General features: G+C 53.4%; 3 protein-coding genes across 3 annotated transcripts in view; all 3 read left to right on the forward strand.

The window, feature by feature from the left end:
* The first annotated feature begins 17,135 nt into the window (after window positions 1–17,135).
* Window positions 17,136–46,001, forward strand: LOC136110137 (F-box/WD repeat-containing protein 10-like). The gene is made up of 9 exons (XM_071817145.1): window positions 17,136–17,271; window positions 38,198–38,325; window positions 39,941–40,068; window positions 40,973–41,173; window positions 42,124–42,245; window positions 42,592–42,740; window positions 43,669–43,811; window positions 44,508–44,666; window positions 45,649–46,001. The coding sequence occupies exons 1-9, from the start codon at window positions 17,136–17,138 to the stop codon at window positions 45,887–45,889; spliced, it is 1,407 nt and encodes a 468-aa protein (XP_071673246.1). The 3' UTR covers window positions 45,890–46,001.
* A 979-nt stretch (window positions 46,002–46,980) lies between these two features.
* LOC139825435 (F-box/WD repeat-containing protein 10-like) lies at window positions 46,981–47,981 on the forward strand. The gene has a single exon (XM_071817002.1). The coding sequence runs from the start codon at window positions 46,998–47,000 to the stop codon at window positions 47,907–47,909; it is 912 nt and encodes a 303-aa protein (XP_071673103.1). The 5' UTR covers window positions 46,981–46,997; the 3' UTR covers window positions 47,910–47,981.
* Window positions 47,982–68,915: 20,934 nt separating this feature from the next.
* LOC136110131 (F-box/WD repeat-containing protein 10-like) overlaps window positions 68,916–69,025 on the forward strand; it is an 11,578-nt gene continuing 11,468 nt past the window's right edge. Inside the window, exon 1 of the mRNA XM_065853327.2 lies at window positions 68,916–69,025. This exon is cut by the window's right edge and continues 94 nt beyond it. Within this exon, the coding sequence (XP_065709399.1) occupies window positions 68,975–69,025 (51 nt within the window). The 5' untranslated portion in view covers window positions 68,916–68,974.

Genomic DNA, 69,025 nt, shown 5'->3' on the forward strand with positions numbered 1-69,025 from the left:
CCGCGGAAGATTAGCCTGGGGGCAGGAGAAAGTGTTCAAGAATCTCCATTGCAGTGGCCCTCAGCAAAACTCAGAGTCTATAGTGGCAAATACTTTGAAAATATTCCTAAAGAAACTTAACCCAGCCTTGCACGAGCTCCCGTAAATCGGCCGCCGCAGAAATCAGCTTCCAAGAGCATCCAGTCCCGCAGACTCTCCGCACCCCACACGTCAAAGCTCCTCCCGTTGACATCAGCTCTCCCTGCTTCGATTCTACACAATTCACACCGCGTTAATGGCACAAAGGCAAAGGTCGTGTCAGGAGCACAAACCAGAGCTCTGTTTAATCGTCACGGAGCGGGCAGAGCAAACGGCGACCACAGCAAGGGAGCACCCTTCCCGCAGCATCCCAGCAGCTGCCAGCCGTGGTGGGGGATGTAAATCAACAGGCCTATCAGCAGTGAGACTCGGGCCCGTGGACAGCTCGTGAACACGGACAACATCCAATCGGCCCGTGCACGCCTGGAGCGTGGACGCGTGATCAGGAAATAACTGCGTATATAAAGAGGCTTGTTTCTCTAATAAATGGCTTCGCTTGAATCCATATTGAATTGTGTGGAGTCCATGAGTTTTCGCCCCCGCAAGTGGTGACCCCGACGTGACCCATAAGGAGAATTTACGGCAGGGGGACGATCGCTGCGGGGAGCGAGCCCCAGCTGGAACGGCTCGGCTGGACCGTGACCGGGACGCGGTCTGCGGGCTGCGTGACTCCTGATTGATCGCTACAGAAGCGACAGAGGAGGGATAAAGGATCCGATATCGTTGCAACGGACACCCAAAGAGGTGGGCAGCTGGGGGCGGGAGGAGACGGGGCAGAATATTTTTAAAGAAGAAGAAATACTGCGGCTCCTCTCGCATATTCTCTCTAAGAGAGGGGTGAAGCATGAGGAGAGTAACCTCAAAAGACTATTAATTTGGTGCAGAGGCAATGGGTTTCCTGCTGATCTCTTAGGAGCTTTTCAAAGAGAGACTTGAGAAAAAGTGGGAACGGTGTTGTGGAAGGCAATTAGTCGCAGTGAAAAACATATTCTCGGCCTTGTAACCGCCTGGAAACTGATAATTACTACAGCGAAGCAATTAAAACCTGAAAAGACTGTTATGAGCATTAGTGACTCGAACTTGAACTTTGGGACGACACAGGGCAGAAATTATGCGATAAAGTCAGCAATGGAGGTAAAGAAGCTAAATCATTAGCAACCACGTGGAAGCTTATAATTAGCACCTTAAAAGATCTTAAGGCTGAACGGTCTGCTGCTGCCGGAATTTTTGCAGCGTTGCAGCCTGATAAGTATCCTGAAAGTCGCTGTGAAGTTCACCCGGTTCGTGTCTTTGATTCCCTCCCTACTCCATCCCCTGCTGCGCTTTCGGCACCCCCGATAGCTCAGCAGTCCGGGGCGGGGGGAGGAAAAATGCCGAGCGGGTGGGTTCCTGTACCATTGCCCAACCCTGGTGAGAACAGCAAGTCCAGAGGAATGGAGCCGGACAACTTGCCCAAAGAACCTGAGAAAGCTGAGAATGCTAAAGTCGCAAACAATTTTGCCAATTTGTATCTTTTTTTTATCGCCTTTTAACCCTCCAACTTCCACGAGAGAGCAGAAGGAGTCGCTGGAATCCAGCAGTCGGCAATGCGGTCACGCTGATCGTGACGGGAAAGGGGGTGCGCCTGGGGACTCAGGTTATACGAATAGCTATGATGCTAGAAAGTATTGGCGAGAACGTGCACTGTTCCGAACCCCCATGTTCCTAACGATTCTGCAGCACCGCCCGAGTCCGCGTTATCTGATGACTCGGATGAGGACGGGGGTTTGCAGCATTTTCTTCAAAAGTTAACAGGAAAAAGAGTTCGTGTGTGTGTTGCCTCGAGATCAGATAAAAACCATGAAAGACTCAAGCAAAATTAGACCTATGCAGTGTAACAGCTGTGGATCATTTAGGACGGAACGATGGGGACTCGTTGAAAGGAGTGGGTATCCCCCAACTCCTGGGACAGACACTAATTGGCACACCACAATTACAGGAGCGATTAGTTCTGAAATCCTGAGACAGTCAACGGACTTTGCATATCAAGCTATAGTAGAGGTGTCTGAAACCAACAAAGCAGCCAAATCGTTTATAACTATTATCAGGGTCCCAATGAGGATTACATGCAATTTATCGACCATCTTCAAGAGGCCATCAATAAGTAGGTTGAAAACTTAGAAGTTAAGGAAGCGCTGGTGTTGAAATTAGCAGCAGAGAATGCTAATGTTTGCTATCGACGTGTTATCTGCGGGTTTTACAGTACGTATTGCATGCTTCTGTGCATTGCCTCGCTGAAAATCAAGCAGCTTGTCAGGAACGCGAGTTCATTGTTTTACTGGTTGTTGTCAGAATTGTTTCTTTGTGCTATAAGTGCACCGTAAGACTTTCTCCCCACTTTTCCCACTCGCGCTGCCAGCAGCCCTGTGCTTCCCCCCTCCCTCTTCTCATGGTCTTTACTTACGAGATGGGGTCGGGAACGACTGTTTTCATTCGTGTTCCTAAGAAATCGGTATTGGGAGGTGTTTTAAAACATAGGAAAGCACTTGGAAATATGAGGAAGGAAGATCTTGTGAAATATTATAATTAATGGTGGCTCCTGTATAAGTCAAATGATTGGGAAAAGTGGCCGAAGAATAGAATCTTGAAGTATAACACTTTGTTACAATTAATGTTGCTTTTAAGGCGAGAGGAACAGGACAAAAGAAATCTCTACAAGAGATCATTAAATCATTTCGGACAGTTTTACAGGCGGAACGGTTTGAACTTCAACAAGCTGAGAGAGTTAACTGATAACACACAGGTCACAGTAAACTTGCTGAACTCTGCAAGATGCTTTCCTTATTAACCTGTTTCCTTTGTAGGTATCTGTTTAAGCATATTACCGTTTAATAGGTCTTTGTCTGTTCTATGGTACAGTAAGTTCACAGACTGTTAAATCATGAGAATCCGTTGACTCAAAATGTGCGTTTTGTGATAATACAGAAGATGGTGAGTAAGATCACGGAGCGGGCAGAGCAAACGGCGACCACAGCAAGGGACCACCCTTCCCGCAGACCCCAGCAGCTGCCAGCCATGGTGGGGGGTGCTGGAGGGGTGTCAGAGGTTCCCTCCCCAACCCACAGCACTCGCGGATCCCAATTTGCTTGGGATGCTCAACCCCACTATGGTTTGCAAGGGGGCTGGGGGGTGCGAGCCCCCGCCACGCTCCCTGCTCTGCTCCCCTCCAGCTGCGGCAGATGCAGGAGATGCTGCAGAAGATCCAGAAGCAGATGAAGGACTGGCACTAGCCCCCTCCTCCTCCTCCTTCTCCTCCTTGCCACCCCCCAGATCAGAAATGTTTACATCGCGCTCCATCCTGCCCCGGTACCAACGCCGCACCCGCCACCCTACGCTGCTGCGGTATCGCCTTCGCCAAGCGGCCAGCGCCCAGCCCGCGGGGACAGCGAGGGGACAGGCCACCCAGGGGGACAGGCCCCTTGTCTCGGCCAGATGCTGCCCCAGCCACCCCCTGGCGGGCTGGGGACAGCTCTGATCCCCAAGCTTTGGCTTTCTCTGTGCCCCTTGCCGCTCGGGGCAGGGCCACTGGCCAATCTGCTCGCCAATCGTGTCCCTTGTCCCCGTGTCACCTCGAGCTGCCTGCTTTCCACTGTTACGCTCAGCTTGGCCCTGGCTTAAGTGGGGGAGCGATCCCAGCCCCTCCATCTGCCCTGCTGCTGGGGACACAGTTTTGTGTCCCTGTGTCCCCCCAGGATGTCCCCATCCGTGTTGCTGCCCTGCAGAACACTGTGCCGTGTCCCCCGCAGGGGTGTCCCTGGCTATGGGGAGAGATGATGGGACAGCAAAGCTGCAGGGTGGAGGCAGAACTGGGAGCAATGGGATCACTGGGAGCTCCCTAGCGCGGGGACGTGTCCCCTCCCTATCAGAGCCACCTGAGCCGTGGTCCCCGGGGGGGTCACCCCTGAGCGAAGGGGTTTGCACACCAAGGGCTCTGCTGACGGGGGCTGTACTGGGGGTGGGTGCTGCAGGGTGCTGGAGCAGCGTCCGCGTGCGTCACCCATGTCCCCGTGCCAGCCAGAGGGTCCCTTGGCCCCCGCGGGCAGGGACCCCCCTGACACGGCAGGGCCCTGCAGGGTGTATTAGCGCTTTCCTTTTTTTAACGTTGCTATTTTCTTACAGAAGTACCTCCCTTTGCATGAGGGTCAGAGAGGCATTTATTCAGGGAGAAGCAGAGTATAGGTTTATACATTCTTACAGAGCTAGTGGAAATGTTTTTAATCCCTCCACAACCATTCTCAATAAACACGGCTGACCCGGCTTGACTGCAACCCCGAGTGGCTTCCGTGCGGGCAGGGGCTGACAGTGACCGCTCAGCGGCTTCTGGCTCTTATTTCCTGGAAAAAGGCTTAAAATGGATGTTGGGGGGGGTTCTGCTGCACCCACAGGGGCACCCAGCTTGGAGGGGGCTGGGAGAGCCCTGTGGGACCCCACCTGGGGGCTGAGGCAGCAGCCAAGGGTGAGGGTCCCCCCATGCACTGCCCTGGGGTCCCGCTGGTGTGAGGACCGTGATGGGACCTGGGGGAGCAGAGCAGGGATCCTGGGCTGGGGATGCGATTGCTCTTCATGAGTTGCCCCCCAACATCCTTGTGCCCCCCCCATGATGTGGTGAGCCCTGCTGGGATACACCGTGGGCGCTCGCTATGGTTGGTCCCCCACCATGAGCACCAATGCCCAGTTACCGCAGGTTGGCTTCACCAGGAGCTGGTGGGGTGGGCTGGGATCCATGGACTGTGTTTCTACCTGCCCTCCAGTGGGCGTCATCCATCTGCACCCTGCTATTTCTCCCTGCACCCCACTATCCTGTCCTGTACCCCACTATCCTGCCCCTTCACCCTGCAAGCCCTCTCCCAGCCCACCTGCACCCCAATGTCCTCCACATGGTGCTGGTGAATGGATCCAGCTCAGCACGGGTTGGGTGCCTGACTACTCTTCCAGGTCCCCCCCAAATCCTGCTGTGAACCAGCAGGTCCCAGTACAGCCCAGCACCGCTGTGCCTGCCCAGGGGTGGCAGCCAGTGGGGGGGGTGCCCAGGAGTGGGTGCTGGCAGTTTGGGGGAGCACCCACCTGGGCCCAGCCCAGGGCAGCGTGTTGGGGCGATCCTGGGTCTCCACACCGTGACACCCAGCAGCAGCCACTACGTGTGTGTCACAGGGCTGTGCTTGTCCCCCTGTCCCCTGCACGGCTGGGGACACACACACATCCCCAGGCACCTCAGAGCCCCCAACACCCCCTCCCACGGGCATCCCCACCCTGATGCCTTCATTACCCTGAACATCCTCACCTGCACCCCTCTGCTCCTGGACACCAATTTAATCCCAGCAGCCCCAGTACTGGGATGTGTCCTGTTCAGCCCTGTTCTCTGTGCCCACTGTGGGGGTTTCTTGTTTTACCTGCCCCCACTCAGGTGTTTTCTTTCCCCCTGATGGGTACTGGATGTGTTGTGGGATCTGCTGCTGCCATGGTTCCCCCTTTGCTGCCTGGGGTGGGGGTGCTGGGGCCACCCGCAGCCCCAGCTTGTTTGCTGTGCTGAGCACCCCACAGGTAGGAAGTCATGTGCAGCTAGGAAGGTAACTCTGGGTTTTCTGAATAGAGCTGGCAGGGTGGGATGTGCTCCTGGTCCCCCTGGCAGGGCTCAGGTTTGGTGTGGAGAGTGACATCTCAGCGCTGGGGCTGGGGGTCTCTGTGAAAGCCAGGAGGCCATGGGCGGTTGTATGAGGGTCTCAGTGCTGGTTTTAGTAGGAGCTGCCCTATCAGGGTGCTTGCACCTTCTTGTGAACATGGAGAAGGGGACAGAATGCAATCTGGCCCAGGGAGAGGTGGCTGCTCCCTCCAGAGCCCTCCTGGAGGTCTGGGGTCTGAGAGCTTCTCTCACCTGGGACAGCAGTGTCTCGGTGCTGGGTGCTGTAATCCCAAATGGACTGTTTTGCTAGAAAATATTATTTATGAGATACCATTAGATATGCAGGAAGGTAGGTAAGAGAAGCATTTTTGTGCGTAGGGAGTAAAACGCATTTCTGGAGGGGTTTGTGATCTGGGCAGAGCTCCAAACTTTGATCTAGTTGAGCAAGCACCCAGAGAGACCCCGTAGCAGTGCTTGGTACTGGTGAAAAGGGGTGGATTTGTTCTAAGTAGCTCTTTGGGGCAGGAAAACAACCCAGCGCTGGAGAAATAGCTGAGGCTGGAGCATTGCATTTCTCTGCTTGCTCAGCCCGAGGGCTGTGTTAAAATCCTGCACGGCGAATGTGACCATGGGGATGTGCATGGGATGGTGCCTCGAGTGCTTTGCACAGCGCTGAGATCTCCGCAGGGCAGAGACTGTTGTGCTCCCATCCAGCACCATCGTTTCCAGTCCTGCCTAACAGGCACAGCGATAACTCCGAACTTGCTGTGAACAGAGCATGACCCAGGTACGTGCCACTGCTGTCCTGATGCATCTGGGCCTGTCCCTGCAAGGCTGAGGGGAGTCCCTGGGGAGGTACGAGTTCATCCTGGCCTTTGCAGGCTGTTCTGCAGAACTTGATCTTCTTTTCAAAAGGTTTTTTCTAATAATCTAATTAATCCCCCTACCTTCTTCCAAATGATAGATGAACAGGTCTTTAATCTTAATCTACATGCATTTTTGAATCATTAGATGGCTAAGGAAGTGTGGTTTGCTGGTTGTTGTTTTGGAGTGTGTGTGGTGTTTGGCTGTTTTACCCCTCTCTTGTCTCCCACTTCCCTGAGGTCTTTTTACAGCCCCTCTGCTTCACTTTCCAGCTGCCTTGTGCTCCGGGGGCTCTGTGCCCCCTGCCCCGCCGCGGGTTCCCGTGCTCGGCACGGAACGCCGGGCGCTGGCGGGCGGGCGCGGCTGTCGGCAGAACACGGGCGGCGCTCGGAGGTTTCCGTTAAGCGGTTGCCTCCTGGCAACGGGACGCGGCGGGGGCATCGGGGCGGGTGAGCGGGCCCGGGGCCGGTGGGCGCGGGTGGAGCCGGGGACAAAGGGGTTTGTCTGAACCTGGGCCTGGGGGCACCGCTTGATGCTTCATGTGCTGCTTGGAGGGGACCGAAACCTCGCACCGAGGGCAACCAGGCCGGCGCGGTTCGGTGTTCTGGGTGCAGATGCCGTGCTGGTTTTCCCTGTAGTGTTTTTGAGGGTTAAGGGTGTAGGAAAAGCAAATGCTGCTTTGCTGGGGCTTGTGCTGGATTCCCCTGAGCTGCGAAAATCCTCTTGATTTCTCCCAGCTGAGACTTAAAATGGCTGAATTTAACACAAACTGCAAGCAACTGTGCCCAGGCAGGAAGATGTCGCCTGTCAGCAGCCTGGGTGGCTGTCAGCAGAGCCCCTCCCTGCAGGGCCGGCGGTGGGGAGGAGCAGCACACAGCCCTCCCTCCTCTGGGGAGGGAGCTTTTGTTTGCAGACTAGAACTGGGATTCCGGGCTGTTCGGGAGCCCCTGCCTGCTCCTCGGGACAAAGGGGAGTGGGAAGAGTTGTCATCCCACACACCTCTGCCCCCCAGCCTTGCTGGGTTGAATTGTCCTGCAAGACACTGAGTGTCCAGTGTTTTCCTTTCAACAGTACAATAGTGAAGGGTTTAAGGAAAAACAACCAGCTCTTGTGGTGCACTGCTAACAGCAGCATCATTAATAGCCACTGAAGCTCAAGTGCTTACAAAACTGTCAATTCCTCTGTTTCCTAGGTGGTCACCCACCAGCAGTGAGCTGCTGGCCCCACGGCATCAAGTGCCTACCCCGGGAGGGTCCTGATGCAGAGGAGAACTCGCCTGCTGTGCCCCTTAACTGGTCGAGATGAGGCTGTGGGTCCTGCCGCCCACCGGTCACCCTCTAATGTCTTTGGGTGCAAGAACTTAATTAGCTGCCTGCCATCTCACCTGTCCCTGTACATCTTTGGTAAAGCTGCCCTCGTTTTTCCAAGGGTGGTTTCCCCCGAGGGCCATGGATGGCCTGTAGTGTGGATCTTGGTTGACCATTCTGTCCTTTTAATTCCTCAGGACTTTTGGATGAGAAATCCCTCGAAGCATGTGCGTCTGTGAATAGATTCTGGGCTCATCTGGTTGAAGAAGTCAATAAGGAACGTGAATGTCAAAAAACAATCCAGGAGAGTATCCTATATTTGCAGGTATGATGTCTGGGCTTCTGCCATGATGATGTGCTTTAAAAAGAGGGTTTTTCTGCTACTGCCCAAACCCTTAGATGGAAATGCTTTTACTAGAGGCCGCCTCCCACCTTTGTCCTGTTCTTCCATCTGCAGAGTTAAGCCAGGTTAGATGTTCATACTATCACCAGTAAGCACAACGTAAGAGCCTTTACTGACCTTCAGGGAGCCTGCGACTCTAAAAATGGATCAAAACACTCTTGTAACAAAGAAAACAGGGTTTGGTCAGGAATGCAAATCCTGTATGTCCAGGAGCTGGTGACAATTTGGCAGACCTGCAACAGCTCCCTGAGCTTTATTTGCTCCACCAAGGAAGATGGAAAGATGAGATGACTTTGTGAGAAGTCACAGCTGGCGGTTGGGACACAGTAAAGCAGAACTGCTAGGAAATGCCTGTCCTGCTTAGGACAGACTTGCCATAGAGCAAGCTAAGTGTAAAGGTAAATCCCCAAAGAGAGAAAGTAGGAGATCTTTGTGTGCTTTGATTTGTGAAGAGAGCATTGAAATCTCAGCTCTGGGCCAGCATTTAAAGGCTGTTTCATGTCAGGCTTTGCGCATTACATATGAAACTTAGATATTGCTGAAGGTGTTTTGAGAGCCTCTCATCTCAGTGGGTTTGGATTCTGAACCAAGTGAGCGCTCACCAGAGATGAGATGCACTTTCAAACTTTTTTCTGTTGAAATGGAAAAGTTTTGGAGGCTCTTAGAAGCTCAAGACTGGATTTTGGAGGAAAAAAAGAAAGGGCAATGATTTTTCACAACAAGTCAAGTCATATAGCAACGAGGTGGTAAATGCAAGTCAGGTCTCTTAAGGAACAGTAAACCAGTGTGTGCAGTTCAGATTTGCGTGTGGCTTCAGCGTCCCATGGAGATGCTGGAGCACCACCCGTGAGCAGCGTCCTCTGTGTGCTCGGGCTCTGCGGTGACTGTGGTGCCTCTGCCGGTTCATTCCAGGGGTTGTGCCCCAGAAGAGCAGTTCCAACCTATGCCAAAAGAGTCGATGTGACAGTTCCAGTGTTAAACGAAGAGGGGGATGTCATTGAAGGCCATGACTGCGAAAGTAAACCGCAGGTATGTTGAAAGGTGTTTGCCTTCCATGGATCCTGCATTTCAGCATTTGAGGAAGAAGGAGGACACATCTTGGAAGATGTGACAGTGAATTTGGAGTTGCTTTGCTCTTCTGGTTTGTACCGTCGTGAGCAACTCCTAAGGACCAGAGCTTGCTCAGCACCTTCTGTCACGAGCAGGAGCCTGCATCCCTAAATCCTGCCTTGTCCTACTGCATCTCGCAGGCGTAGCCTTGGGGCCAGGGCTGCGAGCAGGGTCGGGCAGCATCCCGAGGGCACAGCATTTTCCCCAGAAATCAAGGGTGCAGATGTCAGGCCTTGCATTTTTGCCAAGGAACAACCCTTGTTTCTGCACCAAGCAGGAAGCTCCTGCACTCTGGGTGTTCCTTACCAACACATTCTGTCTCTGGTCTCATCACTATAGTAGGGACCAAGCCTTGATGTTTAATACTGTGGAATAATGCTACCTTCCTCCCTCCATGAGTTACTTTTCCCTATTTCTCTTTGGACAGAGAGGAGAAAGACGGGAGGAGAAAGACAATCTGCAGGAAGCCTATAGCGATCTGAAAACCGATGCAATCCAACTAGAAGAGAGAAATGTCTTCTGTGGCTCCTACAGTGTTCGTGTCCTCATGGACCAGTGAGTAGATTGCCTGGCTGCTCTCTGCACTAACCCTGTAGGGCCCAACAGCAGCTCCTGCAAACCCGTTCTGTTCCCTGCGGTCCTTCTGTGGGAATGTGTGGCTGGAGGGGAGAGTCCCTCAGCATCAGTGTTGAAAAATCCTCAGTGTCAAATCCAGTTTTTAATAAAGATAGCAGGGGAATTTTTAAAGGCTTAAGGGTTGGTGATCCCCAGTGTATCACAAAAGGATACAGAGCACTCTCCCTGTTTTAGAATTACAGAATTGTGTTGATTGGAAAAGACCCTCAAGATCATGGAGTCCAAACATTAACCCACCCCTAGCACTGACCCATGTTCCTGAGAACCTCATGTCCGTCTGTCCAGCCCTCCAGGGATGGTGACTCCAGCACTGCCCTGGGCAGCCTGTTCCAATGCCCCACAGCCCTTTGGGGAAGAAATTGTTCCCCACATCCAACCTCAACCTCCCCTGGTGCAACTTGAGGCCGTTTCCTCTGCTCCTGGCGCTTGTTCCTGGGGTGCAGAGCCCGACCCCCCTGGCTCCAAGCTCCTTTCAGGCAGTTCAGAGATCAGAAGGTCTCCCCTCAGCTCCTGTTCTCCAGCTGAACCCCCCAGGTCCCTCAGCCGCTCCCATCACACTTGTGCTCCAGCCCCTCACCAGCTCTGTTCCCTTCTCTCAACTCACTCCAGCACCTATTGAGCTTATTCTCCAGATACAACCTTAAATATGCAGAATTAGGGACCTTGGCTGTGGTGCCCTGCAAAGGATTCACCCATTTAAGTGTGTTGTGTGTCAGGTTGCTCAGTGAAGACCATTAAGCATCAGAGAAATCCCTGTCACAACCTTAGACATGTTGTACCTTGTCACCTGGCTAAAGCTCATCTCAGTCGCTGTTTCTTATCCAGATCAGACCAGAGCAGAATAATCCACTACAGTGGTGGTGACCTGGTAGCCGTTGGCTCTGCAAGCCGAAAAGTGCGGTTCCTTGGCATGCCGGGGACGAAAGAAGTGCCGCCTCTGCTCTCTGGTAGTGCTGGGAGCAAAGCTCTGCTCCTCGATGAGAACAAAGGCTTGGTCCTCAGCACAGGCTTTGATCTCAGCATCAGGTGAGCAGCACAGGGACCGTGCCACGGGATTACCAGCCTCTTGGAATATCCAGGAAAACATTCATCTTTAGTCCTTCCAGCCCATCTTCCTTCCCTCACTTTCGTTATAGTAACGAGGAAAGGACAGTAGATAAGGAAACAACCCCCACTCACATAGGACAGCTTCTCTTTTCCGGTTTCACCTGGTGACGCACAGGTCTTCCTAAAGTGCCTCAAAACACCAGATGTTTCCCATAGGCACTTGCTGTGAGATTCTGGCCTTGCTAAGGTCAGCACTGAGTTCAGCAAGGCTGGGTTTATCTGTGACAGTTTGGCTGACCAGGTTTAACAGCCTGGTACCCGCTGCACAGCTGCTCCTTTGCAGACACTGCCCCCTCAGACAAGGAGATGCTCAGCTCTTCCGTGTTATTTATCTCTACATCTCGAGAGTATCACAAGGAGGGGTAAAAGCTGAACAGCAGGCTGTCTGGCTCTGGCACAGCAATACCAGAAATTCATGAAAGGCAGCACTTAAAAAGGGAAAGAGTTTACAGTGACTCAGGCTCTGACCCCCCTGCTCTTCCCTGCTCCAAAATGTTGGTTTGAACAGGTGCTGGTGTTCTCCGAGGCCAACAGGAATCACATTGACACCAGCCACTAAAGAAACAATTTTATCTGCAGAGCTCTACATTTTAAGGTTAATTGGAGGTAGCTGTGCCTAAGGTGGAATCTAGACATGTGTTTCCAGGTAGTCTGCAGGTAGAACAAATGATATGGGTAAAAAATTACTACTAATCCTGACTTGATCATTCCAAATACTCTGACACCTTAGTGGAATGACTCCTGGCTTTAGCCTAGTGTGTAGAGGAGAAACGCTGGGCCTGTTAAGTAGGAAATAATAAAATGAATAAGCCATCAATTAAGTTAATCGCTGTATTCCTGTTTTGGTTGGTCCTTTGTAGGTGCTGGAATATCTACAGTGGTGCTTGTGTGAAAGTCTTCGATGGTCACCGTGGGACAGTCACCTGCTTGGATTTACACGAAGAGCAGCTCGTGTCGGGAGCCAGGGATGGGATGGTAAAAGGTGAGACCAGGAGCTTCCAGACAAAGGCCGGGAGTAGCGAGATGGGCAGAGTGCTGGAGGTGTGACGGGTGACACGGGCAGCGTCTGAATAGAGCAAGGGCATCGATTGGAGGGTGGAGTTTAGCATCTCATTTCGATTCCAGAGCAGCCGAAGCTGTGGCCACGTGCACATGCAAGGTCTCTGTGTCACTGCATAAATTCTCGTTATTTCTGCTTTTATTCACTTTTAAAGGTTTTGTGGCTCTAAGGCCACACCAGCTCTCGGGGAAAATGGTATCAGCTTGCAGCTTTGCCAGAGGTTTCTTTACTATTAATTTGTGACCTTTCTCCCCCTTGCTCCCAACAGTGTGGAATCTGAGGAGTGGGCGATGTCTCCAGACCCTGCAGCACAGCAGCGCTGTCTGGGTGGTCAGAACCGACGGTGCCCGCGTTGTCAGCGGGTGCGAGCGAGGGCTGGTCAGAGTCTGGGCTGCGGATACGGGCGCTCTGATCAAAGTGAGTTTCTTCTTAGGTGGATCGTTTTGTGCTAAATGTTTAAAAATCTGTGCTAGTTTATCACAGCCTTTGGTTCTTGCCAAAAATTTTCTGAAGAAAAAAATAAAACCCCAACCCAAAGGCAGCCTAAACTGGTAAAAGAAACCACAGATTTATTTGTAAGCAAATAATATAAAACTTGTTTGCAAACAACTGTCAATTTTAATGCAGGGTTTGATGTGCTGTGCCTGACCCCTTCATTCCTGTAGAAACGTTCACCTCTGCTCCTGCAGGAACATTCAGACCCTGGGAAGAGGTTGGGGTCTGACCAACAGCTCTTGGGGTTGGGTCTCACCTGTCAGCCTAAAATATGAAACCTTCACAACTGGTAGCAGTTGATGCAGCTGAAGCAGCTGGATGGCTGCTCTGCATTTTAAAGGTCAAGGCTGGAGACTGCTAATTACCTTAGCAGGTGTCCAGAATCAGTGTTAGTCCACATTTGAGAGGAGTGAAGCTCTTTCTATCTGCAAATTGACAGCAATCTAGCTGCAAATTGAGAGCATCTCAGATGCAGGATTTCCCAGCTCCAGCTGAACTACATTTGCGATTGTCCCTTTCATTACAGTCAGGGCCATTGGGTCTCTTCTCTCCTGGGTGAGTATTCAATGGATGATAAAGGTCTTGGTGTGGTGACATCTATTGAGCACATAAATAAAGATGGAAAATTAATGTTAATTCCACACCAGCAGCTCATTATCAGCAGCGAGCCCGAAATATTTCTGGTGACTATAAACCCAACAGTTATCCACAGAGTATATTGGTACATTAGAATAATACCTGATAAAACTACAATATAGTACATGAGGCTGGTATTGGGAATTCCATAGGATACCTTGGCGTATTTACATCTAGATTACTGAGGGTTACACCTATTTCTTTTACTTTGCAGACATTAGAGGAGCACCAAGGCCCAGTGAAGTGCTTGTCCTTTGACCAGTGGCACCTTGTCACAGGCAGCACCGATGGGAGCGCCCTGGGATGGAGCATGTTGGGAAAGCTGAGCAGATGCCTCGTAGCTTTCCACCACCCAAAGTAGGAATCGGATGCGTTTCGAGTTGTATTCAGCAATCTACTAAGTCTGTAAAGAAAACATCTTCCTTATAGAAACACAGAATGCCTTAATTATCAAGCTTAGTATCTGAAATATCCCCACATTCAACAGTCTTCATCTTTAAAAGTGTCAGGCACTATGTGATCATAACCAGTGTTTGTCAGTTAAGACCTATAACAACCTCAAATGCAAATATTGCAACCACTTGTTCAGGAACAGGGATGGCAGGGCATAGTCTAATAATTCAAGGATCATAACCTGTATGCAAGAGGGTGTCATGCTACCTGGTCAAGAGAAGACACGGTCTATGTCAGAGGTGGCCAAGTTATATGCTGAACCCTGCCAACTGTGTACTATGTTATTTTCTAATACTGAGTACAACTGTACCATCATATTATTTTCTTTTACTTTCCTGGACATAAAAATGCAATTCAAAACACGGCAGATGGCCACAGCCACAGTGGCTGCTCTGAGGATGCGCTGGGTTGGTTGGTTTGGGCAGGGAGGGATTATGAAGGACTTCGCTTCCAGGCCTTTGAAATATCTCCATGAGCTTCTTTATTCAGGCTGTTGATGGAGGCAGAGCTCTGCATCTCCTCCAGGACAAAAGAGGGAGCTGATCGCGTCTCCTCGGGAAAGCACGGTGGATGTCCCAGCGCTGCGTGTTGTGTTTCCAGGGAAGTCGTGTCTCTGCAGCTCCTCTATCTCCGGGTCATCAGCGGCTGCGCTGACGGGAACATCCGTATATTTAACTACCTGACTGGGACCTGCCTGAAAGTGCTGACGGCCGATACCAGCGGGAGCCCCATCTCTTCTGTCCACGTGTCAGAAAACAGGTTGGTGAGGGCAGCTGTCGTCTATGAACTAAACTAGGTAGATAACTTGGTAATTGAAGGAATTAAGCATTTTTCCTTCTCACAAATAAGCTGTAAAGGGCTCTACTGCTTGTTGACTGCTTTAATAACTTGGTTTTGTTAGCAGTGGCTAAAAATAGATTTGCTTACTCCATCCAGCAATTGACAATTTCCCGTTTCTATCCAACTTAAGACACACAGAGGAACTGGCTGCCCGGGCAAGCGGTGGAGTCCCCATCCCCGAAGGTATTTTAAAGATGTGGCACCTCAGGCCGTGGCTCAGCGGTGGACTCGGCAGTGCCGAGTTTATGGTCGACTTCATGATCTTAATGGTTTTTTCCAGCTTAAAAGATTCTATGGACCAACTGTAAAGTTGAATTGAGCACCCAAATTTCTTAGCAGGTTGGGGACTCGAGCCAAGGCCTGACAAAGCCTCTACCTGTTCCCTGCCTTACTGCCTCTTTGTAAAAGCCAACAGTGAAAGGTTCTCCCAGGTGTCCTCACATCTGCACCTCTGAAGTGAAGGTGGTTCCCAGCTTCTGCATAAGCAATGGCTAAAATGCTGGTGTTTTGGTCACAGCTCTGAACCACAGCAAAATATGGGCTGCTATGAAGAAAACTCCATCCCAGCCAGGCCCGCTCCACCCCTCCAATTTACATTAAATGTCCCTCATAATATGGTGTCTCCAGTTTCTTTTGGCATTGCACTGATCTAGCTCACTCTACTGCTGCAAGTTTTCATCCTAATCATCTTACAACTAAATTTATTATAGAGCTGAATGAAAAGAGCCCCACAGAGCTCACACAGAGGTTGGGTTACCATGTGCAGCACCACCGATGGGGTTAATTGTTCCTGCTCCCTTAAACAAGTGCAGGTCATCTCAGAGCTGTTGAAGTGCCTGCAGGCACTAAGCCCTGGGTTAATGGTATTGGTGCTTTCACAGCTTTTCCTTCCCTCCTTCAGGATGGTGATAAATTCTCCAGCCGTAGTGCTGGTGTTCCAGTTTGAGGACGTCAGCTGGGACTACACCTTGGATGCTGCCCGAGAGGTGGCGGGGAAGACCAACCAGCAGCAGGCGACTTGGAGCAGAACCGCGGTTCCCTGCTGGCGAAGGCTGTACCACGACCGGATGCGCCGCCTGGCTCTGGAACCAGAAGGTGCTGGCGGCTCCTGTTTTCAACCTGGGTCTGCTGCCGGTCACTGAAAGGCTGGGGAACACCTCAAAACATTACAAACGGCCTCTGCAACACGCTGGCGTTTCCTAAAATGAATTTGAAATAATTGCAAGTATATGGCTGCCTTCGTCTTAATCAATATACAGACTCTGTGCTTTTCTAAAGCGCGGTCTGGGAGGTGTGCTGTTGGTTTCAATGGTTCCATCACTTGTAGGCTTTTGTAAAACTTTTGTGCCTTTTTAGAAAGGTTTGGTATAAATTCGAGACATTTGCCAAGACAGTGTGTGCACATCCGCAGGCGTCGCAAGAAGAGCCAGAGGGCACGGGTGTGTTGCAAAGAGCGAGCTTCATTTTAGTTCCCTCTCTACCGGGGGATCTCCGAAGCCTCACGGGAGCTCCCAGCAGAGGTGACACCGGCAGGGACGCAGGCGCTGGTCAGTTCAGCCCTGCTGGGAGCTCTGAGCTGCTGAGCTCACCTGTGCTTCAAGGCTTCAGGCAGGCGCAGCCTCCTGCTCTTTCTCACACCAGAGCAGGAATCTCAGCCATAGTGATGAGGTGCCTGGAGTTTCTCACAGGCCTATGGTATCTAACACAGAGGTTCTGCTCGTCAAGCGCACAAGGTCAGTAAAACAATGAGTGTGATGTGTGTGCTTTTTTACAGACAGGTGCAAGTCACTTGAGCGTATTTACATTTAACTAAGCTCCTCGCCAAATCTTCCGCTATATCCCCATACAGACAGGCGCTGTCGTTTTTCCAGCTCAGTAACAGAGAAATCAGTATTATTCACATTATTACAGCTGGTGTGCAGGGAAACAGGCTGCTGGTTCAGTTCTGATTTATTAGAAAATACTCCAGAAAGCCACAGGACACCTGCGTTTGGGATCTGCCATCCGTGGGAAATGCAATTGGACAGGAGCAGGCACCTTTTAAATCGTAACACAGTTCAGGCTTCTGACAGAAAAATGGAAGGAGCGGTGCGAGGCAGCTGTTGCAGCTCAGTGTAAGGCAGAGCAGCAGCTCACGGAAGAACGGGAGCGAGCGCGCAGGAAAGCCTGGCTACGGAAAGCGAAAGGCCTGCCGGTGGACTCTTTCACTGGGGAGGGGAAGATACCCGCTCCTGAGCTGGGCTTTAATACATTTATCTGAGCTGATCCCTCAGTCCAACAACCAACCGTTATCTGAGGGTTCTGGTGTCCAGCTGCCACGACCCATGTAGTTTCTAAGTATAAAAGACGTCTCCCCTGTATGTTTTTTTCTGAAGAGATATTCTTGGTGTATTCAGCTATTTCTCAAGGCAGTGAGTGGACTGAGTCCTGTCCTGGATTTATCCTGCTAGACCTGCTGGTAATACAGACGCTACTAAAGCTCGACATATGTCTCCAAGGTGTCTCAATGATAATAATAAATCTTATTGGAGATTGGGTGGATTGATTAGAGTTTATAAGCTGAAGAAGTGTGGACTGAGCCTAGGGGGTGGTGATCAGTGTCGCAAAGTCTACGTGGAGGCCGGTAACTAGTGGTGTAGCACACAGGGCAGTCCTGGGTCTGATTTTGTCTGACATGTTTGTTATAACGGTGTGGATGAGGGGGTGCTGTAAGCAGCAGTTTCACGCTGGGAAACTCTCCTTACAGTAGAGTGGTGGTGATTTTTGATTCATTTATTTGAGCGTCATCTTCAACTTCCAAACCCTGTGATTAAGTCAGGCCTCACAGTGAAAAATAATGATAGTTGTCCCTCAAAGAAAAAAACGAATGGGTAATTAAAACTAAGGGTCCGTGTAGAACCGTGAAGATGTGGGAGCAGGACTGTTGTAGATCTGGGGATGAGCAAGGCTGAGAGGTTGGGTATTTGCCTCATTGCAGCACATCCGTGGTGTGCTACAGGGATTATGGTGTCTGAGGTGGCTTTGCTGACTTTAGTTTTAGAATAGGAAACAGCAAGGATTTCACACTTGGCCACAGGATGGCACTTTCTGAAAAGCAATCGGGCTCAATCCCAGCACAGCCTTTGGCACAGCCCCTGGGGAAAAATCTAATAAAGGGAGACTGGTGGAAAAACATCACAGAAAGACTGATGACTTTTCAGTTGTGCTGAATTGAGAAGGATTAGTGTTGTCTTCCTATTTGTAGCCAATAAATCAGCATCTCCCCGTGGGTGTGGATGCTCGGGCACTTCTAAGATGCTGCAGCCAACAGAAACAGCAAGAAATGAGTGAAAAGGCAGCGCTGGAGCCAGTCCTGCCCTCGGCTGTAGCTCAGCGCACGATGCGAAGCTGGGACCTGGGCATCTGAGATGCCTTGGAAGGGAATTAACATATGGGAAGATGTCATACATGGTATGTGAAATCACTTATGAAGGTAACTATAAGGAGGTTGTTTTACTATCTTTGCAATTAATTTCTGAATTAAATTGACCTTTCCGTGCACCCAGTCCGTGGGTGAGCAGAGGTGACAGAGGGACACTGGTGTGTGCAGGGCATGATGCGGCCACACACATGGAGATGAAACCGGAGAGCTGGCAAGAGAGTTTTGGTGGAGTTCTACTGTAAACAGGTGCCACTTGTGTTGTACTTGTGTCATCCATAAAGTGTAGATGATATAACCCTGATTCAATAATGATAGAATCATTTCAAGATTGAGTCCAACCATAACCCACCCCTGGCACTGCCACATGTCCTGAGAACCTCATCTCTGCATCATTCAAACCCCTCCAGGACTGGTGACTCCAGCACTGCCCGTCAGCATGGGGACGGTCACGTCCTACTGCTGTCTGCTCCCGGAGAGGGCTGGCGGAGCAGGTGGCTCTGCAGGGTCAGGACCAGGCAGGGGGATGTGGCAGATGGGACCTCCCGCTACCTTCCGGGCCATGGCCAGAGCCTGGGCATCCTCCTGCACGGCCTCACACAGGCAGGGGAGCTGCTCCCTGTTCCCACGGAGCTTTTCTTGTTCCCTCTGTGGTCCAATGCTTGCCACCCCACCAGCCACCTTCATGCTCCCACATCCCCACCTAAAAGCACCACCCATGCTCAAAGCCTTGGAGACAGCCCCAAGGTCTGGAGAGAACTCATGGGCTGGGTTCTGCTGGGACAGGGAGAGACAGGCAAGGATGGTCAGAAATCCCAACAGGCAGGGGCAGGGACAGTCGCCGTGGGACGCGTCCCCGCTATGCTCTCCTACCGTCATCGCTGCTCCTACCGTCTCTCTCCGCAAAGGAAACCATCACGTTCCGAGGATCGCTCGACATGGGGCCACCGCCATTCTTCTCACTTGGGACGGGCCATCAGGAGGAGCCTGGTGCGGGTCCCCAAAGACCCCAGCAGGGATGGACACCCCACGTACCTCATTGCTCTCATCGAGGATCTTGCACTCAGGGGGCAGGTGGGCTGCCCACTGCTCCAGGTACTGCCACTTCTGGACCAGGCACTGGAGCTTCTCCTCCAGCCCCCAGGACAGGGGAGAATCATCCTGGAGACAGAACCACCTTGGTGGGCAAATTGAGCCACTTGGGGTGATGGTGGCTGCACCAAGTGTCACCGCGCTGTGTCGCTGCACCACCCAGCGCTGGGGGGCTACCTGCCCACCCAGGCGCCTTTGTCCCTTCCTCTGCTCCCTGTGCAGCAGAGTGGCCCGTGAGAGCTCGGGCAGGATGTGCTCCCATGTCCCCCATGGATGGGACCCTGCCCCACGTTCTCACAGGGAAGAGAGCCTGGAAAGAGGCTTTGTTCTCAGCCGCTCTGGGTCGCCCATGGCGTGGCTGGGCTGGGACAAGCACCAGCCGCCTCCTTCCCCAGGGCAGCTGGAGCTGGTCACATCGTTGTGCAGGTTTTGGCAGTCGTTCTCCTTGCTGGTGTTCTCCAGATGACCTGAATCCCAGAGCACAAAATCTTTCCCATTGATATTTGTCCTAAACAGGCACCGGTGTCAGAGCCGGCGAGCTCCGGAGTGAGAGCCGTGCTGTCCCCGCGCCGTCCTTTGTCCCTGCGTGAGCAGTGAAAGCCTGGCAGCTGTGTGGGGGTGTTATTTTTCTCTGCTAAAGTGACTGAAGCATTTCAAAGGGTTCCCCAGGTGTGCTTGGCAGAGAGCTAAAGCCAGGCACCTTTCCCTGGTCTCTGCATCACCCAAGACACTTCAGTTTTGCTTTTCCACCAAACCGAGTGGTGCCGTGGATGCGCTGGAGGGAATGTCAAGGTCTGATTACAAGCTCGCCCTCCCTTGGAGTTAACCCTCGCGGACTCTCAGCTAATGGCGTTTGGCACTCTGATGTTACACGTGTTTCATCTTTTGGCCGTTTGAAATACGTACATGTTTCTATAGATACTTTTTCAGGTACGTTTTGTGCATCTGCACATACAAGTGAGAAAAGCCGAGATGTTCAGCCCCACTGGATCGACTGTTTTGCTATGCTGGGAGTGCCATAACAGATTAAAACTGACAACAGTCCTGGATACACTGCTAGATCCATGCAATAATTTCTATAGCAGTGGGGTGTTTCGCATGTCACAGGTATTCCACATTCTCCCACTGGACAGGCCATCACTGAACGAGCACATTCCACACTGAAACACATGTTATTAAAACAAAAAAGGGCAAATATGGTGCCTCAAGAACAATCAGACAATGCAATATATGCTTTAAATGTTTTGAATCGTACTGTGCCTCCCTCCTCTATCGCAGCAGCGGAAAAACACTGCCGTGTTCCAGATTCACTGTCTCAGAGACCAAAGGTTTTATAACCGGATCCCCTGCACAACAGTCAGTGGCAAGGGCCTGTAGTTAATTGCCTGGGGAAGGGCTCTGCTTGTGTTCTTCTTCCAACAGGACCAAAGTGGCTTCCTGTGAAATATGTTAAACCTTTCTACGAGCTGGACAAACACAATGCAGGACCTAATGCCAGAGATCCAGCATCTGTCCCTGCGGCAGAGGGCAACAAAGAAATAGAAGAGATCAAAGGAAGAGGCACTGGCGTATCAGAATGATACAGATTTACATGATTTGGACTGGCGACTAACTGTCGAAAGCACTTTCAATGCATTTATTTTCCTTATTAGTATGGCTAACCAGCTTTCTCCAGTATTTGTTAATAACTGTAATTGTTGTAATTTGTATTATTTTGTTGTAGGTTGATTTGCAACAAGAAAATGACACATAAGATATGACGATCCACAGCAGGCACTCAAACTCACCAACAGAATGCCCCCTTTTGACTTTGGAGGCAAGAGGTGACTGCACCACCACTCCAAAGTAGTTTGCCAGATGACTGTGGTCGCAGGCTGGATTGTGAGGCAGTTACACATTCCCCTGAAATCTGGAGCTTTCAGTGAGGAGGTTGACGGCTCTTTAGCACCTTCTGTGCCCCACTGTGCCTGTCCCCACATACATACACCTAGAATGGTACCAAGGTGTTGTCAATAAACTTCACCTCTACCAACCGATGGGTCAGGAGGGGTGGGACCCTTGGTCAGTCGACAGGGTCCTTAACAAAGGAGATGCCCAGACTCGCTGAGAAGCTTCTGGACTATGTTGTAACGCCCACAGCCACATCTGGCCAAACAATGAAACGGGGTTCCCGCCGAAGACCCCCTTTGAGTGGTCTTCTCGGAGCTGCGGGTCTGTGAACTGGAGTCCTTTCCTTAGACAGGAACAGTGTCTAAGGAAACTTCCTGGGATTAATGACACCCCACTTCTTTATTGGAGTGAGCGACTGTTTCTTGTGAGTACCCTGAAGTAAAAGGCCTCCGGTTTTGTTTCTTGTGAGTGACTGCATGCACGTTGTGGATCCTCATTGTTCTTACAATATTGTATTTAAATAATCTCCTTAGCTGCTATCTGAACCTGTATTTTCTCTTATCAGAGTGCTAAATATGTGTAATACTGTTGAACTTGAATTCTAGTGTTTATGAGTGATATCAAGTAAAATAACAGTCTTTGCTAATGTGCAAGGCCTGATTTAGGATTTAGCCAGTACCCTGCAAATAATTACACAGTTTGTAAGAGTTAGGACTGTAAGACAAAATGGCTAACATTATCTCATAGCATAAAGTGATTAGACCCTAAAACTTCACTTTCAGCTCTCAGTCTACGTATATGGGTTTTTGAGGGATTTGGATATGCTTGTGTGATGTTTTTCTTGTAGTCCTTCGAATCATCTGGACAATGATACAGAATGCAAAGAAGAACAAAGCCAGGGTCCTTACTGCACTCATTGAGAACCTGATTTTAAAACAAAAAAGGGGAAAATGTTGGAAAGTCAAATATGGGAGAGCAAGACGTGCGGTTCCAGCCATCTGGATGATAAAGGAAGATCAATACTAACGTGACCATTTGGATGGTCAAAGACATAATACTAACATAATAACATATAAAGGGCCTTGGACAGATTACTTTGTGTACGTTTCTTGTAATTGTAAAAAGTTATAGCCCAGACTTGTGAGAATGGTATCTCGGGCCGGATAACCGCCCCCAAGTGCGTGGGATGTGCGAATGTCCTTGGAGTCCAGCTTTACCAGAGAGAAGTCTTCAACACGTTTTGTGGCTTCTCTGTTCCCCACAGTCCCAGTGCAAAGACCAGACCAAGAGCCTGAAACAACTGGCACCAGGGGAGGCTTTAGATGGGATATAGGGAACAATTTCCTCCCCAAAGGGCTGTGGGGCATTGGAACAGGCTGCCCAGGGCAGTGCTGGAGTCACCATCCCTGGAGGGTTGGACAGACGGAGATGAGGTTCTCAGAGATATGGGGCAGTGCCAGGGGTGGGTTATGGTTGGGCTCCATGATCTGGAGGGTCTTTTCCAACCAAAAGGATTAATGACTTTTTACAGTTTATCTCAAAAGGTGGGAACCCCCAGTTCCAACTCTGCTCTTTACCAAATGCCTTTTAGAGGCTGAAGAGGAAGGAGACGCAACACCTCAGCATATGGAGGGTCTTCCCCAAAGCTTCCCAGTGTCCCTTCTGTCTCCTCTGCACATCAGGGCAGGGCACAAGGGACAAAGTACCACCAGCACGCTCTGAAAGGTCATCATTTCTACCAGCTGCAACCTGATCTGGGTGAAGATGTCCCTGCTCATGGCAGAGGTTGGACTGGAGGAGCTTTGAAGGTCCCTTCCAACCCAAACTGTTCTGTGAGTCTGATTCTGGGATTCCATGATTTTCTTCTCTATGACCTTCAGGCTGTCAGAATACCTGGAACTGGACATTCCCAGCTGTTGACCAACAGACTCTGGCTCTTGGATTCGGTGATGTCACTGCTGAGAAGTGGGTTTCTTGGTTAACTGAGGCACACAGTGGCCCACTGGTGCACTCAGAGCCGTCTGGGGGACAGAGGTCCCAGGAAGTTGCTGGCTCCACAGCATCAAGTGGGGAAAAGCCAGTCTGCCCCCGGCTTTCCTCTGGCCAGGAACGCCGTCCCCACCCCAGCCCATCCCCAGCTCTGCGAGGAGAACAGCTGGGTGAGGGCCAGGGCGATGGGGCTGCCTCCAAACCCAGGTGAGTGCTCCTCAAGGTTTGACCCTCACGCGTCCCGGGTGACAGAAGTGACCTAGGACCCCCCATTGCAGCTTGACCACAGGTTTGGGAGGAACGAAAAAGATCTGCTTTATTAAACCTGTTGGAGAAAGGGTACAAGGGGTGGTGGGAGAATACAGGGTCAAGTGGATGGTCTGGGCCATCCAAAACACAGGGGTAGTGGGGGCATCCAAAGAACAAGGGGTGGGCGGGGGCATCCAAAGCTCTCGTGGAGCGGTTGCTACTTTTCGATGGCTTTTTTGTGTCTTTGGATCAGCAGCTGCCCCTCCCTCTTGATGTCTTCCCGAGTGGGGACGTGCTCGCCATCTTCGTCCTCCTTCTCTTCAGAGGATTCAGAGGATTCTGGAGGAGCGAACAGAGAGAAATGGGCTGGGGAGGGTCTGCAGGGCCACCTCCACTGTGCCGGTGTCACCAGGGAGAGCCAGCACGTTTTGGAGGGCTGGTGGCATCCCAGTGAGCTTTCCTGCCAAGCTCTGGCTCTTCCTGCCCAGCATCCCAGGCTGACCTGCAGGGCCTGGCAGTGCCGCTGCTGTGGCCCATCCCCAGCTGCTGGGGCTTCCCAGAAAGGTCTGGAGCCACGCGGTGCTGGACGCCGCTCCAGCTTCATTCAAAAGAGGTGGCAAGCTCCAAAAACTCAGTGGCTCCTCCAAGAGCATCCAAGAGGAAGAGGCCACAGACAGACCCCAGCACTGGTTATTCTTCGAAACCAGGTGATTTTGAAGACAAGGCTCTCCCTCCCTCCCCCATAGCATCTTTTCTTGTTCCTTCTGTGGTCCAACGCTCGCCACCCCACCGGCCACCTTCATGCTCCCACATCCCCACCTAAAAGCACCACCCATGCTCAAAGCCTTGGAGACAGCCCCAAGGTCTGGAGAGAACTCATGGGCTGGGCTCTGCTGGGACAGGAGAGACAGGCGAGGACGGTCAGAAATCCCAACAGGCAGGGGCAGGGACAGTCGCCGTGGGACGCGTCCCCGCTATGCTCTCCTACCGTCATCGCTGCTGCTTCTCTCCTCGAAGGAAACCATCACGTTCCGAGGATCGCTTGACATTTTCTTCTCTAGAAAATCCCTGGCCTTCACAAAAATCTGTGAAACACACCCTGGGTTAATTGTTGAAGGGGAGGTGGGTGTTACAACCCAAGGGATGCCCTTGATGATCCCCTGGCAACAACGCCCTGCAGTGCCCAGTGCCACCTGGAGCTGAGCTGCTCCACGGGGCCACCGCCATTCTCCTCACTTGGGACGGGCCATCAGGAGGAGCCTCCTGGTGCGGGTCCCCGAAGACCCCAGCAGGGATGGACACCCCACGTACCTTGCTGCTCTCGTCCAGGATCTTGTACTCAGGGGGCAGGTGGGCCACCCGCTGCTCCAGGTACTGCCACTTCTGGACCAGGCACTGGAGCTTCTCCTCCAGCCCCCGGGACAGGAGAGAATCATCCTGGAGACAGAGAGAACAACCTTGGTGGGCAAAATGAGCCACCTGGGGTGACGGTGGCTGCGCCAAGTGTCACCGCGCTGTGTCACTGCACCACCCAGCGCTGGGGGGTTACCTGGCCGGGCACGGTGATGTCACGCACACGGAAGAGGAGGTGGTCGATTCTGTTCTCAATCTGAAAGAGGAGCTCCTCGTTCTTCAGCATCTGGGCTCGCGACCGGTCCCGCCGGGCCTCTTGCTCCTGCAGTTTCGCCCTCAGCTCCTTCTCCAGCATCCTGCAGCCAACCACAGCCACATGCATACAACTGCACAGGGGTGCAGAGACACCACAAATCATTGCAAAAGCTGCTCAGGTTGCAACCCACCCCCCCCTGCCATGAGCGGGGACATCTTCACCAGCTCAGGTTGCTCAGAGCCCCGTCCAGCCTGGCCTGGGATGTCTCCAGGGATGGTTCATCCACCACCTCTCTGGCCAACATGGGACAGGCTCTCGCCACCCTAATCCTAACAAGTGATAGGACAAACAGAAATGGCCTCAAGTTGCGCCAAGGGATGTTGAGCTTGGATCTGGGGCACAGTTTCTTCCCCAAAGGGCTGTGGGGCATTGGAACAGGCTGCCCAGGGCAGTGCTGGAGTCACCATCCCTGGAGGGTTGGACAGACGGACATGAGGTTCTCAGGGACATGGGGCAGTGCCAGGGGTGGGTTGATGGTTGGACTCAGTGATCTTGAGAGTCTTTTTCAACCAAAGCGAGTCTGTGATTCTATGACACGGCTGTCCCGAGGCCAGCAGCACCTGGTTTTGTTGGGGGCCGGTTGAAACAGGAGCAAAGCCTTCTTCAGCTCCAGATCCCTCAGTTTTTTCTTCAGCTCCTCCTGCAGCTCTTCCTGCTCCTTGATGTACTTCTCCAGGTCCTCCAAGGTTGAGTCCTGTGTCAGGAGCTTGCTGGGGACGTTCTAACCAAGGGACAGCACGAGAACTCAGCCCACAGTGCTCATGCAGGGTGCAGGAGCTAGCCCGTGGCCTCAGGGAGGTTTCTGCACCAGGGACCACTGCAGGCTCAAGGCGTGGAGAAACACAGCTCCATCCTTGCCCACACATAGGGGCTCTGGGCTCTCCAGGCCCACATGAGAGCTGAGAACCCCTCAAGAAAACAAAGCGAGCTGAGAGGTCTCGGCTCCCTGTGGCTACGAGCAGCCTCAGGTTTTTGGGGAGATGGCTTGTTCCGTTACCCAGAGGCGGGAGCACTGTACTGCAGCCTTGGCCGCCTCCATCGTCTCGCTTATCCTGGCCTCGCGGTCTCTCTGGGACTCGGCGGCCTCCAGTTCGGTGGCTGAGGCGGGAGAAAAGCGGCAGAGAGGGATGCCCGGAGCTGCCCCCGCGTCCCACCCCACTGCACCCCGCCAAGCACTCACCCACCACTGGGTCCTGCTGGGTCGAGACGTCCGTGCTGGGCTCGGACTTGGCTGCCTGTAAGGACGTTCATGGTCACCCCCCGAGCTGCTGGCACCCTGGGGAGCTGGCCCTGCCACCCCCACCCATGGGGCTCGGTGCTGCTGCTTTCCCCTCAGCTCACCGCTGGCACTTTCTTTTCGCTCAGTTCCCTCAGCCACAGCCTCTCCATGGGAACCTTCTGGGTGTCCAGGGAGCGCTCCGCAAGGAACTCGGCTTCCCTCTTGGCCAGCTCCTTCTGGAGGATATCAGAGAAGAGAGAAGTGGCTGCACAAGCTGGGACCACAGAATCATGGAATCATTTGGCTTGGAAAAGCCCCTCAAGATCATCGAGTCCAACTGTCAACCCACCCCTGGCACTGCCCCATGTCCCTAAGAACTTCATGTCCGTCTGTCCAGCCCTCCAGGGATGGTGACTCCAGCACTGCCCTGGGCAGCCTGTTCCAATGCCCCACAGCCCTTTGGGGAAGAAATTGTTCCCCACATCCAACCTCAACCTCCCCTGGCGCAACTTGAGGCCGTTTCCTCTGCTCCTGGCGCTTGTTCCTGGGGAGCAGAGCCCGACCCCCCTGGCTCCAAGCTCCTTTCAGGCAGTTCAGAGATCAGAAGCTCCTGTTCTCCAGCTGAACCCCCCAGCTCCCTCAGCCGCTCCCATCACACTTGTGCTCTAGCCCCTCACCAGCTCTGTTCCCTTCTCTCAACTCGCTCCAGCACCTCAAGGGCTTTCTTGTTCTGAGGATGGACCTCTGTGAGCCAGCTGAGCTTCCGAGATGGCCAGTGTCATAAATGACCCCCCGTGTAAATGGGCTGGGTAGGAAAGCGAGCAGGATGGAGGGCAGGGAGGGCTGGAGGGTGGAGAGTGCTACTTTCACCATGGCTGTTGCTTTGGGCACGTTGTCCCCAGCCCTAGGGCATCCTGGCCCAAGAATGAGACGTGAGAGGAGCTCCAGAGGATCTAGGTGCCGTGGGCCAGCCCAGCTTAGTCTCTTTTGTTCTTCATTGCAGGAAGATCCACCAGCCTGGGTGCATGGTGCTGTCTGTGGGCTCTGGAGGGTGGCAGTGGGCCCCAGGGTGCCCTGGCTGATCTCACCTGGGCTCTCTCAGCAGCTTTGCGGGCCTCCTCGGCCCTGGCCTCCATGTCCTTCAGCTCCATGTCGTCCAGCTCGGACTCCCTGCACATGCGCTCCACGTCTCTAGTCAGCTGGCTCACCTCCTGGGACACAGGGAACCACAGCGTGTCACCCCACTGAGCCCTGGGGGTCCCCACACTGTGACAATGGATGGAATCACAGAATCCTAGAATAGCTGGGGTTGAAGGGACCTTCCCAGCTCCCCCAGTGCCACCCCTGCCATCAGCGGGGACGTCTTCACCAGCTCAGGTTGCTCAGAGCCCACTCCAGCCTGGCCTGGGATGTCTCCAGGGATGGTTCCTCCACCACCTCTCTGGGCAACCCGGGCCAGGCTCTCACCACTTCATGGAGGGGAGCAGAAGGACCTCGCTGAGCCAGGAGGACGTCCCTCCAGCACAGTCCCTGGGGCACCTCGCTGCCTTTGCAGGGGGAGCAGGTGGGACGATGGCCCGCTGAGGAGGGGCTCACCTTCTGCAGGGCATCATACACCCGCTCGTACACGGTGCCCACTTTCTCTGCAGCGCGGAGTTTGGCGCGCATCTTGTCAAGCTCCTTCTCCAGCTGGCGAATCATCTGGGGCAGAGATGGGGGGGACACATGGGCTGACACCACCTGCTGAACCCAGCACCTACCCAGGGGCTGCAGGGCTTGGGTTCAAGCCTCCCATGGGTGCAGCCACCCCAGGAAGAGGGGTCCTGGGTACCCGCTTTTGCTTCTTGGTCTCATCCGACTCCTCCTCCTGCAGCCGCAGCAGCTGCTGCTGCAGCTTGTCCCGGGTCTGGCAGCGCTGCCTCAGCTGGTAGTCCAGCATGTTGAGCGTGTTCGCCTGTTTGTAGATTGTGGCCCGGAGCTTCTCCCGGGCCTCCTGGATGGGCAAGCCAGAGGTCACCAAGCTGGAGGCAGCGCTTGCTGGGCACCCGCGGGAAAAGGGGGTCCTGCCTGGGAAACTCCCCCCACCGTAGAGCCGGGGAGGCTGGGACGTTGCTCCAGGACATTGTCACTCCCTTGGAAGGATGGGGACTGGGAGAGCTTTGCTCTGGGGGGTGGGTGGGGTAAGGCAGAGGTGACACCTCAGGGCTGGGGGACTCTGCGTCAGACAGCCCAGGAGAGGCAGGCTGGAAGGGCCAGGAGCTCTGCTGGGGCAAGGGATCTGCTCCGGGAGCTAAAGGAGGACCTTGCACGGATGCGTCCTGCGGTGGAAAGGGACCCGTGGGACACAGGTGAACACCCCGTGTCTCACCACACCAGCCCTGTGGGCTTGTCCTTGTGCCGGCACCGGGTCCCTCCACGGCGCACCCTGTTCCCAGCGTCCCTTGAGCCCCAGCCCCCGCACCAGCCCGTGCCCACCAGAGCCCGTTACCTCCACCGTCAGCCCGGCCAGATCGGGGGGCAAGTTGTGCGCCCTGAGGACCTCGGGGGCCAGGACGGGCTTGTGCTGCGGGCAGAGAGAACGTCCCCGTCAGCATGGGGACGGTCACGTCCTACTGCTGTCTGCTCCCGGAGAGGGCTGGCGGAGCAGGTGGCTCTGCAGGGCCAGCACCGGGCAGGGGGACGTGGCAGATGGGACCTCCCGCTACCTTCCGGGCCGTGGCCAGAGCCTGGGCATCCTCCTGCACGGCCTCACACAGGCGGGGGAGCCGCTCCCTGTTCCCACGGAGCTTTTTCTCGCAGGACTGCGTGAAAAACTCACTCCCTTGCTCTGGGGGACACGAAGGCGCCGTTGGTGCGGGACAACGCGGGGAGCGAGAGCCCCAGCCCGTCCCCGCCAAGCCCAAGGGGCAGCACCTTGCACGGCGGTGGCGGCGCGCAGCTCCTGGGCGCGCCGGCTCAGCCGTGTCTTCTGGCCCCGCACGGTGGCAGTCGCGTCCCGGTCCCCCGGCCCCGCCGCAGCCATGGCCGCTCCACCGCCTGCCGGAGCCGCCGCCGGCACCGCCTGTGGAACCGGGTGTCCGTTGCCTGCGGAACCGTTGCCGCGGCAGCTCCAACGGCCACGCGGCAGCTCCAACGGCCACACGGCCGCTCACAGCCAAAACACGCGCACACGGACACACAACACAGCAGCGCTCGCCCGGGAGCTGCCAGCTCGCTCCAAGTGCCAGGAGGAGTCTGTCACTCCCTGGACATCCTCCTTCCCAAATTCCACCTCATTAGTCAGGACACGCTTGCGCAGGGAGTTCTTCAAACCCGCACACGGAAACCAGCCGCCAATACTGATCTTTATTTGGATGCTTACCATACATTCCTGCTGAAGGACAACTATGACAACAACTGCAAGCATGTACATTGATGTGTTAATAAATCAAATGAAGCTCCCCCTACCAGAGAAAACACTTAACATTTCATTTGCAGAAAAAACAGACTTGATAAGGAAATTGCCTTCCTAGCATCAAGCGCGTAAATTGGCTTAGATGAAGTTTCTGTAACAGAAGCTCTTTGACCTGCAGCCGTCCTCTTGTGCCCTGCGTGTTGGGATGTAGAAAACAAATGGCGGGATTAGGAAATCGAGTATTACTGACACAACATCATCGGAGGCTCTTCCTCAGCGTCTCACTCGCACATTCATGAATTGAATGTTAGCGCTAATTGCCAGGGACAAGCTAAATATCAACGTTACCATCCTCAGCGCTTCACAAAGCAAGCATGAAGAGATGGGCGTCTGAAAAGCACGGATTGTACACGCGAGGAATCTTACCGATCTGTCCACGGAGAGATTTCCACACTGAGGCTGTGGCCACACAGCAAATAGAATCATTATGCCACTGAACTTTCCTAGGCAGCATTTAAACACCGCGGAAGATTAGCCTGGGGGCAGGAGAAAGTGTTCAAGAATCTCCATTGCAGTGGCCCTCAGCAAAACTCAGAGTCTATAGTGGCAAATACTTTGAAAATATTCCTAAAGAAACTTAACCCAGCCTTGCACGAGCTCCCGTAAATCGGCCGCCGCAGAAATCAGCTTCCAAGAGCATCCAGTCCCGAAGACTCTCCACACCCGACACGTCAAAGCTCCTCCCGTTGACATCAGCTCTCCCTGCTTCGATTCTACACAATTCACACCGCGTTAATGGCACAAAGGCAAAGGTCGTGTCAGGAGCACAAAGCAGAGCTCTGTTTAATCGTCACGGAGCGGGCAGAGCAAACGGCGACCACAGCAAGGGAGCACCCTTCCCGCAGCATCCCAGCAGCTGCCAGCCGTGGTGGGGGATGTAAATCAACAGGCCTATCAGCAGTGAGACTCGGGCCCGTGGACAGCTCGTGAACACGGACAACATCCAATCGGCCCGTGCACGCCTGGAGCGTGGACGCGTGATCAGGAAATAACTGCATATATAAAGAGGCTTGTTTCTCTAATAAATGGCTTCGCTTGAATCCATATTGAATTGTGTGGAGTCCATGAGTTTTCGCCCCCGCAAGTGGTGACCCCGACGTGACCCATAAGGAGAATTTACGGCAGGGGGACGGTCGCTGCGGGGAGCGAGCCCCAGCTGGAACGGCTCGGCTGGACCGTGACCGGGACGCGGTCTGCGGGCTGCGTGACTCCTGATTGATCGCTACAGAAGCGACAGAGGAGGGATAAAGGATCCGATATCGTTGCAACGGACACCCAAAGAGGTGGGCAGCTGGGGGCGGGAGGAGACGGGGCAGAATATTTTTAAAGAAGAAGAAATACTGCGGCTCCTCTCGCATATTCTCTCTAAGAGAGGGGTGAAGCATGAGGAGAGTAACCTCAAAAGACTCTTAATTTGGTGCAGAGGCAATGGGTTTCCTGCTGATCTCTTAGGAGCTTTTCAAAGAGAGACTTGAGAAAAAGTGGGAACGGTGTTGTGGAAGGCAATTAGTCGCAGTGAAAAACATATTCTCGGCCTTGTAACCGCCTGGAAACTGATAATTACTACAGCGAAGCAATTAAAACCTGAAAAGACTGTTATGAGCATTAGTGACTCGAACTTGAACTTTGGGACGACACAGGGCAGAAATTATGCGATAAAGTCAGCAATGGAGGTAAAGAAGCTAAATCATTAGCAACCACATGGAAGCTTATAATTAGCACCTTAAAAGATCTTAAGGCTGAACGGTCTGCTGCTGCCGGAATTTTTGCAGCGTTGCAGCCTGATAAGTATCCTGAAAGTCGCTGTGAAGTTCACCCGGTTCGTGTCTTTGATTCCCTCCCTACTCCATCCCCTGCTGCGCTTTCGGCACCCCCGATAGCTCAGCAGTCCGGGGCGGGGGGAGGAAAAATGCCGAGCGGGTGGGTTCCTGTACCATTGCCCAACCCTGGTGAGAACAGCAAGTCCAGAGGAATGGAGCCGGACAACTTGCCCAAAGAACCTGAGAAAGCTGAGAATGCTAAAGTCGCAAACAATTTTGCCAATTTGTATCTTTTTTTTATCGCCTTTTAACCCTCCAACTTCCACGAGAGAGCAGAAGGAGTCGCTGGAATCCAGCAGTCGGCAATGCGGTCACGCTGATCGTGACGGGAAAGGGGGTGCGCCTGGGGACTCACGTTATACGAATAGCTATGATGCTAGAAAGTATTGGCGAGAACGTGCACTGTTCCGAACCCCCCTGTTCCTAACGATTCTGCAGCACCGCCCGAGTCCGCGTTATCTGATGACTCGGATGAGGACGGGGGTTTGCAGCATTTTCTTCAAAAGTTAACAGGAAAAAGAGTTCGTGTATGTGTTGCCTCGAGATCAGATAAAAACCATGAAAGACTCAAGCAAAATTAGACCTATGCAGTGTAACAGCTGTGGATCATTTAGGACGGAACGATGGGGACTCGTTGAAAGGAGTGGGTATCCCCCAACTCCTGGGACAGACACTAATTGGCACACCACAATTACAGGAGCGATTAGTTCTGAAATCCTGAGACAGTCAACGGACTTCGCATATCAAGCTATAGTAGAGGTGTCTGAAACCAACAAAGCAGCCAAATCGTTTATAACTATTATCAGGGTCCCAATGAGGATTACATGCAATTTATCGACCATCTTCAAGAGGCCATCAATAAGTAGGTTGAAAACTTAGAAGTTAAGGAAGCGCTGGTGTTGAAATTAGCAGCAGAGAATGCTAATGTTTGCTATCGACGTGTTATCTGCGGGTTTTACAGTACATATTGCATGCTTCTGTGCATTGCCTCGCTGAAAATCAAGCAGCTTGTCAGGAACGCGAGTTCATTGTTTTACTGGTTGTTGTCAGAATTGTTTCTTTGTGCTATAAGTGCACCGTAAGACTTTCTCCCCACTTTTCCCACTCGCGCTGCCAGCAGCCCTGTGCTTCCCCCCTCCCTCTTCTCATGGTCTTTACTTACGAGATGGGGTCGGGAACGACTGTTTTCATTCGTGTTCCTAAGAAATCGGTATTGGGAGGTGTTTTAAAACATAGGAAAGCACTTGGAAATATGAGGAAGGAAGATCTTGTGAAATATTATAATTAATGGTGGCTCCTGTATAAGTCAAATGATTGGGAAAAGTGGCCGAAGAATAGAATCTTGAAGTATAACACTTTGTTACAATTAATGTTGCTTTTAAGGCGAGAGGAACAGGACAAAAGAAATCTCTACAAGAGATCATTAAATCATTTCGGACAGTTTTACAGGCGGAACGGTTTGAACTTCAACAAGCTGAGAGAGTTAACTGATAACACACAGGTCACAGTAAACTTGCTGAACTCTGCAAGATGCTTTCCTTATTAACCTGTTTCCTTTGTAGGTATCTGTTTAAGCATATTACCGTTTAATAGGTCTTTGTCTGTTATATGGTACAGTAAGTTCACAGACTGTTAAATCATGAGAATCCGTTGACTCAAAATGTGCGTTTTGTGATAATACAGAAGATGGTGAGTAAGATCACGGAGCGGGCAGAGCAAACGGCGACCACAGCAAGGGACCACCCTTCTCCGCAGACCCCAGCAGCTGCCAGCCATGGTGGGGGGTGCTGGAGGGGTGTCAGAGGTTCCCTCCCCAACCCACAGCACTCGCGGATCCCAATTTGCTTGGGATGCTCAACCCCACTATGGTTTGCAAGGGGGCTGGGGGGTGCGAGCCCCCGCCACGCTCCCTGCTCTGCTCCCCTCCAGCTGCGGCGGATGCAGGAGATGCTGCAGAAGATCCAGAAGCAGATGAAGGACTGGCACTAGCCCCCTCCTCCTCCTCCTTCTCCTCCTTGCCACCCCCCAGATCAGAAATGTTTACATCGCGCTCCATCCTGCCCCGGTACCAACGCCGCACCCGCCACCCTACGCTGCTGCGGTATCGCCTTCGCCAAGCGGCCAGCGCCCAGCCCGCGGGGACAGCGAGGGGACAGGCCACCCAGGGGGACAGGCCCCTTGTCTCGGCCAGATGCTGCCCCAGCCACCCCCTGGCGGGCTGGGGACAGCTCTGATCCCCAAGCTTTGGCTTTCTCTGTGCCCCTTGCCGCTCGGGGCAGGGCCACTGGCCAATCTGCTCGCCAATCGTGTCCCTTGTCCCCGTGTCACCTCGAGCTGCCTGCTTTCCACTGTTACGCTCAGCTTGGCCCTGGCTTAAGTGGGGGAGCGATCCCAGCCCCTCCATCTGCCCTGCTGCTGGGGACACAGTTTTGTGTCCCTGTGTCCCCCCAGGATGTCCCCATCCGTGTTGCTGCCCTGCAGAACACTGTGCCGTGTCCCCCGCAGGGGTGTCCCTGGCTATGGGGAGAGATGATGGGACAGCAAAGCTGCAGGGTGGAGGCAGAACTGGGAGCAATGGGATCACTGGGAGCTCCCTAGCGCGGGGACGTGTCCCCTCCCTATCAGAGCCACCTGAGCCGTGGTCCCCGGGGGGGTCACCCCTGAGCGAAGGGGTTTGCACACCAAGGGCTCTGCTGACGGGGGCTGTACTGGGGGTGGGTGCTGCAGGGTGCTGGAGCAGCGTCCGCGTGCGTCACCCATGTCCCCGTGCCAGCCAGAGGGTCCCTTGGCCCCCGCGGGCAGGGACCCCCCTGACACGGCAGGGCCCTGCAGGGTGTATTAGCGCTTTCCTTTTTTTAACGTTGCTATTTTCTTACAGAAGTACCTCCCTTTGCATGAGGGTCAGAGAGGCATTTATTCAGGGAGAAGCAGAGTATAGGTTTATACATTCTTACAGAGCTAGTGGAAATGTTTTTAATCCCTCCACAACCATTCTCAATAAACACGGCTGACCCGGCTTGACTGCAACCCCGAGTGGCTTCCGTGCGGGCAGGGGCTGACAGTGACCGCTCAGCGGCTTCTGGCTCCTATTTCCTGGAAAAAGGCTTAAAATGGATGTTGGGGGGGGTTCTGCTGCACCCACAGGGGCACCCAGCTTGGAGGGGGGTGGGAGAGCCCTGTGGGACCCCACCTGGGGGCTGAGGCAGCAGCCAAGGGTGAGGGTCCCCCCATGCACTGCCCTGGGGTCCCGCTGGTGTGAGGACCGTGATGGGACCTGGGGGAGCAGAGCAGGGATCCTGGGCTGGGGGTGCGATTGCTCTTCATGAGTTGCCCCCAACATCCTTGTGCCCCCCCCATGATGGGGTGAGCCCTGCTGGGATACACCGTGGGCGCTTGCTATGGCTGGTCCCCCACCATGAGCACCAATGCCCAGTTACCGCAGGTTGGCTTCACCAGGAGCTGGTGGGGTGGTACTGGGATCCATGGACTGTGTTTCTACCTGCCCTCCAGTGGGCATCATCCATCTGCACCCTGCTATTTCTCCCTGCACCCCACTATCCTGTCCTGTACCCCACTATGCTGCCCCTTCACCCTGCAAGCCCCCTCCCAGCCCACCTGCACCCCAATGTCCTGCACATGGTGCTGGTGGATGGATCCAGCTCAGCACGGGGTGGGGTGCCTGACTACTCTTCCTGGGCCCCCCCGAAATCCTGCTGTGAACCAGGAGGTCCCAGTACAGCCCAGCACCGCTGTGCCTGCCCAGGGGTGGCAGCCAGTGGGGGGGGTGCCCAGGAGTGGGTGCTGGCAGTTTGGGGGAGCACCCACCTGGGCCCAGCCCAGGGCAGCGTGTTGGGGCGATCCTGGGTCTCCACACCGTGACACCCAGCAGCAGCCACTACGTGTGTGTCACAGGGCTGTGCTTGTCCCCCTGTCCCCTGCACGGCTGGGGACACACACACATCCCCAGGCACCTCAGAGCCCCCAACAGCCCCTCCCACGGGCATCCCCACCCTGATGCCTTCATTACCCTGAACATCCTCACCTGCACCCCTCTGCTCCTGGACACCAATTTAATCCCAGCAGCCCCAGTACTGGGATGTGTCCTGTTCAGCCCTGTTCTCTGTGCCCACTGTGGGGGTTTCTTGTTTTACCTGCCCCCACTCAGGTGTTTTCTTTCCCCCTGATGGGTACTGGATGTGTTGTGGGATCTGCTGCTGCCATGGTTCCCCCTTTGCTGCCTGGGGTGGGGGTGCTGGGGCCACCCGCAGCCCCAGCTTGTTTGCTGTGCTGAGCACCCCACAGGTAGGAAGTCATGTGCAGCTAGGAAGGTAACTCTGGGTTTTCTGAATAGAGCTGGCAGGGTGGGATGTGCTCCTGGTCCCCCTGGCAGGGCTCAGGTTTGGTGTGGAGAGTGACATCTCAGCGCTGGGGCTGGGGGTCTCTGTGAAAGCCAGGAGGCCATGGGCGGTTGTATGAGGGTCTCAGTGCTGGTTTTAGTAGGAGCTGCCCTATCAGGGTGCTTGCACCTTCTTGTGAACATGGAGAAGGGGACAGAATGCAATCTGGCCCAGGGAGAGGTGGCTGCTCCCTCCAGAGCCCTCCTGGAGGTCTGGGGTCTGAGAGCTTCTCTCACCTGGGACAGCAGTGTCTCGGTGCTGGGTGCTGTAATCCCAAATGGACTGTTTTGCTAGAAAATATTATTTATGAGATACCATTAGATATGCAGGAAGGTAGGTAAGAGAAGCATTTTTGTGCGTAGGGAGTAAAACGCATTTCTGGAGGGGTTTGTGATCTGGGCAGAGCTCCAAACTTTGATCTAGTTGAGCAAGCACCCAGAGAGACCCCGTAGCAGTGCTTGGTACTGGTGAAAAGGGGTGGATTTGTTCTAAGTAGCTCTTTGGGGCAGGAAAACAACCCAGCGCTGGAGAAATAGCTGAGGCTGGAGCATTGCATTTCTCTGCTTGCTCAGCCCGAGGGCTGTGTTAAAATCCTGCACGGCGAATGTGACCATGGGGATGTGCATGGGATGGTGCCTCGAGTGCTTTGCACAGCGCTGAGATCTCCGCAGGGCAGAGACTGTTGTGCTCCCATCCAGCACCATCGTTTCCACTCCTGCCTAACAGGCACAGCGATAACTCCGAACTTGCTGTGAACAGAGCATGACCCAGGTACGTGCCACTGCTGTCCTGATGCATCTGGGCCTGTCCCTGCAAGGCTGAGGGGAGTCCCTGGGGAGGTACGAGTTCATCCTGGCCTTTGCAGGCTGTTCTGCAGAACTTGATCTTCTTTTCAAAAGGTTTTTTCTAATAATCTAATTAATCCCCCTACCTTCTTCCAAATGATAGATGAACAGGTCTTTAATCTTAATCTACATGCATTTTTGAATCATTAGATGGCTAAGGAAGTGTGGTTTGCTGGTTGTTGTTTTGGAGTGTGTGTGGTGTTTGGCTGTTTTACCCCTCTCTTCTCTCCCACTTCCCTGAGGTCTTTTTACAGCCCCTCTGCTTCACTTTCCAGCTGCCTTGTGCTCCGGGGGCTCTGTGCCCCCTGCCCCGCCGCGGGTTCCCGTGCTCGGCACGGAACGCCGGGCGCTGGCGGGCGGGCGCGGCTGTCGGCAGAACACGGGCGGCGCTCGGAGGTTTCCGTTAAGCGGTTGCCTCCTGGCAACGGGACGCGGCGGGGGCATCGGGGCGGGTGAGCGGGCCCGGGGCCGGTGGGCGCGGGTGGAGCCGGGGACAAAGGGGTTTGTCTGAACCTGGGCCTGGGGGCACCGCTTGATGCTTCATGTGCTGCTTGGAGGGGACCGAAACCTCGCACCGAGGGCAACCAGGCCGGCGCGGTTCGGTGTTCTGGGTGCTGATGCCGTGCTGGTTTTCCCTGTAGTGTTTTTGAGGGTTAAGGGTGTAGGAAAAGCAAATGCTGCTTTGCTGGGGCTTGTGCTGGATTCCCCTGAGCTGCGAAAATCCTCTTGATTTCTCCCAGCTGAGACTTAAAGTGGCTGAATTTAACACAAACTGCAAGCAACTGTGCCCAGGCAGGAAGATGTCGCCTGTCAGCAGCCTGGGTGGCTGTCAGCAGAGCCCCTCCCTGCAGGGCCGGCGGTGGGGAGGAGCAGCACACAGCCCTCCCTCCTCTGGGGAGGGAGCTTTTGTTTGCAGACTAGAACTGGGATTCCGGGCTGTTCGGGAGCCCCTGCCTGCTCCTCGGGACAAAGGGGAGTGGGAAGAGTTGTCATCCCACACACCTCTGCCCCCCAGCCTTGCTGGGTTGAATTGTCCTGCAAGACACTGAGTGTCCAGTGTTTTCCTTTCAACAGTACAATAGTGAAGGGTTTAAGGAAAATCAACCAGCTCTTGTGGTGCACTGCTAACAACAGCATCATTAGTAGCCACTGAAGCTCAAGTGTTTACAAAACTGTCAATTCCTCTGTTTCCTAGGTGGTCACCCACCAGCAGTGAGCTGCTGGCCCCACGGCATCAAGTGCCTACCCCGGGAGGGTCCTGATGCAGAGGAGAACTCGCCTGCTGTGCCCCTTAACTGGTCGAGATGAGGCTGTGGGTCCTGCCGCCCACCGGTCACCCTCTAATGTCTTTGGGTGCAAGAACTTAATTAGCTGCCTGCCATCTCACCTGTCCCTGTACATCTTTGGTAAAGCTGCCCTCGTTTTTCCAAGGGTGGTTTCCCCCGAGGGCCATGGATGGCCTGTAGTGTGGATCTTGGTTGACCATTCTGTCCTTTTAATTCCTCAGGACTTTTGGATGAGAAATCCCTCGAAGCATGTGCGTCTGTGAATAGATTCTGGGCTCATCTGGTTGAAGAAGTCAATAAGGAACGTGAATGTCAAAAAACAATCCAGGAGAGTATCCTATATTTGCAGGTATGATGTCTGGGCTTCTGCCATGATGATGTGCTTTAAAAAGAGGGTTTTTCTGCTACTGCCCAAACCCTTAGATGGAAATGCTTTTACTAGAGGCCGCCTCCCACCTTTGTCCTGTTCTTCCATCTGCAGAGTTAAGCCAGGTTAGATGTTCATACTATCACCAGTAAGCACAACGTAAGAGCCTTTACTGACCTTCAGGGAGCCTGCGACTCTAAAAATGGATCAAAACACTCTTGTAACAAAGAAAACAGGGTTTGGTCAGGAATGCAAATCCTGTATGTCCAGGAGCTGGTGACAATTTGGCAGACCTGCAACAGCTCCCTGAGCTTTATTTGCTCCACCAAGGAAGATGGAAAGATGAGATGACTTTGTGAGAAGTCACAGCTGGCGGTTGGGACACAGTAAAGCAGAACTGCTAGGAAATGCCTGTCCTGCTTAGGACAGACTTGCCATAGAGCAAGCTAAGTGTAAAGGTAAATCCCCAAAGAGAGAAAGTAGGAGATCTGTGTGTGCTTTGATTTGTGAAGAGAGCATTGAAATCTCAGCTCTGGGCCAGCATTTAAAGGCTGTTTCATGTCAGGCTTTGCGCATTACATATGAAACTTAGATATTGCTGAAGATGTTTTGAGAGCCTCTCATCTCAGTGGGTTTGGATTCTGAACCAAGTGAGCGCTCACCAGAGATGAGATGCACTTTCCAACTTTTTTCTGTTGAAATGGAAAAGTTTTGGAGGCTCTTAGAAGCTCAAGACTGGATTTTGGAGGAAAAAAAGAAAGAGCAATGATTTTTCACAACAAGTCAAGTCATATAGCAACAAGGTGGTAAATGCAAGTCAGGTCTCTTAAGGAACAGTAAACCAGTGTGTGCAGTTCAGATTTGCGTGTGGCTTCAGCGTCCCATGGAGATGCTGGAGCACCACCCGTGAGCAGCGTCCTCTGTGTGCTCGGGCTCTGCGGTGACTGTGGTGCCTCTGCCGGTTCATTCCAGGGGTTGTGCCCCAGAAGAGCAGTTCCAACCTATGCCAAAAGAGTCGATGTGACAGTTCCAGTGTTAAACGAAGAGGGGGATGTCATTGAAGGCCATGACTGCGAAAGTAAACCGCAGGTATGTTGAAAGGTGTTTGCCTTCCATGGATCCTGCATTTCAGCATTTGAGGAAGAAGGAGGACACATCTTGGAAGATGTGACAGTGAATTTGGAGTTGCTTTGCTCTTCTGGTTTGTACCATCGTGAGCAACTCCTAAGGACCAGAGCTTGCTCAGCACCTTCTGTCACGAGCAGGAGCCTGCATCCCTAAATCCTGCCTTGTCCTACTGCATCTCGCAGGCGTAGCCTTGGGGCCAGGGCTGCGAGCAGGGTCGGGCAGCATCCCGAGGGCACAGCATTTTCCCCAGAAATCAAGGGTGCAGATGTCAGGCCTTGCATTTTTGCCAAGGAACAACCCTTGTTTCTGCACCAAGCAGGAAGCTCCTGCACTCTGGGTGTTCCTTACCAACACATTCTGTCTCTGGTCTCATCACTATAGTAGGGACCAAGCCTTGATGTTTAATACTGTGGAATAATGCTACCTTCCTCCCTCCATGAGTTACTTTTCCCTATTTCTCTTTGGACAGAGAGGAGAAAGACGGGAGGAGAAAGACAATCTGCAGGAAGCCTATAGCGATCTGAAAACCGATGCAATCCAACTAGAAGAGAGAAATGTCTTCTGTGGCTCCTACAGTGTTCGTGTCCTCATGGACCAGTGAGTAGATTGCCTGGCTGCTCTCTGCACTAACCCTGTAGGGCCCAACAGCAGCTTCTGCAAACCCGTTCTGTTCCCTGCGGTCCTTCTGTGGGAATGTGTGGCTGGAGGGGAGAGTCCCTCAGCATCAGTGTTGAAAAATCCTCAGTGTCAAATCCAGTTTTTAATAAAGATAGCAGGGGAATTTTTAAAGGCTTAAGGGTTGGTGATCCCCAGTGTATCACAAAAGGATACAGAGCACTCTCCCTGTTTTAGAATTACAGAATTGTGTTGATTGGAAAAGACCCTCAAGATCATGGAGTCCAACCATAACCCACCCCTAGCACTGACCCATGTCCTGAGAACCTCATGTCCGTCTGTCCAGCCCTCCAGGGATGGTGACTCCAGCACTGCCCTGGGCAGCCTGTTCCAATGCCCCACAGCCCTTTGGGGAAGAAATTGTTCCCCACATCCAACCTCAACCTCCCCTGGTGCAACTTGAGGCCATTTCCTCTGCTCCTGGCGCTTGTTCCTGGGGAGCAGAGCCCGACCCCCCTGGCTCCAAGCTCCTTTCAGGCAGTTCAGAGATCAGAAGGTCTCCCCTCAGCTCCTGTTCTCCAGCTGAACCCCCCAGGTCCCTCAGCCGCTCCCATCACACTTGTGCTCCAGCCCCTCACCAGCTCCGTTCCCTTCTCTCAACTCACTCCAGCACCTATTGAGCTTATTCTCCAGATACAACCTTAAATATGCAGAATTAGGGACCTTGGCTGTGGTGCCCTGCAAAGGATTCACCCATTTAAGTGTGTGGTGTGTCAGGTTGCTCAGTGAAGACCATTAAGCATCAGAGAAATCCCTGTCACAACCTTAGACATGTTGTACCTTGTCACCTGGCTAAAGCTCATCTCAGTCACTGTTTCTTATCCAGATCAGACCAGAGCAGAATAATCCACTACAGTGGTGGTGACCTGGTAGCCGTTGGCTCTGCAAGCCGAAAAGTGCGGTTCCTTGGCATGCCGGGGACGAAAGAAGTGCCGCCTCTGCTCTCTGGTAGTGCTGGGAGCAAAGCTCTGCTCCTCGATGAGAACAAAGGCTTGGTCCTCAGCACAGGCTTTGATCTCAGCATCAGGTGAGCAGCACAGGGACCGTGCCACGGGATTACCAGCCTCTTGGAATATCCAGGAAAACATTCATCTTTAGTCCTTCCAGCCCATCCTCGGAATCTTCCTTCCCTCACTTTCGTTATAGTAACGAGGAAAGGACAGTAGATAAGGAAACAACCCCCACTCACATAGGACAGCTTCTCTTTTCCGGTTTCACCTGGTGACGCACAGGTCTTCCTAAAGTGCCTCAAAACACCAGATGTTTCCCAAAGGCACTTGCTGTGAGATTCTGGCCTTGCTAAGGTCAGCACTGAGTTCAGCAAGGCTGGGTTTATCTGTGACAGTTTGGCTGAGCAGGTTTAACAGCCTGGTACCCGCTGCACAGCTGCTCCTTTGCAGACACTGCCCCCTCAGACAAGGAGATGCTCAGCTCTTCCGTGTTATTTATCTCTACATCTCGAGAGTATCACAAGGAGGGGTAAAAGCTGAACAGCAGGCTGTCTGGCTCTGGCACAGCAATACCAGAAATTCATGAAAGGCAGCACTTAAAAAGGGAAAGAGTTTACAGTGACTCAGGCTCTGACCCCCCTGCTCTTCCCTGCTCCAAAATGTTTGTCTGAACAGGTGCTGGTGTTCTCCGAGGCCAACAGGAATCACATTGACACCAGCCACTAAAGAAACAATTTTATCTGCAGAGCTCTACATTTTAAGGTTAATTGGAGGTAGCTGTGCCTAAGGTGGAATCTAGACATGTGTTTCCAGGTAGTCTGCAGGTAGAACAAATGATATTGGTAAAAAATTACTACTAATCCTGACTTGATCATTCCAAATACTCTGACACCTTAGTGGAATGACTCCTGGCTTTAGCCTAGTGTGTAGAGGAGAAACGCTGGGCCTGTTAAGTAGGAAATAATAAAATGAATAAGCCATCAATTAAGTTAATCGCTGTATTCCTGTTTTGGTTGGTCCTTTGTAGGTGCTGGAATATCTACAGTGGTGCTTGTGTGAAAGTCTTCGATGGTCACCGTGGGACAGTCACCTGCTTGGATTTACACGAAGAGCAGCTCGTGTCGGGAGCCCGGGATGGGATGGTAAAAGGTGAGACCAGGAGCTTCCAGACAAAGGCCGGGAGTAGCGAGATGGGCAGAGTGCTGGAGGTGTGACGGGTGACAGGGGCAGCGTCTGAATAGAGCAAGGGCATCAATTGGAGGGTGGAGTTTAGCATCCCATTTTGATTCCAGAGCAGCCGAAGCTGTGGCCACGTGCACATGCAAGGTCTCTGTGTCACTGCATAAATTCTCGTTACTTCTGCTTTTATTCACTTTTAAAGGTTTTGTGGCTCTAAGGCCACACCAGCTCTCGGGGAAAATGGTATCAGCTTGCAGCTTTGCCAGAGGTTTCTTTACTATTAATTTGTGACCTTTCTCCCCCTTGCTCCCAACAGTGTGGAATCTGAGGAGTGGGCGATGTCTCCAGACCCTGCAGCACAGCAGCGCTGTCTGGGTGGTCAGAACCGACGGTGCCCGCGTTGTCAGCGGGTGCGAGCGAGGGCTGGTCAGAGTCTGGGCTGCGGATACGGGCGCTCTGATCAAAGTGAGTTTCTTCTTAGGTGGATCGTTTTGTGCTAAATGTTTAAAAATCTGTGCTAGTTCATCACAGCCTTTGGTTCTTGCCAAAAATTTTCTGAAGAAAAAAAAAAAGCCCCAAACCAAAGGCAGCCTAAACTGGTAAAAGAAACCACAGATTTATTTGTAAGCAAATAATATAAAACTTGTTTGCAAACAACTGTCAATTTTAATGCAGGGTTTGATGTGCTGTGCCTGACCCCTTCATTCCTGTAGAAACGTTCACCTCTGCTCCTGCAGGAACATTCAGACCCTGGGAAGAGGTTGGGGTCTGACCAACAGCTCTTGGGGTTGGGTCTCACCTGTCAGCCTAAAATATGAAACCTTCACAACTGGTAACAGTTGATGCAGCTGAAGCAGCTGGATGGCTGCTCTCCATTTTAAAGGTTGAGGCTGGAGACTGCTAATTACCTTAGCAGGTGTCCAGAATCAGTGTTAGTCCACATTTGAGAGGAGTGAAGCTCTTTCTGTCTGCAAATTGACAGCAATCTAGCTGCAAATTGAGAGCATCTCAGATGCAGGATTTCCCAGCTCCAGCTGAGCTACATTTGCGATTGTCCCTTTCATTACAGTCAGGGCCATTGGGTCTCTTCTCTCCTGGGTGAGTATTCAATGGATGATAAAGGTCTTGGTGTGGTGACATCTATTGAGCACATAAATAAAGATGGAAAATTAATGTTAATTCCACACCAGCAGCTCATTATCAGCAGCGAGCCCGAAATATTTCTGGTGACTATAAACCCAACAGTTATCCACAGAGTATATTGGTACATTAGAATAATACCTGATAAAACTACAATATAGTACATGAGGCTGGTATTGGGAATGCCATAGGATACCTTGGCGTATTTACATCTAGATTACTGAGGGTTACACCTATTTCTTTTACTTTGCAGACATTAGAGGAGCACCAAGGCCCAGTGAAGTGCTTGTCCTTTGACCAGTGGCACCTTGTCACAGGCAGCACCGATGGGAGCGCCCTGGGATGGAGCATGTTGGGAAAGCTGAGCAGATGCCTCGTAGCTTTCCACCACCCAAAGTAGGAATCGGATGCGTTTGGAGTTGTATTCAGCAATCTACTAAGTCTGTAAAGAACACATCTTCCTTATAGAAACACAGAATGCCTTAATTATCAAGCTTAGTATCTGAAATATCCCCACATTCAACAGTCTTCATCTTTAAAAGTGTCAGGCACTATGTGATCATAACCAGTGTTTGTCAGTTAAGACCTATAACAACCTCAAATGCAAATATTGCAACCACTTGTTCAGGAACAGGGATGGCAGGGCATAGTCTAATAATTCAAGGATCATAACCTGTATGCAAGAGGGTGTCATGCTACCTGGTCAAGAGAAGACACGGTCTATGTCAGAGGTGGCCAAGTTATATGCTGAACCCTGCCAACTGTGTACTATGTTATTTTCTAATACTCATTACAACTGTACCATCAGATTATTTTCTTTTACTTTCCTGGACATAAAAATGCAATTCAAAACACGGCAGATGGCCACAGCCACAGTGGCTGCTCTGAGGATGCGCTGGGTTGGTTGGTTTGGGCAGGGAGGGATTATGAAGGACTTCGCTACCAGGCCTTTGAAATATCTCCATGAGCTTCTTTATTCAGGCTGTTGATGGAGGCAGAGCTCTGCATCTCCTCCAGGACAAAAGAGGGAGCTGATCGCGTCTCCTCGGGAAAGCACGGTGGATGTCCCAGCGCTGCGTGTTGTGTTTCCAGGGAAGTCGTGTCTCTGCAGCTCCTCTATCTCCGGGTCCTCAGCGGCTGCGCTGACGGGAACATCCGTATATTTAACTACCTGACTGGGACCTGCCTGAAAGTGCTGACGGCCGAAACCAGCGGGGGCCCCATCTCTTCTGTCCACGTGTCAGAAAACAGGTTGGTGAGGGCAGCTGTCGTCTCTGAACTAAACTAGGTAGATAACTTGGTAATTGAAGGAATTAAGCATTTTTCCTTCTCACAAATAAGCTGTAAAGGGCTCTACTGCTTGTTGACTGCTTTAATAACTTGGTTTTGTTAGCAGTGGCTAAAAATAGATTTGCTTACTCCATCCAGCAATTGACAATTTCCCGTTTCTATCCAACTTAAGACACACAGAGGAACTGGCTGCCCGGGCAAGCGGTGGAGTCCCCATCCCCGAAGGTATTTTAAAGATGTGGCACCTCAGGCCGTGGCTCAGCGGTGGACTCGGCAGTGCCGAGTTTATGGTCGACTTCATGATCTTAATGGTTTTTTCCAGCTTAAAAGATTTTATGGACCAACTGTAAAGTTGAATTGAGCACGCAAATTTCTTAGCAGGTTGGGGACTCGAGCCAAGGCCTGACAAAGCCTCTACCTGTTCCCTGCCTTACTGCCTCTTTGTAAAAGCCAGCAGTGGAAAGTTCTCCCAGGTGTCCTCACATCTGCACCTCTGAAGTGAAGGTGGTTCCCAGCTTCTGCATAAGCAATGGCTAAAATGCTGGTGTTTTGGTCACAGCTCTGAACCACAGCAAAATATGGGCTGCTATGAAGAAAACTCCATCCCAGCCAGGCCCGCTCCACCCCTCCAATTTCCATTAAATGTCCCTAATAATATGGTGTCTCCAGTTTCTTTTGGCATTGCACTGATCTAGCTCACTCTACTGCTGCAAGTTTTCATCCTAATCATCTTACAACTAAATTTATTATAGAGCTGAATGAAAAGAGCCCCACAGAGCTCACACAGAGGTTGGGTTACCATGTGCAGCACCACCAATGGGGTTAATTGTTCCTGCTCCCTTAAACAAGTGGGGGTCATCTCAGAGCTGTTGAAGTGCCTGCAGGCACTAAGCCCTGGGTTAATGGTATTGGTGCTTTCACAGCTTTTCCTTCCCTCCTTCAGGATGGTGATAAATTCTCCAGCCGTAGTGCTGGTGTTCCAGTTTGAGGACGTCAGCTGGGACTACACCTTGGATGCTGCCCGAGAGGTGGCGGGGAAGACCAACCAGCAGCAGGCGACTTGGAGCAGAACCGCGGTTCCCTGCTGGCGAAGGCTGTACCACGACCGGATGCGCCGCCTGGCTCTGGAACCAGAAGGTGCTGGCGGCTCCTGTTTTCAACCTGGGTCCGCTGCCGGTCACTGAAAGGCTGGGGAACACCTCAAAACATTACAAACGGCCTCTGCAACACGCTGGCGTTTCCTAAAATGAATTTGAAATAATTGCAAGTATATGGCTGCCTTCGTCTTAATCAATATACAGACTCTGTGCTTTTCAAAAGCGCGGTCTGGGAGGTGTGCTGTTGGTTTCAATGGTTCCATCACTTGTAGGCTTTTGTAAAACTTTTGTGCCTTTTTAGAAAGGTTTGGTATAAATTCAAGACATTTGTCAAGACAGTGTGTGCACATCCGCAGGCGTCGCAAGAAGAGCCTGAGGGCACGGGTGTGCTGCAAAGAGCGAGCTTCATTTTAGTTCCCTCTCTACCGGGGGATCTCCGAAGCCTCACGGGAGCTCCCAGCAGAGGTGACACCGGCAGGGACGCAGGCGCTGGTCAGTTCAGCCCTGCTGGGAGCTCTGAGCTGCTGAGCTCACCTGTGCTTCGAGGCTTCAGGCAGGCGCAGCCTCCTGCTCTTTCTCACAACAGAGCAGGAATCTCAGCCATAGTGATGAGGTGCCTGGAGTTTCTCACAGGCCTATGGTATCTAACACAGAGGTTCTGCTCGCCAAGCACACAAGGTCAGTAAAACAATGAGTGTGATGTGTGTGCTTTTTTACAGACAGGTGCAAGTCACTTGAGCGTATTTACATTTAACTAAGCTCCTCACCAAATCTTCCGCTATATCCTCATACAGACAGGCGCTGTCGTTTTTCCAGCTCAGTAACAGAGAAATCAGTATTATTCACATTATTACAGCTGGTGTGCAGGGAAACAGGCTGCTGGTTCAGTTCTGATTTATTAGAAAATACTCCAGAAAGCCACAGGACACCTGTGCTTGGGATCTGCCATCCGTGGGAAATGCAATTGGACATGAGCAGGCACCTTTTAAATCGTAACACAGTGATTTTTTTTAATCAGCAGTTATTTAATGCAGGACGTATCACAGATCTTCCAGCTCCACAGTCAAACTGTGTATTGCAGGGAAACTGAGAAAGTTTTCATGCTTTTAAGGCCACCGGGTGTTGACCTCACTGATGTGGCTCTACTTGGTAAGGGACGCACAGTTTGTAGAAACAGGAAACAAATAGGAGTGCAATGATGATCAGAAAAAGTATTTTTGACTCCTGCTGTGTTGTATTTTTGGGAACAGGTAGCAGACTCCAACATGGCCCTTCTGTCAATGTACCTGCGCATCTTGACAAGGCAGAATCCACTTGGCAATTTGGAAAGAGAAGAGGTGAAAGTGGTCCCATGTCCGTTGACAAGTTCCTCTTAACGCTCAACACGCTGCAGAATGCCCGCAAGGCAGCCGCCCTCAGGTACCCCGTTCATCGCCACGCAGAAGTCAGGGAAGTCTGTGAAAGTGAGCAACACCACCCTGAAAAGGTACAAATACACAAACCCTCCCTGCAACGCAAAAACGATCAGGCAGCCCAGCTCCAACGTGCGAAATTGCACAGTGATTCTCTGACCCCAAGGGTAATCTCTGTGCCCTTTGAAACCAAAATGCTGCAGCTCAAGCTGAAAAACTCTTTGCATGGCCCCACTGTGAAGTCCTCCATCCCTGCTCCCTCTGTTGTGCGGCTCAAGACTTGCTCTGGGTTGCTGAAGGAAAAGAAAGCTCCTGCTGAAGTCATTCCTCCCCCTGGAGATGGGGTTCAGGTTGTTGATCCCGTTACAGCTGCTGCTGAGAGGACCAAACCAACGCATGCGACCATTGCACAAACGGGAAACAAAGTGGTTTCCAGGAGAAAAATCTCTTTTTGCACGAGTGCTGCAGACCCTTCCCAGCCTAACGGTGGGTTCAGGCTTCTGACAGAAAAATGGAAGGAGCGGTGCGAGGCAGCTGTTGCAGCTCAGTGTAAGGCAGAGCAGCAGCTCACGGAAGAACGGGAGCGAGCGCGCAGGAAAGCCTGGCTACGGAAAGCGAAAGGCCTGCCGGTGGACTCTTTCACTGGGGAGGGGAAGATACCCGCTCCTGAGCTGGGCTTTAATACATTTATCTGAGCTGATCCCTCAGTCCAACAACCAACCGTTATCTGAGGGTTCTGGCGTCCAGCTGCCACGACCCCTGTAGTTTCTAAGTATAAAAGATGTCTCCCCTGTATGTTTTTTTCTGAAGAGATATTCTTGGTGTATTCAGCTATTTCCCAAGGCAGTGAGTGGACTGAGTCCTGTCCTGGATTTATCCTGCTACACCTGCTGGTAATACAGACACTAATAAAGCTCGACATGTCTCCAAGGTGTCTCAATGATAATAATAAATCTTATTGGAGATTGGGTGGATTGATTAGAGTTTATAAGCTGAAGAAGTGTGTACCGAGCCTAGGGGTTGGTGATCAGTGTCGCAAAGTCTACGTGGAGGCCGGTAACTAGTGGTGTAGCACACAGGGCAGTCCTGGGTCTGATTTTGTCTGGCATGTTTGTTATAACGATGTGGATGAGGGGGTGCTGTAAGCAGCAGTTTCACTCTGGGAAACTCCCCTTACAGTAGAGTGGTGGTGATTTTTGATTCATTTATTTGAGCGTCATCTTCAACTTCCAAACCCTGTGATTAAGTCAGGCCTCAAAGTGAAAAATAATGATAGTTGTCCCTCAAAGAAAAAAATGAACGGGTAATTAAAACTAAGGGTCCATGTAGAACCGTGAAGATGTGGGAGCAGGACTGTTGTAGATCTGGGGATGAGCAAGGCTGAGAGGTTGGGTATTTGCCTCATTGCAGCACATCCATGGTGTGCTACAGGGATTATGGTGTCTGAGGTGGCTTTGCTGACTTCAGTTTTAGAACAGGAAGCAGCAAGGATTTCACACTTGGCCACAGAATGGCACTTTCTGAAAAGCAATCGGGCTCAATCCCAGCACGGCCTTTGGCACAGCCCCTGGGGAAAAATCTAATAAAGGGAGACTGGTGGAAAAACATCACAGAAAGACTGATGACTTTTCAGTTGTGCTGAAGTGAGAAGGATTAGTGTTGTCTTCCTATTTGTAGCCAACAAATCAGCATCTCCCCGTGGGTGTGGATGCTCGGGCACTTCTAAGATGCTGCAGCCAACAGAAACAGCAAGAAATGAGTGAAAAGGCAGCGCTGGAGCCAGTCCTGCCCTCGGCTGTAGCTCAGCGCACGATGCGAAGCTGGGACCTGGGCATCTGAGATGCCTTGAAAGGAAATTAACATATGGGAAGATGTCATACATGGTATGTGAAATCACTTATGAAGGTAACTATAAGGAGGTTGTTTTACTATCTTTGCAATTAATTTCTGAATTAAATTGACCTTTCCGTGCACCCAGTCCGTGGGCGAGCAGAGGTGACAGAGGGACACTGGTGTGTGCAGGGCATGATGCGGCCACACACACGGAGATGAAACCAGAGAGCTGGCAAGAGAGTTTTGGTGGAGTTCTGCTGTAAACAGGTGCCACTTGTGTTGTACTTGTGTCATCCATAAAGTGTAGATAATATAACCCTGATTCAATAATCATAGAATCATTTCAAGATTGAGTCCAACCATGACCCACCCCTGGCACTGCCACATGTCCTGAGAACCTCATCTCTGCATCATTCAAACCCCTCCAGGACTGGTGACTCCAGCACTGCCCGTCAGCATGGGGACGGTCACGTCCTACTGCTGTCTGCTCCCGGAGAGGGCTGGCGGAGCAGGTGGCTCTGCAGGGCCAGCACCGGGCAGGGGGACGTGGCAGATGGGACCTCCCGCTACCTTCCGGGCCGTGGCCAGAGCCTGGGCATCCTCCTGCACGGCCTCACACAGGCAGGGGAGCTGCTCCCTGTTCCCACGGAGCTTTTCTTGTTCCCTCTGTGGTTCAATGCTCGCCACCCCACCGGCCACCTTCATGCTCCCACATCCCCACCTAAAAGCGCCACCCGTGCTCAAAGCCTTGGAGACAGCCCCAAGGTCTGGAGAGAACTCATGGGCTGGGTACTGCTGGGACATGGAGAGACAGGCAAGGATGGTCAGAAATCCCAACAGGCAGGGGCAGGGACAGTCGCCGTGGGACGCGTCCCCGCTGTGTTCTCCTACCATCATCGCTGCTCCTACCGTCTCTCTCCGCAAAGGAAACCATCACGTTCCGAGGATCGCTCGACATGGGGCCACCGCCATTCTCCTCACTTGGGACGGGCCGCCAGGAGGAGCCTGGTGCGGGTCCCCAAAGACCCCAGCAGGGATGGACACCCCACGTACCTCATTGCTCTCATCGAGGATCTTGCACTCAGGGGGCAGGTGGGCTGCCCACTGCTCCAGGTACTGCAGCTTCTGGCCCAAGCACTGGAGCTTCTCCTCCACCCCCCAGGACAGGGTAGAATCATCCTGGAGACAGAACCACCTTGGTGGGCAAAATGAGCCACTTGGGGTGATGGTGGCTGCACCAAGTGTCACCGCGCTGTGTCACTGCACCACCCAGCGCTGGGGGGCTACCTGCCCACCCAGGCGCCTTTGTCCCTTCCTCTGCTCCCTGTGCAGCAGAGTGGCCCGTGAGAGCTCGGGCAGGATGTGCTCCCATGTCCCCCCAGGATGGGACCCTGCCCCACGGTCTCACAGTGAAGAGAGCCTGGAAAGAGGCTTTGCTGTCATCTGCTCTGGGTCGCCCATGGCGTGGCTGGGCTGGGACAAGCACCAGCCGCCTCCTTCCCCAGGGGAGCTGGAGCTGGTCACATCGTTGTGCAGGTTTTGGCAGTCGTTCTCCTTGCTGGTGTTCTCCAGATGACCTGAATCCCAGAGCACAAAATCTTTCCCATTGATATTTGTCCTAAACAGGCACCGGTGTCAGAGCCGGCGAGCTCCGGAGTGAGAGCCGTGCTGTCCCCGCACTGTCCTTTGTCCCTGCGTGAGCAGTGAAAGCCTGGCAGCTGTGTGGGGGAGTTATTTTTCTCTGCTAAAGTGACTGAAGCATTTCAAAGGGTTCCCCAGGTGTGCTTGGCAGAGAGCTAAAGCCAGGCAGCTTTCCCTGGTCTCTGCATCACCCAAGAGAATTCAGTTTTGCTTTTCCACCAAACCGAGTGCTGCCGTGGATGCGCTGGAGGGAATGTCAAGGTCTGATTACAAGCTCACCCTCCCTTGGAGTTAACCCTCGCGGACTCTCAGCTAATGGCGTTTGGCACTCTGATGTTACACGTGTTTCATCTTTTGGCCGTTTGAAATACGTACATGTTTCTATAGATACTTTTTCAGGTACGTTTTGTGCATCTGCACATACAAGTGAGAAAAGTCGAGATGTTCAGCCCCACTGGATCGACTGTTTTGCTATGCTGGGAGTGCCACAACAGATTAAAACTGACAACAGTCCTGGATACACTGCTAGATCCATGCAATAATTTCTATAGCAGTGGGGTGTTTCGCATGTCACAGGTGTTCCACATTCTCCCACTGGACAGGCCATCACTGAACGAGCACATTCCGCACTGAAACACATGTTATTAAAACAAAAAAGGGCAAATATGGTGCCTCAAGAACAATCAGACAATGCAATATATGCTTTAAATGTTTTGAATCGTACTGTGCCTCCCTCCTCTATCGCAGCAGCGGAAAAACACTGCCGTGTTCCAGATTCACTGTCTCAGAGACCAAAGGTTTTATAACCGGATCCCCTGCACAACAGTCAGTGGCAAGGGCCTGTAGTTAATCGCCTGGGGAAGGGCTCTGCTTGTGTTCTTCTTCCAACAGGACCAAAGTGGCTTCCTGTGAAATACGTTAAACCTTTCTACGAGCTGGACAAACACGATGCAGGACCTAATGCCAGAGATCCAGCATCTGTCCCTGCGGCAGAGGGCAACAAAGAAATAGAAGAGATCAAAGGAAGAGGCACTGCCATATCAGAATGATACAGATTTACATGATGTGGACTGGCGACTAACTGTCGAAAGCACTTTCAATGCATTTATTTTCCTTATTAGTATGGCTAACCAGCTTTCTCCAATATTTGTTAATAACTGTAATTGTTGTAATTTGTATTATTTTGTTGTAGGTTGATTTGCAACAAGAAAATGACACATAAGGTATGACGATCCACAGTAGGCACTCAAACTCACCAACAGAATGCCCCCTTTTGACTTTGGAGGCAAGAGGTGACTGCACCACCACTCCAAAGTAGTTTGCCAGATGGCTGTGGTCACAGGCTGGATTGTGAGGCAGTTACACATTCCCCTGAAATCTGGAGCTTTCAGTGAGGAGGTTGACGGCTCTTTAGCACCTTCTGTGCCCCACTGTGCCTGTCCCCACATACATACACCTAGAATGGTACCAAGGTGTTGTCAATAAACTTCACCTCTACCAACCGATGGGTCAGGAGGGGTGGGACCCTTGGTCAGTCGACAGGGTCCTTAACAAAGGAGATACCCAGACTCGCTGAGAAGCTTCTGGACTATGTTGTAACGCCCACAGCCACATCTGGCCAAACAATGAAACGGGGTTCCCGCCGAAGACCCCCTTTGAGTGGTCTTCTCGGAGCTGCGGGTCTGTGAACTGGAGTCCTTTTCTTAGACAGGAACAGTGTCTAAGGAAACTTCCTGGGATTAATGACACCCCACTTCTTTATTGGAGTGAGCGACTGTTTCTTGTGAGTACCCTGAAGTAAAAGGCCTCCGGTTTTGTTTCTTGTGAGTGACTGCATGCACGTTGTGGATCCTCATTGTTCTTACAATATTGTATTTAAATAATCTCCTTAGCTGCTATCTGAACCTGTATTTTCTCTTATCAGAGTGCTAAATATGTGTAATACTGTTGAACTTGAATTCTAGTGTTTATGAGTGATATCAAGTAAAATAACAGTCTTTGCTAATGTGCAAGGCCTGATTTAGGATTTAGCCAGTACCCTGCAAATAATTACACAGTTTGTAAGAATTAGGACTGTAAGACAAAATGGCTAACATTATCTCATAGCATAAAGTGATTAGACCCTAAAACTTCACTTTCAGCTCTCAGTCTACGTATATGGGTTTTTGAGGGATTTGGATATGCTTGTGTGATGTTTTTCTTGTAGTCCTTCGAATCATCTGGACAATGATACAGAATGCAAAGAAGAACAAAGCCAGGGTCCTTACTGCACTCATTGAGAACCTGATTTTAAAACAAAAAAGGGGAAAATGTTGGAAAGTCAAATATGGGAGAGCAAGACGTGCGGTTCCAGCCATCTGGATGATAAAGGAAGATCAATACTAACGTGACCATTTGGATGGTCAAAGACATAATACTAACATAATAACATATAAAGGGCCTTGGACAGATTACTTTGTGTACGTTTCTTGTAATTGTAAAAAGTTATAGCCCAGACTTGTGAGAATGGTATCTCGGGCCGGATAACCGCCCCCAAGTGCGTGGGATGTGCGAATGTCCTTGGAGTCCAGCTTTACCAGAGAGAAGTCTTCAACACGTTTTGTGGCTTCTCTGTTCCCCACAGTCCCAGTGCAAAGACCAGACCAAGACCCTGAAACAACTGGCACCAGGGGAGGCTTTAGATGGGATATAGGGAACAATTTCCTCCCCAAAGGGCTGTGGGGCATTGGAACAGGCTGCCCAGGGCAGTGCTGGAGTCACCATCCCTGGAGGGTTGGACAGACGGAGATGAGGTTCTCAGAGATATGGGGCAGTGCCAGGGGTGGGTTATGGTTGGGCTCCATGATCTGGAGGGTCTTTTCCAACCAAAATGATTAATGAGTTTTTACAGTTTATCTCAAAAGGTGGGAACCCCCAGTTCCAACTCTGCTCTTTACCAAATGCCTTTTAGAGGCTGAAGAGGAAGGAGACGCAACACCTCAGCATATGGAGGGTCTTCCCCAAAGCTTCCCAGTGTCCCTTCTGTCTCCTCTGCACATCCGGGCAGGGCACAAGGGACAAAGTACCACCAGCACGCTCTGAAAGGTCATCATTTCTACCAGCTGCAACCTGATCTGGGTGAAGATGTCCCTGCTCATGGCAGAGGTTGGACTGGAGGAGCTTTGAAGGTCCCTTCCAACCCAAACTGTTCTGTGAGTCTGATTCTGGGATTCCATGATTTTCTTCTCTATGACCTTCAGGCTGTCAGAATACCTGGAACTGGACATTCCCAGCTGTTGACCAACAGACTCTGGCTCTTGGATTCGGTGATGTCACTGCTGAGAAGTGGGTTTCTTGGTTACCTGAGGCTTTGGCAGATGTTTGTGGACACACAGCGGCCCACTGGTGCACTCAGAGCCGTCTGGGGGACAGAGGTCCCAGGAAGTTGCTGGCTCCACAGCATCAAGTGGGGAAAAGCCAGGCTGCCCCCGGCTTTCCTCTGGCCAGGAACGCCGTCCCCACCCCAGCCCATCCCCAGCTCTGCGAGGAGAACAGCTGGGTGAGGGCCAGGGCGATGGGGCTGCCTCCAAACCCAGGTGAGTGCTCCTCAAGGTTTGACCCTCATGCGTCCCGGGTGACAGAAGTGACCTAGGACCCCCCATTGCAGCTTGACCACAGGTTTGGGAGGAACGAAAAAGATCTGCTTTATTAAACCTGTTGGAGAAAGGGTACAAGGGGTGGTGGGAGAATACAGGGTCAAGTGGATGGTCTGGGCCATCCAAAACACAGGGGTAGTGGGGGCATCCAAAGAACAAGGGGTGGGCGGGGGCATCCAAAGCTCTCGTGGAGCGGTTGCTACTTTTCGATGGCTTTTTTGTGTCTTTGGATCAGCAGCTGCCCCTCCCTCTTGATGTCTTCCCGAGTGGGGACGTGCTCGCCATCTTCGTCCTCCTTCTCTTCAGAGGATTCAGAGGATTCTGGAGGAGCGAACAGAGAGAAATGGGCTGGGGAGGGTCTGCAGGGCCACCTCCGCTGTGCCGGTGTCACCAGGGAGAGCCAGCACGTTTTGGAGGGCTGGTGGCATCACAGTGAGCTTTCCTGCCAAGCCCTGGCTCTTCCTGCCCAGCATCCCAGGCTGACCTGCAGGGCCTGGCAGTGCCGCTGCTGTGGCCCATCCCCAGCTGCTGGGGCTTCCCAGAAAGGTCTGGAGCCACGCGGTGCTGGACGCCGCTCCAGCTTCATTCAAAAGAGGTGGCAAGCTCCAAAAACTCAGTGGCTCCTCCAAGAGCATCCAAGAGGAAGAGGCCACAGACAGACCCCAGCACTGGTTATTCTTCGAAACCAGGTGATTTTGAAGACAAGGCTCTCCCTCCCTCCACCATAGCATCTTTTCTTGTTCCTTCTGTGGTCCAACGCTCGCCACCCCACCGGCCACCTTCATGCTCCCACATCCCCACCTAAAAGCACCACCCATGCTCAAAGCCTTGGAGACAGCCCCAAGGTCTGGAGAGAACTCATGGGCTGGGCTCTGCTGGGACAGGGAGAGACAGGCGAGGATGGTCAGAAATCCCAACAGGCAGGGGCAGGGACAGTCGCCGTGGGACGCGTCCCCGCTGTGTTCTCCTACCGTCATCGCTGCTGTCTCTCTCCTCGAAGGAAACCATCACGTTCCGAGGATCGCTTGACATTTTCTTCTCTAGAAAATCCCTGGCCTTCACAAAAATCTGTGAAACACACCCTGGGTTAGTTGTTGAAGGGGAGGTGGGTGTTACAACCCAAGGGATGCCCTTGATGATCCCCTGGCAACAACGCCCTGCAGTGCCCAGTGCCACCTGGAGCTGAGCTGCTCCACGGGGCCACCGCCATTCTCCTCACTTGGGACGGGCCATCAGGAGGAGCCTCCTGGTGCGGGTCCCCGAAGACCCCAGCAGGGATGGACACCCCACGTACCTTGCTGCTCTCGTCCAGGATCTTGTACTCAGGGGGCAGGTGGGCCACCCGCTGCTCCAGGTACTGCCACTTCTGGACCAGGCACTGGAGCTTCTCCTCCAGCCCCCGGGACAGGAGAGAATCATCCTGGAGACAGAGAGAACAACCTTGGTGGGCAAAATGAGCCACCTGGGGTGACAGTGGCTGCGCCAAGTGTCACCGCGCTGTGTCACTGCACCACCCAGCGCTGGGGGGTTACCTGGCCGGGCACGGTGATGTCACGCACACGGAAGAGGAGGTGGTCGATTCTGTTCTCAATCTGAAAGAGGAGCTCCTCGTTCTTCAGCATCTGGGCTCGCGACCGGTCCCGCCGGGCCTCTTGCTCCTGCAGTTTCGCCCTCAGCTCCTTCTCCAGCATCCTGCAGCCAACCACAGCCACATGCATACAACTGCACAGGGGTGCAGAGACACCACAAATCATTGCAAAAGCTGCTCAGGTTGCAACCCACCCCCCCCTGCCATGAGCGGGGACATCTTCACCAGCTCAGGTTGCTCAGAGCCCCGTCCAGCCTGGCCTGGGATGTCTCCAGGGATGGTTCATCCACCACCTCTCTGGCCAACATGGGACAGGCTCTCGCCACCCTAATCCTAACAAGTGATAGGACAAACAGAAATGGCCTCAAGTTGCGCCAAGGGATGTTGAGCTTGGATCTGGGGCACAGTTTCTTCCCCAAAGGGCTGTGGGGCATTGGAACAGGCTGCCCAGGGCAGTGCTGGAGTCACCATCCCTGGAGGGTTGGACAGACGGACATGAGGTTCTCAGGGACATGGGGCAGTGCCAGGGGTGGGTTGATGGTTGGACTCAGTGATCTTGAGAGTCTTTTCCAACCAAAGCGAGTCTGTGATTCTATGACACGGCTGTCCCGAGGCCAGCAGCACCTGGTTTTGTTGGGGGCCGGTTGAAACAGGAGCAAAGCCTTCTTCAGCTCCAGATCCCTCAGTTTTTTCTTCAGCTCCTCCTGCAGCTCTTCCTGCTCCTTGATGTACTTCTCCAGGTCCTCCAAGGTTGAGTCCTGTGTCAGGAGCTTGCTGGGGACGTTCTAACCAAGGGACAGCACGAGAACTCAGCCCACAGTGCTCATGCAGGGTGCAGGAGCTAGCCCGTGGCCTCAGGGAGGTTTCTGCACCAGGGACCACTGCAGGCTCAAGGCGTGGAGAAACACAGCTCCATCCTTGCCCACACATAGGGGCTCTGGGCTCTCCAGGCCCACATGAGAGCTGAGAACCCCTCAAGAAAACAAAGCGAGCTGAGAGGTCTCGGCTCCCTGTGGCTACGAGCAGCCTCAGGTTTTTGGGGAGATGGCTTGTTCCGTTACCCAGAGGCGGGAGCACTGTACTGCAGCCTTGGCCGCCTCCATCGTCTCGCTTATCCTGGCCTCGCGGTCTCTCTGGGACTCGGCGGCCTCCAGTTCGGTGGCTGAGGCGGGAGAAAAGCGGCAGAGAGGGATGCCCGGAGCTGCCCCCGCGTCCCACCCCACTGCACCCCGCCAAGCACTCACCCACCACTGGGTCCTGCTGGGTCGAGACGTCCGTGCTGGGCTCGGACTTGGCTGCCTGTAAGGACGTTCATGGTCACCCCCCGAGCTGCTGGCACCCTGGGGAGCTGGCCCTGCCACCCCCACCCATGGGGCTCGGTGCTGCTGCTTTCCCCTCAGCTCACCGCTGGCACTTTCTTTTCGCTCAGTTCCCTCAGCCACAGCCTCTCCATGGGAACCTTCTGGGTGTCCAGGGAGCGCTCCGCAAGGAACTCGGCTTCCCTCTTGGCCAGCTCCTTCTGGAGGGTATCAGAGAAGAGAGAAGTGGCTGCAGAAGCTGGGACCACAGAATCATGGAATCATTTGGCTTGGAAAAGCCCCTCAAGATCATCGAGTCCGACCGTCAACCCACCCCTGGCACTGCCCCATGTCCCTAAGAACCTCATGTCCGTCTGTCCAGCCCTCCAGGGATGGTGACTCCAGCACTGCCCTGGGCAGCCTGTTCCAATGCCCCACAGCCCTTTGGGGAAGAAATTGTTCCCCACATCCAACCTCAACCTCCCCTGGCGCAACTTGAGGCCGTTTCCTCTGCTCCTGGCGCTTGTTCCTGGGGAGCAGAGCCCGACCCCCCTGGCTCCAAGCTCCTTTCAGGCAGTTCAGAGATCAGAAGCTCCTGTTCTCCAGCTGAACCCCCCAGGTCCCTCAGCCGCTCCCATCACACTTGTGCTCCAGCCCCTCACCAGCTCTGTTCCCTTCTCTCAACTCGCTCCAGCACCTCAAGGGCTTTCTTGTTCTGAGGATGGACCTCTGTGAGCCAGCTGAGCTTCTGAGATGGCCAGTGTCATAAATGACCCCCCGTGTAAATGGGCTGGGTAGGAAAGCGAGCAGGATGGAGGGCAGGGAGGGCTGGAGGGTGGAGAGTGCTACTTTCACCATGGCTGTTGCTTTGGGCACGTTGTCCCCAGCCCTAGGGCATCCTGGCCCAAGAATGAGACGTGAGAGGAGCTCCAGAGGATCTAGGTGCCGTGGGCCAGCCCAGCTTAGTCTCTTTTGTTCTTCATTGCAGGAAGATCCACCAGCCTGGGTGCATGGTGCTGTCTGTGGGCTCTGGAGGGTGGCAGTGGGCCCCAGGGTGCCCTGGCTGATCTCACCTGGGCTCTCTCAGCAGCTTTGCGGGCCTCCTCGGCCCTGGCCTCCATGTCCTTCAGCTCCATGTCGTCCAGCTCGGACTCCCTGCACATGCGCTCCACGTCTCTAGTCAGCTGGCTCACCTCCTGGGACACAGGGAACCACAGCGTGTCACCCCACTGAGCCCTGGGGGTCCCCACACTGTGACAATGGATGGAATCACAGAATCCTAGAATAGCTGGGGTTGAAGGGACCTTCCCAGCTCCCCCAGTGCCACCCCTGCCATCAGCGGGGACGTCTTCACCAGCTCAGGTTGCTCAGAGCCCACTCCAGCCTGGCCTGGGATGTCTCCAGGGATGGTTCCTCCACCACCTCTCTGGGCAACCCGGGCCAGGCTCTCACCACTTCATGGAGGGGAGCAGAAGGACCTCGCTGAGCCAGGAGGACGTCCCTCCAGCACAGTCCCTGGGGCACCTCGCTGCCTTTGCAGGGGGAGCAGGTGGGACGATGGCCCGCTGAGGAGGGGCTCACCTTCTGCAGGGCATCATACACCCGCTCGTACACGGTGCCCACTTTCTCTGCAGCGCGGAGTTTGGCGCGCATCTTGTCAAGCTCCTTCTCCAGCTGGCGAATCATCTGGGGCAGAGATGGGGGGGACACATGGGCTGACACCACCTGCTGAACCCAGCACCTACCCAGGGGCTGCAGGGCTTGGGTTCAAGCCTCCCATGGGTGCAGCCACCCCAGGAAGAGGGGTCCTGGGTACCCGCTTTTGCTTCTTGGTCTCATCCGACTCCTCCTCCTGCAGCCGCAGCAGCTGCTGCTGCAGCTTGTCCCGGGTCTGGCAGCGCTGCCTCAGCTGGTAGTCCAGCATGTTGAGCGTGTTGGCCTGTTTGTAGATTGTGGCCCGGAGCTTCTCCCGGGCCTCCTGGATGGGCAAGCCAGAGGTCACCAAGCTGGAGGCAGCGCTTGCTGGGCACCCGCGGGAGAAGGGGGTCCTGCCTGGGAAACTCCCCCCACCGTAGAGCCGGGGACGCTGGGACGTTGCTCCAGGACATTGTCACTCCCTTGGAAGGATGGGGACTGGGAGAGCTTTGCTCTGGGGGGTGGGTGGGGTAAGGCAGAGGTGACATCAACACCTCAGGGCTGGGGGACTCTGCGTCAGACAGCCCAGGAGAGGCAGGCTGGAAGGGCCAGGAGCTCTGCTGGGGCAAGGGATCTGCTCCGGGAGCTAAAGGAGGACCTTGCACGGATGCGTCCTGCGGTGGAAAGGGACCCGTGGGACACAGGTGAACACCCCGTGTCTCACCACACCAGCCCTGTGGGCTTGTCCTTGTGCCGGCACCGGGTCCCTCCACGGCGCACCCTGTTCCCAGCGTCCCTTGAGCCCCAGCCCCCGCACCAGCCCGTGCCCACCAGAGCCCGTTACCTCCACCGTCAGCCCGGCCAGATCGGGGGGCAAGTTGTGCGCCCTGAGGACCTCGGGGGCCAGGACGGCCTTGTGCTGCGGGCAGAGAGAACGTCCCCGTCAGCATGGGGACGGTCACGTCCTACTGCTGTCTGCTCCCGGAGAGGGCTGGCGGAGCAGGTGGCTCTGCAGGGCCAGCACCGGGCAGGGGGACGTGGCAGATGGGACCTCCCGCTACCTTCCGGGCCGTGGCCAGAGCCTGGGCATCCTCCTGCACGGCCTCACACAGGCGGGGGAGCCGCTCCCTGTTCCCACGGAGCTTTTTCTCGCAGGACTGCGTGAAAAACTCACTCCCTTGCTCTGGGGGACACGAAGGCGCCGTTGGTGCGGGACAACGGGGGGAGCGAGAGCCCCAGCCCGTCCCCGCCAAGCCCAAGGGGCAGCACCTTGCACGGCGGTGGCGGCGCGCAGCTCCTGGGCGCGCCGGCTCAGCCGTGTCTTCTGGCCCCGCACGGTGGCAGTCGCGTCCCGGTCCCCCGGCCCCGCCGCAGCCATGGCCGCTCCACCGCCTGCCGGAGCCGCCGCCGGCACCGCCTGTGGAACCGGGTGTCCGTTGCCTGCGGAACCGTTGCCGCGGCAGCTCCAACGGCCACGCGGCAGCTCCAACGGCCACACGGCCGCTCACAGCCAAAACACGCGCACACGGACACACAACACAGCAGCGCTCGCCCGGGAGCTGCCAGCTCGCTCCAAGTGCCAGGAGGAGTCTGTCACTCCCTGCACATCCTCCTTCCCAAATTCCACCTCATTGGTCAGGACACGCTTGCGCAGGGAGTTCTTCAAACCCGCACACGGAAACCAGCCGCCAATACTGATCTTTATTTGGATGCTTACCATACATTCCTGCTGAAGGACAACTATGACAACAACTGCAAGCATGTGCATTGATGTGTTAATAGATCAAATGAAGCTCCCCCTACCAGAGAAAACACTTAACATTTCATTTGCAGAAAAAACAGACTTGATAAGGAAATTGCCTTCCTAGCATCAAGCGCGTAAATTGGCTTAGATGAAGTTTCTGTAACAGAAGCTCTTTGACCTGCAGCCGTCCTCTTGTGCCCTGCGTGTTGGGATGTAGAAAACAAATGGCGGGATTAGGAAATCGAGTATTACTGACACAACATCATCGGAGGCTCTTCCTCAGCGTCTCACTCGCACATTCATGAATTGAATGTTAGCGCTAATTGCCAGGGACAAGCTAAATATCAACGTTACCATCCTCAGCGCTTCACAAAGCACGCATGAAGAGATGGGCGTCTGAAAAGCACGGATTGTACACGCGAGGAATCTTACCGATCTGTCCACGGAGAGATTTCCACACTGAGGCTGTGGCCACACAGCAAATAGAATCATTATGCCACTGAACTTTCCTAGGCAGCATTTAAACACCGCGGAAGATTAGCCTGGGGGCAGGAGAAAGTGTTCAAGAATCTCCATTGCAGTGGCCCTCAGCAAAACTCAGAGTCTATAGTGGCAAATACTTTGAAAATATTCCTAAAGAAACTTAACCCAGCCTTGCACGAGCTCCCGTAAATCGGCCGCCGCAGAAATCAGCTTCCAAGAGCATCCAGTCCCGAAGACTCTCCACACCCCACACGTCAAAGCTCCTCCCGTTGACATCAGCTCTCCCTGCTTCGATTCTACACAATTCACACCGCGTTAATGGCACAAAGGCAAAGGTCGTGTCAGGAGCACAAAGCAGAGCTCTGTTTAATCGTCACGGAGCGGGCAGAGCAAACGGCGACCACAGCAAGGGAGCACCCTTCCCGCAGCATCCCAGCAGCTGCCAGCCGTGGTGGGGGATGTAAATCAACAGGCCTATCAGCAGTGAGACTCGGGCCCGTGGACAGCTCGTGAACACGGACAACATCCAATCGGCCCGTGCACGCCTGGAGCGTGGACGCGTGATCAGGAAATAACTGCATATATAAAGAGGCTTGTTTCTCTAATAAATGGCTTCGCTTGAATTCATATTGAATTGTGTGGAGTCCATGAGTTTTCGCCCCCGCAAGTGGAGACCCCGACGTGACCCATAAGGAGAATTTACGGCAGGGGGACGATCGCTGCGGGGAGCGAGCCCCAGCTGGAACGGCTCGGCTGGACCGTGACCGGGACGCGGGCTGCGGGCTGCGTGACTCCTGATTGGTCGCTACAGAAGCGACAGAGGAGGGATAAAGGATCCGATATCGTTGCAACGGACACCCAAAGAGGTGGGCAGCTGGGGGCGGGAGGAGACGGGGCAGAATATTTTTAAAGAAGAAGAAATACTGCGGCTCCTCTCGCATATTCTCTCTAAGAGAGGGGTGAAGCATGAGGAGAGTAACCTCAAAAGACTATTAATTTGGTGCAGAGGCAATGGGTTTCCTGCTGATCTCTTAGGAGCTTTTCAAAGAGAGACTTGAGAAAAAGTGGGAACGGTGTTGTGGAAGGCAATTAGTCGCAGTGAAAAACATATTCTCGGCCTTGTAACCGCCTGGAAACTGATAATTACTACAGCGAAGCAATTAAAACCTGAAAAGACTGTTATGAGCATTAGTGACTTAAACTTGAACTTTGGGACGACACAGGGCAGAAATTATGGGATAAAGTCAGCAATGGAGATAAAGAAACTAAATCATTAGCAACTACATGGAAGCTTATAATTAGCACCTTAAAAGATCTTAAGGCTGAACGGTCTGCTGCTGCCGGAATTTTTGCAGCGTTGCAGCCTGATAAGTATCCTGAAAGTCGCTGTGGAGTTCACCCGGTTCGTGTCTTTGATTCCCTCCCTACTCCATCCCCTGCTGTGCTTTCGGCACCCCCGATAGCTCAGCAGTCCGGGGCGGGGGGAGGAAAAATGCCGAGCGGGTGGGCTCCTGTACCATTGCCCAACCCTGGTGAGAACAGCAAGTCCAGAGGATTGGAGTCGGACAACTTGCCCAAAGAACCTGAGAAAGCTGAGAATGCTAAAGTCGCAAACAATTTTGCCAATTTGTATCTTTTTTTATCGCCTTTTAACCCTCCAGCTTCCACGAGAGAGCAGAAGGAGTCGCTGGAATCCAGCAGTCGGCAATGCGGTCACGCTGATCGTGACGGGAAAGGGGGTGCGCCTGGGGACTCACGTTATACGAATAGCTATGATGCTAGAAAGTATTGGCGAGAATGTGCACTGTTCCGAACCCCCATGTTCCTAACGATTCTGCAGCACCGCCCGAGTCCGCGTTATCTGATGACTCGGATGAGGACGGGGGTTTGCAGCATTTTCTTCAAAAGTTAACAGGAAAAAGAGTTCGTGTATGTGTTGCCTCGAGATCAGATAAAAACCATGAAAGACTCAAGCAAAATTAGACCTATGCAGTGTAACAGCTGTGGATCATTTAGGACGGAACGATGGGGACTCGTTGAAAGGAGTGGGTATCCCCCAACTCCTAGGACAGACACTAATTGGCACACCACAATTACAGGAGCGATTAGTTCTGAAATCCTGAGACAGTCAACGGACTTTGCATATCAAGCTATAGTAGAGGTGTCTGAAACCAACAAAGCAGCCAAATCGTTTATAACTATTATCAGGGTCCCAATGAGAATTACATGCAATTTATCGACCATCTTCAAGAGGCCATCAATAAGTAGGTTGAAAACTTAGAAGTTAAGGAAGCGCTGGTGTTGAAATTAGCAGCAGAGAATGCTAATGTTTGCTATCGACGTGTTATCTGCGGGTTTTACAGTACATATTGCATGCTTCTGTGCATTGCCTCGCTGAAAATCAAGCAGCTTGTCAGGAACGCGAGTTCATTGTTTTACTGGTTGTTGTCAGAATTGTTTCTTTGTGCTATAAGTGCACCGTAAGACTTTCTCCCCACTTTTCCCACTCGCGCTGCCAGCAGCCCTGTGCTTCCCCCCTCCCTCTTCTCATGGTCTTTACTTACGAGATGGGGTCGGGAACGACTGTTTTCATTCGTGTTCCTAAGAAATCGGTATTGGGAGGTGTTTTAAAACATAGGAAAGCACTTGGAAATATGAGGAAGGAAGATCTTGTGAAATATTATAATTAATGGTGGCTCCTGTATAAGTCAAATGATTGGGAAAAGTGGCCGAAGAATAGAATCTTGAAGTATAACACTTTGTTACAATTAATGTTGCTTTTAAGGCGAGAGGAACAGGACAAAAGAAATCTCTACAAGAGATCATTAAATCATTTCGGACAGTTTTACAGGCGGAACGGTTTGAACTTCAACAAGCTGAGAGAGTTAACTGATAACACACAGGTCACAGTAAACTTGCTGAACTCTGCAAGATGCTTTCCTTATTAACCTGTTTCCTTTGTAGGTATCTGTTTAAGCATATTACCGTTTAATAGGTCTTTGTCTGTTATATGGTACAGTAAGTTCACAGACTGTTAAATCATGAGAATCCGTTGACTCAAAATGTGCGTTTTGTGATAATACAGAAGATGGTGAGTAAGATCACGGAGCGGGCAGAGCAAACGGCGACCACAGCAAGGGACCACCCTTCCCGCAGACCCCAGCAGCTGCCAGCCATGGTGGGGGGTGCTGGAGGGGTGTCAGAGGTTCCCTCCCCAACCCACAGCACTCGCGGATCCCAATTTGCTTGGGATGCTCAACCCCACTATGGTTTGCAAGGGGGCTGGGGGGTGCGAGCCCCCGCCACGCTCCCTGCTCTGCTCCCCTCCAGCTGCGGCAGATGCAGGAGATGCTGCAGAAGATCCAGAAGCAGATGAAGGACTGGCACTAGCCCCCTCCTCCTCCTCCTTCTCCTCCTTGCCACCCCCCAGATCAGAAATGTTTACATCGCGCTCCATCCTGCCCCGGTACCAACGCCGCACCCGCCACCCTACGCTGCTGCGGTATCGCCTTCGCCAAGCGACCAGCGCCCAGCCCGCGGGGACAGCGAGGGGACAGGCCACCCAGGGGGACAGGCCCCTTGTCTCGGCCAGATGCTGCCCCAGCCACCCCCTGGCGGGCTGGGGACAGCTCTGATCCCCAAGCTTTGGCTTTCTCTGTGCCCCTTGCCGCTCGGGGCAGGGCCACTGGCCAATCTGCTCGCCAATCGTGTCCCTTGTCCCCGTGTCACCTCGAGCTGCCTGCTTTCCACTGTTACGCTCAGCTTGGCCCTGGCTTAAGTGGAGGAGCGATCCCAGCCCCTCCATCTGCCCTGCTGCTGGGGACACAGTTTTGTGTCCCTGTGTCCCCCCAGGATGTCCCCATCCGTGTTGCTGCCCTGCAGAACACTGTGCCGTGTCCCCCGCAGGGGTGTCCCTGGCTTTGGGGAGAGATGATGGGACAGCAAAGCTGCAGGGTGGAGGCAGAACTGGGAGCAATGGGATCACTGGGAGCTCCCTAGCGCGGGGACGTGTCCCCTCCCTATCAGAGCCACCTGAGCCGTGGTCTCCGGGGGGGTCACCCCTGAGCGAAGGGGTTTGCACACCAAGGGCTCTGCTGACGGGGGCTGTACTGGGGGTGGGTGCTGCAGGGTGCTGGAGCAGCGTCCGCGTGCGTCACCCATGTCCCCGTGCCAGCCAGAGGGTCCCTTGGCCCCCGCGGGCAGGGACCCCCCTGACACGGCAGGGCCCTGCAGGGTGTATTAGCGCTTTCCTTTTTTTAACGTTGCTATTTTCTTACAGAAGTACCTCCCTTTGCATGACGGTCAGAGAGGCATTTATTCAGGGAGAAGCAGAGTATAGGTTTATACATTCTTACAGAGCTAGTGGAAATGTTTTTAATCCCTCCACAACCATTCTCAATAAACACGGCTGACCCGGCTTGACTGCAACCCCGAGTGGCTTCCGTGCGGGCAGGGGCTGACAGTGACCGCTCAGCGGCTTCTGGCTCCTATTTCCTGGAAAAAGGCTTAAAATGGATGTTGGGGGGGGTTCTGCTGCACCCACAGGGACACCCAGCTGGGAGGGGGGTGGGAGAGCCCTGTGGGACCCCACCTGGGGGCTGAGGCAGCAGCCAAGGGTGAGGGTCCCCCCATGCACTGCCCTGGGGTCCCGCTGGTGTGAGGACCGAGATGGGACCTGGGGGAGCAGAGCAGGGATCCTGGGCTGGGGGTGTGATTGCACTTCATGAGTTGCCCCCCAACATCCTTGTGCCTCCCCCATGATGTGGTGAGCCCTGCTGGGATACACCGTGGGCGCTTGCTATGGCTGGTCCCCCACCATGAGCACCAATGCCCAGTTACCGCAGGTTGGCTTCACCAGGAGCTGCTGGGGTGGCCTGGGATCCATGGACTGTCTTTCTACCTGCCCTCCAGTGGGCGTCATCCATCTGCACCCTGCTATTTCTCCCTGCACCCCACTATCCTGTCCTGTACCCCACTATGCTGCCCCTTCACCCCGCAAGCCCCCTCCCAGCCCACCTGCACCCCAATGTCCTCCACATGGTGCTGGTGGATGGATCCAGCTCAGCATGGGGTGGGGTGCCTGACTACTCTTCCAGGCCCCCCCCAAATCCTGCTGTGAACCAGCAGGTCCCAGTACAGCCCAGCACCGTTGTGCCTGCCCAGGGGTGGCAGCCAGTGGGGGGGGTGCCCAGGAGTGGGTGCTGGCAGTTTGGGGGAGCACCCGCCTGGGCCCAGCGCAGGGCAGCGTGTAGGGGCGATCCTGGGTCTCCACACCGTGACACCCAGCAGCAGCCACTACGTGTGTGTTACAGGGCTGTGCTTGTCCCCCTGTCCCCTGCACGGCTGGGGACACACACACATCCCCAGGCACCTCAGAGCCCCCAACACCCCCTCCCACGGGCATCCCCACCCTGATGCCTTCATTACCCTGAACATCCTCACCTGCACCCCTCTGCTCCTGGACACCAATTTAAGCCCAGCAGCCCCAGTGCTGGGATGTGTCCTGCTCAGCCCTGTTCTCTGTGCCCACTGTGGGGGTTTCTTGCTTTGCCTGCCCCCACTCAGGTGTTTTATTTCCCCCTGATGGGTACTGGATGTGTTGTGGGATCTGCTGCTGCCATGGTTCCCCCTTTGCTGCCTGGGGTGGGGGTGCTGGGGCCACCTGCAGCCCCAGCTTGTTTGCTGTGCTGAGCACCCCACAGGTAGGAAGCCATGTGCAGCTAGGAAGGTAACTCTGGGTTTTCTGAATAGAGCTGGCAGGGTGGGATGTGCTCCTGGTCCCCCTGGCAGGGCTCAGGTTTGGTGTGGAGAGTGACATCTCAGCGCTGGGGCTGGGGGTCTCTGTGAAAGCCAGGAGGCCATGGGCGGTTGTATGAGGGTCTCAGTGCTGGTTTTAGTAGGAGCTGCCCTATCAGGGTGCTTGCACCTTCTTGTGAACATGGAGAAGGGGACAGAATGCAATCTGGCCCAGGGAGAGGTGGCTGCTCCCTCCAGAGCCCTCCTGGAGGTCTGGGGTCTGAGAGCTTCTCTCACCTGGGACAGCAGTGTCTCGGTGCTGGGTGCTGTTATCCCAAATGGACTGTTTTGCTAGAAAATATTATTCATGAGATACCATTAGATATGCAGGAAGGTAGGTAAGGGAAGCATTTTTGTGCGTAGGGAGTAAAACGCATTTCTGGAGGGGTTTGTGATCTGGGCAGAGCTCCAAACTTTGATCTAGTTGAGCAAGCACCCAGAGAGACCCCGTAGCAGTGCTTGGTACTGGTGAAAAGGGGTGGATTTGTTCTAAGTAGCTCTTTGGGGCAGGAAAACAACCCAGCGCTGGAGAAATAGCTGAGGCTGGAGCATTGCATTTCTCTGCTTGCTCAGCCCGAGGGCTGTGTTAAAATCCTGCACGGCGAATGTGACCATAGGGATGTGCATGGGATGGTGCCTCGAGTGCTTTGCACAGCGCTGAGATCTCCGCAGGGCAGAGACTGTTGTGCTCCCATCCAGTACCATCGTTTCCACTCCTGCCTAACAGGCACAGCGATAACTCCGAACTTGCTGTGAACAGAGCATGACCCAGGTACGTGCCACTGCTGTCCTGATGCATCTGGGCCTGTCCCTGCAAGGCTGAGGGGAGTCCCTGGGGAGGTACGAGTTCATCCTGGCCTTTGCAGGCTGTTCTGCAGAACTTGATCTTCTTTTCAAAAGGTTTTTTCTAATAACCTAATTAACCCCCCTACCTTCTCCCAAATGATAGATGAACAGGTCTTTAATCTTAATCTACATGCATTTTTGAATCATTAGATGGCTAAGGAAGTGTGGTTTGTTGGTTGTTGTTTTGGAGTGTGTGTGGTGTTTGGCTGTTTTACCCCTCTCTTCTCTCCCACTTCCCTGAGGTCTTTTTACAGCCCCTCTGCTTCACTTTCCAGCTGCCTTGTGCTCCGGGGGCTCTGTGCCCCCTGCCCCGCCGCGGGTTCCCGTGCTCGGCACGGAACGCCGGGCGCTGGCGGGCGGGCGCGGCTGTCGGCAGAACACGGGCGGCGCTCGGAGGTTTCCGTTAAGCGGTTGCCTCCTGGCAACGGGACGCGGCGGGGGCATCGGGGCGGGTGAGCGGGCCCGGGGCCGGTGGGCGCGGGTGGAGCCGGGGACAAAGGGGTTTGTCTGAACCTGGGCCTGGGGGCACCGCTTGATGCTTCATGTGCTGCTTGGAGGGGACCGAAACCTCGCACCGAGGGCAACCAGGCCGGCGCGGTTCGGTGTTCTGGGTGCTGATGCCGTGCTGGTTTTCCCTGTAGTGTTTTTGAGGGTTAAGGGTGTAGGAAAAGCAAATGCTGCTTTGCTGGGGCTTGTGCTGGATTCCCCTGAGCTGCGAAAATCCTCTTGATTTCTCCCAGCTGAGACTTAAAGTGGCTGAATTTAACACAAACTGCAAGCAACTGTGCCCAGGCAGGAAGATGTCGCCTGTCAGCAGCCTGGGTGGCTGTCAGCAGAGCCCCTCCCTGCAGGGCCGGCGGTGGGGAGGAGCAGCACACAGCCCTCCCTCCTCTGGGGAGGGAGCTTTTGTTTGCAGACTAGAACTGGGATTCCGGGCTGTTCGGGAGCCCCTGCCTGCTCCTCGGGACAAAGGGGAGTGGGAAGAGTTGTCATCCCACACACCTCTGCCCCCCAGCCTTGCTGGGTTGAATTGTCCTGCAAGACACTGAGTGTCCAGTGTTTTCCTTTCAACAGTACAATACTGAAGGGTTTAAGGAAAATCAACCAGCTCTTGTGGTGCACTGCTAACAACAGCATCATTAATAGCCACTGAAGCTCAAGTGCTTACAAAACTGTCAATTCCTCTGTTTCCTAGGTGGTCACCCACCAGCAGTGAGCTGCTGGCCCCACGGCATCAAGTGCCTACCCCGGGAGGGTCCTGATGCAGAGGAGAACTCGCCTGCTGTGCCCCTTAACTGGTCGAGATGAGGCT

This window comes from Patagioenas fasciata, chromosome 19, assembly GCF_037038585.1.
Source record: "Patagioenas fasciata isolate bPatFas1 chromosome 19, bPatFas1.hap1, whole genome shotgun sequence".
NCBI lineage: Eukaryota > Metazoa > Chordata > Aves > Columbiformes > Columbidae > Patagioenas > Patagioenas fasciata.

Coding starts and splice junctions, on each gene's coding strand:
- LOC136110137 (XM_071817145.1), top strand. CDS start 17,136: ATGTCTCCAAGGTGTCTCAATGATAATAATAAATCTTATTGGAGATTG. Junction 17,272..38,197: donor CAAAGTCTACGTGGAGGCCG/GTAACTAGTGGT, acceptor TTAATTCCTCAG/GACTTTTGGATGAGAAATCC. Junction 44,667..45,648: donor GTCCACGTGTCAGAAAACAG/GTTGGTGAGGGC, acceptor TCCCTCCTTCAG/GATGGTGATAAATTCTCCAG.
- LOC139825435 (XM_071817002.1), top strand. CDS start 46,998: ATGATGATCAGAAAAAGTATTTTTGACTCCTGCTGTGTTGTATTTTTG.